The following is a 72,089-nucleotide window of genomic DNA, read 5'->3' on the forward strand; positions in this document are numbered from 1 at the left end:
GACTTGAATTTGCCAAACTACGTGTTGACAAGCCGCAAAGCTTCTGGGAGAATGTCCTATGGACAGATGAGATAAAAATTGAACTTTTTGGCAAGGCACATCAGCTCTATGTTTACAGATGGAAAAATGGAGCATGTCAAGAAAAAACACTGTCCCTACTGTGAAAAATGGAGGAGGCTGTTATGCTCTGGGGCTGCTTTGCTGCATCTGGCACAGGGTGTCTAGAATCTGTGCAGAGTACAATAAAATCTCAAGACTATCAAGGGATTCTAGAGAGAAATGTGCTGCCAAGTGTCAGAAAGCTTGGCCTCAGTCGCAGGTCATGGGTCTTGCAACAGGATAATGACCCAAAACCCACAGCTAAAAACACCCAAGAATTGCTAAGAGGAAAATATTGGACTATTCTGAAGTGGCCTTCTATGAGCCCTGACCTAAATCCTATTGAGCATCTTTGGAAAGAGCTGAAACATGGCGTCTGGACAAGGCAACCTTCAAACACGAGACAAATGGAGCAGTTTGCTCTTGAGGAGTGGGCCAAAATACCTGACGAGAGGTGCAGAAGTCTCATTGACAGTTACAGGAATCGTTTGATTGCAATAAAGTACACTGCTCAAAAAAATAAAGGGAACACTTAAACAGCAGAATATAACTCCAAGTAAATCAAACTTCTGTGAAATCAAACTATCCACTTAGGAAGCAACACTGATTGACAATCAATTTCACATGCTGTTGTGCAAATGGAATAGACAACAGATGGAAATTATTGGCTCGGGTAGTGCAGCTCATCCAGGATGGCACATCAATGCGAGCTGTGACAAGGTTTGCTGTGCGGCCCTCCAAAGAAATGCCACCCCACACCATTACTGACCCACTGCCAAAAACCGGTCATGCTGAAGGATGTTGCAGGCAGCAGATCACTCTCCACGGCATTTCCAGACTCTGTCACATGTCCTCAGTGTGAACCTGCTTTCATATGTGAAGAGCACAGGGCGCCAGTGGCGAATTTGCCAATCCTGGTGTTCTGTGGTAAATGCCAAGCGTCCTGCACGGTGTTGGGCTGTGAGCACAACCCTCATCTGTAGACGTCGGTCCCTCTGACCATCCTCATGCAGTCGGTTTCTAACCATTTGTGCAGACACATGCACATTTGTGGCCTGCTGGAGGTCATTTTGCAGGGCTCTGGCAGTGCTCCTCCTTTCACAAAGGTGGAGGTAGCGGTCCTGCTGCTGGGTTGTTGCCTCCTACTGCCCCCTCCACGTCTCCTGGTGTACTGACCTGTCTCCTGGTAGCGCCTCCAGCCTCTTGACACTACACTGACAGACACAGCAAACCTTCTTGCCACAGCTCGCATTGATGTGCCATCCTGGATGAGCTGCACTACCTGAGCCACTCGTGTGGGCTGTAGAGTCTGTCTCATGCTACCACAAGTGTGAAAGCACAGTCAACATTCAAAAATGACCAAAACATCAGCCAGAAAGCATTGGTACTGAGATGTGGTCTGTGGTCCCACCTGCAGAACCACTCCTTTATTGAGGGTGTCTTGGTAATTGCCAATAATTTCCATTTGTTGTCTATTCCATTTGCACAACAGCATGTGAAATTGATTGTCAATCAGTGTTGCTCCTAAGTGGACAGTTTGATTTCACAGAAGTTTGATTTACTTGGAGTTAGATTCTGTTGTTTAAGCGTTTATTTTTTGAGCAGTATGTTAAGTTAAGGGTACCATCTTCTGTCCAGGCCTATTTCATGAGTTTTATTTTTTAAACAATTCTGTGGAAGCTTGGATAAAAAGAAAAATCTGACTTTCATTTGTTCATTTTCATAGATTTTTTATTTATTATTACTTTTGTAAGATTCATGTTATTTCTGTCACCATTGTGGGTTTTTCTGTCTTTAAACGAGGGGTACCAACAATTTTGACCACTTGTCTTTATTTATGGGTACAATATACAGGCGCTTCTCACATAATTAGAATATCATCAAAAAGTGAATTTATTTCAGTTCTTCAATACAGAAAGTGACTCTCCTATATTCTATAGCGTCATTACACACAGAGTGATCTATTTCACGTGTTTATTTCTGGTAATGTTGATGATTATGGATTACAGCCAATGACAACCCAAAAGTCATTATCTCAGTAAATTAGAATACTTTATAACACCAGATTGAAAAATGATTTTAACTCCTTAATGACCAGTTATTTTTGGTTTTGCTTTTCATTTTTTCTCCCCTTGTTCCCAAAGCCATAACTTTTTTATTTTTTGGTCAATATGGTTATGTGAGGGCTTGTTTTTTTTTTTTGCAGGACGAGTTGTATTTTTGATCAACACTATTAATTTAAAAATATCGTGAACTGGAAAACGGTAAAAAAAAAATCCAAGTGCGGAAAAATGGCAATTAAGTGCAATGCCACAGTTGTTTTTTGTTTTGCTTTTTTACTATGTTCACTAAATGCTGAAATAGCACAAAAAGAGGACTTAAAAATCCTCCAATAATACAAGAAAACAGCAAAAAAGCAGAGAGGTTTACCCGTCCAGGCCTCCAGACAAATGCACTATCAGGATGCAGTGGACCCATATAATTAAGATGGCAAAACAGGTGCAAGAATACCGATGAGACAACCGCCCACAGCCTACCAATACATGGAGGGGGCGGTTGCTTGGTATATAAATGCACAATAAAAACTTGTATGCGGCGCTGTTCACACTATGGCAATGCACGGAATTCAGGTTAACAGCCTAGTAGTGACACCCTTCTATTAGATCAGGCGGGCTGCTTCATGTGTTTTTTTTGCACTTTTTATTCAGGGTGCAGTTGGGTCCATTTGGTCTTGTAAACTGCGGTGTCTGTTCACATGGCATGCATTTTGATAGGCGGGCTGCCCAGCGCTGAGCTAATAGAAGGGTGTCACTACTAGGCTGTTAACCTGGATGCCGTGCATTGCCATAGTGTGCACAGCGCCACATACAAGTTTTTATTGTGCATCAATATACCAAGCAACCTCCCCCTCCATGTATTGGTGGGCTGTGGGCGGTGGTTTCATCGGTATTCTTGCACCTGTGTTGCCGTCTTAATTATTTGGGTCCACTGCATTTGTCTGGAGGCCTGGATGGGTAAACCTCTCTGATTTTTTGCTGTTTTCTTCTCTTATGTTCACTAAATGCTAAACCTGACCTGCCATTATGATTCTCCAGGTCATAATGAGTATATAGACAACAAACATGTTTAGGTTCTTTGTTATCTAAGTGGTGAAAAAAAATTCCAAACTTTGTTAACCCCTTACTGACCGCTGACAGGATAGTACATCAGCGGTCAGTATTCCTCGCTTTGAAGTGGGCCCGCCTCAAAGCAGCGACATGTCAGCTGTTTTAAACAGCTGACATATGCCCGGAAAAGGCACTAGCGGAATCGCGACCCGCCCGTGCCTATTAACTAGTTAAATCCTGCTGTCAAATGCTGACATTGGGCATTTAACTAGAACTTCTGGCGCACGGCCGGAAATGAGTGCATCGCCGACCCCGTCACGTGATCGGGGGTCAGCGACGCATTGCCATAACTACCTGAGGTCTCCTCGAGACCTCTATGGTTGTTGATGACAGATTGCTATGAGCGCCACCCTGTGGTTGACACTCATAGCAATGCTGTTATTATACTACATAGAGGCAATCTGATCATTGCCTCTATGTAGCAGAGCCTATGGAGGCTATTGAAGCATGCCAAAAGTAAAAAAAAAAAGGATTTAAAAATAAAAAAAACCATAAAAGTTTAAATCACCCCCCTTTCGCCCCAATCAAAATAAAACAATAAAAAAATCAAACCTACACATATTTGGTATCGCCACATTCAGAATCGCCCGATCTATCAATAAAAAAAAGGATTAATCCGATTGCTAAATGGCGTAGCGATAAAAAAAATCAAAACGCCAGAATTACGTTTTATTGGTCACCGCAACATTGAATTAAAATGCAATAATGGGCGATCAAAAGACCATATCTGCACAAACGTGGTATCATTAAGAACGTCATCTCGGCACGCAAAAGATAAGCCCTCACCCAACCCCAGATCACAAAAAATGGAGACACTACGGGTCTCGGAAAATGGTGCAATTATTTTTTTTTGCAAACTTCGGAATTTTTTTTCACCACTTAGATAAAAGAGAACCTAGACATGTCTGGTGTCTATGAACTCGTAATGACCTGGAGAATCATAATGGCAGGTTAGATTTAGCATTTAGTGGACCTAGCAAAAAATCTAAACAAAAAACAAATGTGGGATTGCACTTTTTTTTTGATATTTCACCACACTTGGAATTTTTTTCCCATTTTCAAGTACAAGACATGGTAAAACCAATGGTGTTGTTCAAAAGCAAAACTCGTCCCACAAAAAATAAGCCCTCACACGGCCATATTGATGGAAAAATAAAAAAGTTATGGCTCTGGAAAGAAGGGGAGCGAAAATCAAAAAAAGCTCCGGTCATTAAGGGGTTAAAAAAAGTTTGCACCATAATCCGATCCCCGTAGTGTCTCCATTTTTCACGATCTCGGGTTTGGTGAGGACTTTTTTTTGCGCACTGAGTTGACGTTTTTAATGATACCATTTTGATGCAGATATGTTCTTTTGATTGTCCGTTATTGCATTTTATAATAATACAGCCCAGCACGGTATAATACAACCCAGCATGTTATATAGCCCCCCAGAATGGTATAATACAGCCCAGCATGTTATAATACAGCCCAGCATGGTATCATACAGCCCAGCATGTTATATAGCCCCCCCAGAATGGTATAATACAGCCCAGCATGGTATAATACAGCCCAGCACGGTATAATACAGCCCAGCATGTTATATAGCCCCCCAGAATGGTATAATACAGCCCAGCATGGTATATAGCCCCCTCAGAATGGTATAATACAGCCCAGCATAGTATAATACAGCCCAGCATGGTATAATACAGCCCAGCACGGTATAATACAGCCCAGCATGTTATATAGCCCCCCCAGAATGGTATAATACAGCCCAGCATGGTATATAGCCCCCTCAGAATGGTATAATACAGCCCAGCATAGTATAATACAGCCCAGCATGGTATAATACAACCCAGCATGGTATATAGCCCACCCAGAATGGTATAATACAGCCCAGCATGTTATATAGCCCCCCCAGAATGGTATAATACAGCCCAGCATGGTATAATACAACCCAGCATAGTATATAGCCCCCTCAGAATGGTATAATACAGCCCAGCATGTTATATAGCCCCCCCAGAATGGTGTAATACAGCCCAGCATGTTATATAGCCCCCCCAGAATGGTATAATACAGCCCAGCATGTTATATAGCCCCCCCAGAATGGTGTAATACAGCCCAGCATGTTATATAGCCCCCCCCAGAATGGTATAATACAGCCCAGCATGTTATATAGCCCCCCCAGAATGGTGTAATACAGCCCAGCATGTTATATAGCCCCCCCAGAATGGTATAATACAGCCCAGCATGGTATATAGCCCCCTCAGAATGGTATAATACAGCCCAGCATGTTATATAGCCCCCTCAGAATGGTATAATACAGCCCAGCATGGTATAATACAGCCCAGAATGGTATAATACAGCCCAGTATGTTATATAGCCCCCCCAGAATGGTGTAATACAGCCCAGCATGTTATATAGCCCCCCCAGAATGGTGTAATACAGCCCAGCATGGTATATAGCCCCCTCAGAATGGTATAATACAGCCCAGCATGTTATATAGCCCCCCCAGAATGGTGTAATACAGCCCAGCATGTTATATAGCCCCCCCAGAATGGTATAATACAGCCCAGCATGGTATATAGCCCCCTCAGAATGGTATAATACAGCCCAGCATGTTATATAGCCCCCTCAGAATGGTATAATACAGCCCAGCATGGTATAATACAGCCCAGCATGGTATCATACAGCCAACTATGTTATATAGCCCCCCAGAATGGTATAATACAGCCCAGCATGTTATATAGCCCCCCCAGAATGGTATAATACAGCCCAGCATGGTATCATACAGCCCAGCATGTTATATAGCCCCCCCAGAATGGTATAATACAGCCAAGCATAGTATATAGCCCCCCCAGAATGGTATAATACAGCCCAGCATGGTATAATACAGCCCAGCATGGTATATAGCCCCCCCAGAATGGTATAATACAGCCCAGCATGTTATATAGCCCCCCAGAATGGTATAATATAGCCCAGCATGGTATAATACAGCCCAGCACGGTATAATACAGCCCAGCATGTTATATAGCCCCCCCCCAGAATGGTATAATACAGCCCAGCATGGTATATAGCCCCCCAGAATGGTATAATACAGCCCAGCATGTTATATAGCCCCCCCAGAATGGTATAATACAGCCCAGCATGGTATAATACAGCCCAGCATGGTATAATACAGCCCAGCATGTTATATAGCCCCCCCCCAGAATGGTATAATACAGCCCAGCATGGTATATAGCCCCCCAGAATGGTATAATACAGCCCAGCATGTTATATAGCCCCCCCAGAATGGCATAATACAGCCCAGCATGTTATATAGCCCCCCCCAGAATGGTATAATACAGCCCAGCATGTTATATAGCCCCCCCCAGAATGGAATAATACAGCCCAGCATGGTATATAGCCCCCCAGAATGGTATAATACAGCCCAGCATGGTATAATACAGCCCAGCATGTTATATAGCCCCCCCCAGAATGGCATAATACAGCCCAGCATGGTATATAGCCCCCCCAGAATGGTATAATACAGCCCAGCATGTTATATAGCCCCCCCAGAATGGAATAATACAGCCCAGCATGGTATATAGCCCCCCCAGAATGGTATAATACAGCCCAGCATGTTATATAGCCCCCACAGAATGGAATAATACAGCTCAGCATGTTATATAGCCCCCCCAGAATGGAATAATACAGCCCAGCATGGTATATAGCCCCCCAGAATGGTGTAATACAGTCCAGCACGGTATAATACGGCCCAGCATGGTATATAGCCCCCCAGCATGGTATGATACAGCCGAGCATGGTATATAGCCCCCCAACATGGTATAATACAGGCCAGCATGGTATATAGAACCCCCAGAGTGCCCCCACAGTCCAGTACTCACACTGATTTAAAAAAAAACTCCTCACCCTCTCCTCGTACCCGCGCTGCTGGCTGCTCCTGTCTCCTCCTGCTCTGTCTGGCACACAGTGAGAGCGCGATGACGTCATCGCGCCCCCGCTGTGTCAGAGGCAGAGCTGGGAATGATGGGAGAGGGAGCGTCAGCTCACACTCTCTCCTCCATCATTGCCTCCTTCAATGCGGCGGCGGCGGTGGGAGTCGGCGCCGGGGGCAGGCGGGCTGTGTGATGTGCCGCTGGCTGGGGGCCCCTGGGGGAGCGGGGCCCTAGGCAGCTGCCTGGTCTGCCTGCCCCTAACGCCGGCCCTGGCTGGGAGAAGTCCATAGCATGTTTCATTTACAGTGTCTTATAAAAGTATTCAAACCTGTGAACTGTTCCACATTATTTCACATTACAACCACAAGCTTAGATGTATTTTACTTGGATTTTATGTGATACTAACACAAAGTAACAAGTACTGGTGATGTATAACGAAATGATAGACAGTTTTCTAATTCTAGTTAAAAAAAAATGTAAATCTGAAAATTGTGACGTGCCTTTGTATTCAGCCCCCCAGTAGTCTGATACCCCTAAATATAATCCTGGGTGAACAACTGCCTCCGGAAGTCACATACAGCTCTGGCAAAAATTAAGAGACCACTGCAAAATTTTTAGTTTGTCTGATTTTTCTATTTATAGGTATATTTTTGAGTAAAATGTAAATTGCTCTTTTATTCTATAAATTACTGACAACATGTCTCCGAAATTTAAAGCTAAAAATTTTGTATTTATTTGCAGCAAATGAGAAATAATAAAAAAGAAACAGTGCTTTCATACCTCAAATAATGCTTAGAAAACAAGTTCATAATCATTTAGAAACAACAATATTAATGTTTTAACTCAGGAAGAGTTCAGAAATCAATATTTTGTGGAATAACCATGATTGTTAATCACAGCTTTCATGCGTCTTGGCTGCTTTCCACCAGTCTTTCACACTGCTTTTGGGTGACCTTATGTCACTCCTGGTACAAAAATGTAAGTAGTTCTTCTTTGTTTGATGGCTTGTGACAATCCATCTTCCTCTTGATTACATTCCAGAGGTTTTCAATGGGGTTCAGGTCTGGAGATTGGGCTGGCCATGACAGGGATTTGATGTGGTGGTCCTTCATCCACACATTGATTGACCTAGCTGTGTGGCATGGCGCATTGTCCTGCTGGAAAAAACAGTCCTCAGAGTTCAGGAACATTGCCTGAACAGAAGGAATCAACTGTTTTTCCAGGATAACCTTGTATGCGGCTTGATTCATACGTCCTTGGCAAAGATTAACCTGCCCAATTCCAGCCTTGCTGAAGCATCCCCAGATCATCACCGATCCTCCACCAAATTTCACAGTAGGTGCAAGACACTGTGGCTTGTACACCTCTCCAGGTCTCCGTCTAACCATTAGACAACCAGGTGTTGGGCAAAGCTGAAAATTAGTCTCATCAGAGAAGATTACCTTACTCCGGTCCTCTATGGTCCAATTCTTATGGTCTTTGGCAAACTTCAGCCTTGCTCTCCTGTGCTTCCCATTGATGAAAGGCTTTTTTCTAGCTTTACATGACTTGAAATTAGTAAATTGAGTCCACCCATGTGTAATTTACTCTCAGTATAACTACAGCTGTTCTATGAAAGCCTCAGAGGTTTGTGTGAGAACATTAGGGACCAAACTGCATCATGAAAGCCAAGGGAGGCCAGGGATAAAGTTGTAAAGAGTAAAGCAGGGTTGGGTTATAAAAAAAATTGCCCAAGCTCTGAATATTTCACAAAGAACTGTTTAATCTATCATCCAAAAATGGCAGAACTGCAAACCTACCAAGAAATGGCTGTCCACCTAAATTAACATCCCAAGCAAGCAGAGAACTAATTAAGCAGGTAAGAGGTTCATGGTCACTCCAGAGATGTTGCAGAGATCAACAGTTCACGTGAGAGAATCTGTCCATAGGAAACTATTAGTCATACATTCCACGAATCTGGCCTTTATGGAGGAGTGGCAAGAAGAAAGACATTTTTTAAACCAAACCATGAGAAGTCCCATTTACAGTTTACAAAAAGTTATGTAGGGGACACAGCGAGCATGTGGAAGAAGTTGCTCTGGTCAGATGAGACCAAAATAGAACTTTTTAGACTAAATGCAAAACACTGTGTATGGCGGAAATCTAATACTACACATCACCCTAAACACACCATCCCCACCATAATACATAGTGGGGGATACATCATACTGTGGGGAGGCTTTTCTCCAGCAGGGACAGGAAAGCTGGTCAGAGGTGATGGCAAGATAGATGGAGTTAAATACAGGCCAATACCGAAGAAAAACCTATTAGAGGCTGCAAAAGACTTGAGACTGGGGCTTAGGTTCACCTTCCAGCAGAACAACAACCCCAAACATCCTGCCAGAGCTAGAAGAAGGGGAAAAATGTCACGTCTAGATGTGCAAAGCTGGTAGAGACAGACCCAAAAGACTTGCAGCAGTAATTGCAGCAAAAGTATGAACTCGGTGGGCTGAATATAATGCACCTCACAATTTTCAGACTTATATTTTTAAAATATTTAGAAAACCCTATATCATTTCCTTTCCAATTTACAAATACTTGCTAGTTTGTGTTGATAGATCACATAAAATCCCAATAAAAACATTTTAAGTTTGTGGGTATAAAAAATGTGGAAACGTTCATGGGGTATAAATACTTTTTCATACTTTTTGTATCATGACTTTAACCACCTTAACCTAAGGACTGTGTATTTCTTCCTCTCCGCCTTGGCCCACAGGAAACAATATAGCTCACCATACCAGTACTGGTGGCAGATGTGATGCACCTGCAGATGATTCAATATTTTCACTACTTTACCGTCCATCCTCATACGATGGAAAATGTTTTATAAAAAATCATACTAAAATAATGTAAAATATATTACGTGCAGGGAAACTCCCATTGGAACCATTTTTCTTCCTCTCGCAAAATCTCCTGCCATGTTTTCCACTGTTTAAGGTCTCCAGTTCCTCATAAAAATCTGAATTGTGTTTTCCCCAATAAATCACGCGCCGAGGTTCTCAAGTTTATTTTGATAGAGTAAAATTTCTTGACTCCATAAATATCTTGAAAAATAAAGCAATTTTATAAACTGCCGGTGGAAATCTGGTGGGTGAGTTGGAGGAGAGATTCTTATGATTGGCAGGGAGTAAAACGCTACTAAAGAAAAAAAAATGCCTGGAATAGCTGGAGCCAGGCGCCATGGCATACTGCTACCATTAGTAATAATGGAATCAGATCACTAAGTATCAGCGCGGTTTTATTATTTATTTTAACACTTTTGGAAGTAGGAAAAAAAATGTTCGCCAAGAAATCAAAGCTATTTCCTGGAAAGGGTTAGAACAGGATAAGCAGAAGGCAAGGAAAAAAAACTTTTTTCGTGCAAACCCAAACTTTACTCAGTGCCTCGTTGGCACTGAAACTATAAGAATTGTTAGGGATGCCGTTACCAATAGACGTGTCGAGAGAATGACGGAAATGGGAATAAGATCTAGCGCCAATGTGGAAAATACAGTTGTATATGTCTTCATTAAAAAAACCATGCCAGCTTACGCGTTTCAAACCAAGGACTCCATCATATTCACATTCAACAGGGACAGGGTTCAGCTTCGGCACGCTTACTTGATTTTGATGACACAGAAAGCCGCATTGCTCTTCATGGAGCAATTCTATAGCGACTTCCCACAAGTGTCTAACGGCATTGAAAGCCCATGAAGCTTTTCCATCCTTGGACCACTTCTTGTAGCTCCTAGCTACTGTGTACACTCAAAAAGACCCTCCGTTTTGGAGATACTCTGACCTACAATTTGATCCCTATCAAAGTTGCTCAGATCCTTACGTGTGCCCATTTTTTCCTGCTTCTAACACATCAACAAACAACAAACTGTTCACCTCCTGCCTCTTCTATCCCATCTCTTGACTAGTGTCATGGTCAGAAGATAATCGATGTTATTCACTTCTCCTATCAGTGGATTTAAAGTTATGTGCTGGCTGTGGTGGTGGCACAATATCTGAGTATTTAGGTAGCTGGGGGCCTCGCTTTTAGGGCATCATTCTGCTCTGTGAGGCACCAGATCTGCTCTGCTCTGCTACATTGCTGGACTCTGCTATAAAATTTCTGTAAGTCACGGGACTTACTCTGTTAATTTGTTCGGCTCTTCTACATCACCTCCATGAGTCTCCTGGTCAACTCAAATCTTTTACTCATTACTATAAGACAGCTAACCTACTCTACTCTGCTACATTGCTGGGTTCGGCTACTTAATTACCATACACCTGCCCTACTGAACCCTGCCATACAGCTACCATATGTCTCCTGACCTACTCAATTCTGTCACAGAGCTACTAGAAGTCTCTGTCCTGATCTACTCAATTCTGCTACATCACTGGGCTCTGCTACATCTCTACAGTGAGTCTACTGAGGCACCCGGCTCTACAACATCACGAGTCTATGCTAAATCGCTGTATAATTGCTATTCAGTGCTATGTGATGTACTCCGCTCTGCCAAACCTACAAGTCTTCTCTACCCCGCTTCATCGGTTTCCCCTCACTGAGTTTTCAGCTCTTCCTTGTGATCTCTTATTTGTCACTTTCAGCTGTCGTCCAGCCATTACTGTCTCCATTGCTCATTCCAGTGGATCTCGTTGCACTAATGTCATATCTCTGTGCTGTACTCATCCGGTCCATGGGCCTTGAGAAGCCACATAAGTCCCAGTGCACTGAGTTCCCCCTAATGGTGTCCGGACTCTGGCAGAACTGTGTAACTAGAGCTATAAGAAAGGGAGCTGGGATTTGCAGCTGTGTCAGATAAACATCACTCTGATCACTATTATAGTTACATTATAGGTCCATTTCTTTGACATTAACATCCTCCCACAACACTTTACCTTTACAAACCACCAGGATCACTTGGTGTTACCCCATGTTACCATATATCCCCAAATTTCAAGACAGGTCATATATTGGGCTTAAGGAGCATTTTGCTATCTCCACCTTGGACACCAATGTATTTGGTCCTTATGAGAAAAGTAGGTTACTATTTGCCTACATCATACTGTCCAATTGTCCCAAAATATCTGTGAGACTCCTGTAAAAAGGGAAAAGTTCTTAAACTTATGGAGGATTTGGCAAATTTTCTTGCACCAAACAAAGTCTTGGAGCGCATGGAACAGGCGTGGATGGACCCGGTTGACAAAAAAGCGCCTGGTTTTAATATGGGAATAACGTATTTATTATTCTTGCTTATATAGTGCCATTAATTTCACAGCGCTTTACAGACATCATCATTGTCCCCATTGGGGGTCATAAATCAGTATATCTTTGAAGTCTGGGAGGAAACCGAGAAAGAGAATTTTTTTCTTTTCATAGCAGTTTGGGAGTCCATTATTTTCAATGGGGTTCGGGCTTTGGTGGAAGTTCGGGTAGTGTTCTGGTACCCGAATTAAACTTTTTAAAAAGTTCGGGTCAGGTATCAGAACCCAAACTTCCTCCGGTCCATCCATCCCTACTAAGAATCCTTCGGCGAGTTCGTTGATTGGCTGCAGCAGGCAGGTGACAAGAACAGCACGTCATCCGAGAAACATCTAGCCACCTGACCTCTGCAGCCAATCACAGGCTTTATTGGACCTGTAACTTCAGGCATCACTTCCAAAGCCAGGACAGAACACAGTGCAGCCTGTGCCTGGTCCACAGAGCTGCTGATAAGTGATTATGCCTTAGTTTTTTTACTTTAAGAGAACGAAAGTAAAAAAAATCTTTGCGTTGGACAAACCCTTTAATCTCATTCAGAGTCCAACAATGCACAGGGAAACAAAAAAAGTCTGTAAAAACCAAGTGGCGCTAAATCTGTAATGAAACCTAAATTCAAAAGTTATTTTTCATCCAAAATGAATACATTTCCGTGAAAAAAATAAATAAATAAATTATATATATATATATATATATATATATATAAATATATATATATACATACACTGTATATATACATGCGTGTCCAAGAATATATCCATAAGGTTATTCAAAAGGTGAGCAAAAACATTAGATATTAATAGACTTGATAAAAGCAACACATCGCCGCGTCGGTATAGTAGTAGAACTCTATGGACATCAGGAGCATTTCCTCTTATATGTAACTTATCTATGCCGAATATAGGGCCAAGTGTGACACATATATATATATATATATATATATATATGTATATATATATATATAAAAAGCCATCACCACCATCTAGTGGAGAAATGTTATAAATTGACATATTGTGGGGAAGGTTAATTTGAACCTAAACTTTCAGAAAACCTGATTTCATTTGATGAAAAAAAAATTATTTAAAGATTGTAATTTTTGTTGTATTACTTCCTAAAAATTACAAGCAACCAGGGCCAAGATAAGGTGTTTTGGTGCCCACTGGCAGATGAAAACAATGGTGTCCTCACCCTCCGATGAACCTTCAGCTTCCAAGTAAAGGAATAGAACAGAGACTGAGGTCAAGGTTACATATAGCATAATTAATTGTTTGGGAACCATTTACACAATTCACGAGCCAAATTCATCCCTGACACCCCATAATTTATATGTCAGACACAATGATGGTCAGGGAAACTAATTTAACTTATCTGTAATAGGGACAAATTAAGGTGTCCAATATTTGGCGGGTACCGTAATGGAAACTAAACAGACCCCATTATAGATAAATGGACAGGTACTGTATTATGGTTTTTACATCCGTCATGCGACAAATTCCAGTTGGCCACAAAACTGATGGTGGTTCTGGTGCCGTATTTCTGTACTGATGATGGTTATTGTGTTTTATTTCTGTATTGATCATGGTTCTGATGCTGTATTCATGTAGTGATGGTTGGTCTGGTGCTATATTTATGTACTACTGATGGCTCTGGTGATTGTATTCACGTAGTGATGATAATTCTGGTGCCGTGTTCATTCACGGAACCATCATCAGTACATTAACAAGAAACCAAAATCATCATCAGTATATAAATAGAACAACAGAGCCATCAACAGTACATTAATACAGAACTAGAACCAGCAAATAAATAGGTCACTAGTACCACCATCAGCACATGAATACATCACCAGAACCTCCATCAATACATTAATGAGTCGCAAGAACCTCAATCAGTAAATGAATACATCATGAGAATCACTGTAAATATATAAATACAACACCAGAACCATCATCAGTACAAGTATACATCACCAGAACAGCCACCAGTACATGAATATTGTACATCACCACGCTTCATACAGCAATCAATTGTAATAATAAGTCAGGCCCATATACATTTGTATCTCATGAACCTGCAACTCCCAGAATGTCTTTACCAATGATAAGGTGATGCTGGGAGTTGTTGTTATCAGTGTTTATCAGACTGCAGACCATACAGGAACCACAGCACTGATGAGACATAGTCAGTATCAACAAACATTTGCATCCAGGTACCTTACAGGTTATATCTTCTCTGAGTCTTTCCTTTCTTTTCATCTCTATCTTTTGTGGCACCCCTGAGGCTCAGTTGCCACAGAGGTACTGCACCTCCTCCTAAGGTGTGGTGCCCCACCATCCAGGTAAGCTGGGGGCTCCTGACCACGCTCCAACACTCGCACCCCACACAATAGAGTAGTTCAGCAAAACCACATTGCGGCTCCTTGCTTAGAGAGAAGCAGAGCACCTTTGGTGGTTCTCTACTTGGAACACTAGACATGCTGGGAGGTGGCTGGAGTTGAGAATACATAAAACAGTGGGATGGTTTAGGATTACAGGTCAGTCAGTGAGTGAGTCAGAAGGAGTAGGAGAGAGGAAGCCACTTGGAGAGGAGTGGGGATCCCTGGAAGAGGGATGGAGGAAGGAGTGCTGCAGCTGCCTCAGTGACCTGAGCCAGCTGGCATGGGAAAGGAAAGAAGGAGAAAGACATTGAACTGAAGCGTGAGCTACCATAGGAGAGAAAGACAAGTACTGAACGTAAGAGTAAAAGGGAACACAGAGGACGTGGGTTAGAGGAAGAACCCTGCCTAGAAGTTCTAAGCGCAAGGCCGGGGCCCGGTCCCCGAGGTTGTATGGACACGAATGGTTCTGCAGCAGAAACCGGCGGAGTAGTGGGCTGTAAATGCACTACTCCCATCTAAGACTTGAGGGCACAACAGCAACACGGATAGAGAGCCGGGACTTAGGAGTAGAGAGTCCCCGAAGCAGGCTACAGCTGTCTGCTGTACAAGTAGAGTTCTTGGGAACATCTGTCAGGAGGAACTCCAGTGTAACACAGTACTAGGAGATATTCACACTTAAAGGCGCTATAGAGGAGATGTTCAGAAAAAGGCACCTAAGTTGGCGGAGCATGGAAGGGAGCCTGTCATCTTGCCTGGGGGTTGACTGAGTCCCTGACCCGGAGGATTCGGCACAGAAGCGGGCACTACAGACTGTGAGTAAAGCTTTGGAACTACATGCCCTGGTGTCCTCCATTCCTTCCTGTGTCCATCCGCCTGGCACTGCTACATCCCCTGCGCCAAACACTACACCATCTAAGTGTCTCCACATCTACACTGCCCTGGGACAACAGCCCTGCCTGTGGAGGACTATAACATCATTGCTGCACCACACCATCTGTCCCGGAGGATCTGTCTGCAGCGTCGGCTTAACATCTCCCTTGCCGAACACCACAGGTGGCGTCACAAACTATTCAACTACATTCTACCATTCACAACATCTTCCTATTACTTGGGCGCCCAGGGCCACGGTCCGGGTCACGGCTTCTGTGACACATCCCACTGATACTGGCCCGGTACCGAGTACCCCACGGCCCTGGGAGGGCGACCCACTTTTCCAGATGCCACAATGCCTTTTCATGTACACAGCTCTTCTCTCCAGATTCCCTATTCTCCAGTCTTCTGCAGCACAATGCCCTTAAAAATAATATTGTTATTAAAATGCCCTTAGCATAAAAACATTTGTCTATATTATGATCTAAATAAGCCTTCTATGGTAAATGGCCCCCACTTTCCATGTAATGATCTATAACCACCTCAATTACTGCCATTATCAGCTATAACCACCACACCGTCCACCCTTACGAACCACAGCCTGTTCCATGGTTGTCCCCTCCCCACAATCTATATCTCCACATTGTCCCCCCGCCATGCTAACTTATCTTCTTAATGAGTTCCCTTTTCACACTATGCCCCCATACTGCACACCACGTTGTCTTCTCCAAACTGTACTTCCCCTACATGGTATGGTCACTACAGCCGCCCATACAGTATGATATCCACAATTGACCTTCAATATACAAAATTATCCAACATAGCCGTCCATGCCGTATGATGTCCATCAAAGCCCCCAAATATACAGCATGAATTCCACCACAGCCCCTTGTACAGTATAATGTCCTCAACATCCCCAATACAGTATGGTCACCACAGGCCCCTTTACAGTATGATGTTTACACAGCCACGTATATAGTATGATCCCCCATGTAAGTCCCCACAGCCAGTTGCATGTATGTCCTCACAGTCAGCCCTATGTATGTCACTATATCCAGATCTATCTATGTGCCCACAGTCAGTCCCATGTATTTCCTAACAGTCAGCCCGACATATGGCCCCACAGCCAGCCCCACGTATGTCCCCACAGCCAGCCCCTCTTATGTCCCCACAGCCAGCCACTCGATTGTCCCAACAGCGAGCCCCTCATATGTACAGCAGTGGCCGTTGGATGCCATGATGGCGTCACTGCATCGCATCATCTCACGTCCTCTGCGTGCACCATCTCCACAGGCCGGAAGTGACCTGTGTTCTGCTGGAGTTCCTGGAGGAGCAGGGGTCTGATTACAGCTCCACTTCTCCTATGCTGGTGGCGCCCACATCGCTTCAATTGTATCAACGTCTTATAGACGTGAATACAATGTGATGAAATCAACTGAGGGAGCAATAATAAGAAAATGTAAGACATACAAGACCACTGATAATCTCCCTCGATCTGGGGCTCCACGCAAGATCTCACCCCATGGGGTCAAAATGATCTCAAGAACGGTAAGCAAAAATCCCAGAACCACACATGGGGACCTAGTGAATGACCTGTATAGAGCTGGGACCACCGTAACAAAGGCTACCACCAGCAACACACTACGCCGCCAGTGACTCAGATATTGCAGTGCCAGACATGTCCCCATGCTTAAGCCAGTACATGTCCGGGCCCATCTGAAGTTTGATAGAGAGTTTTGGATTATCCAGAAGACTGTTGGGAGAATATCAGATGGTCTGATGAAACCAAAGTAGAAATGTTTGATAGAAACAAAACTTGTTGTGTTTGTAGGAGACAGAATGCTGAGTTGCATTCAAAGAACACCATACCTACTGTGAAGCATGGTGGTGGCAACATCATGCTTTGGGGCTGTTTCTCTGCAAAGGGACCAGGATGACTGATCCGTGTACATGAAAGAATGAATGGGGCCACGTATTGTTAGATTTTGAGTGCAAACTTCCTTCCATCAGCAAGGGCATTGAAGATGAAACATGGATAGGTCATTCAGCATGATAATGATCCCAAGCACACCGCCAGGGCAATGAAGGAGTGGCTTCGTAAGAAACTTATGAACGTCCTGGAGTGGCCTAGCCAGTCTCCAGATCTCAACCCCATAGAAAACCTTTAGAGGGATTTGAAAGTCTGTGTTGCCCAGCGACAGGCCCAAAACATCACTGCTCTAGAGGAGATCTTCATGGAGGAATGGGCCAACATACCACCAACAGTGTGTGCCAACCTTGTGAAGACTTACAGAAAATGTTTGAGCTCTGTCATTGAAAACAAAGGATATATAACGAAATATTTAGAGGAACTTTTGTTAATAACCAAATACTTATTTTCCACCATAATTTGCTAAATAAATCTTACCAAATCAAACAAGGTGATTTTCTGGATTTGTTTTCTCATTTTGACTCTCATAGTTGTGGTCTACCTATAATGTCAATTACAGGCCTCTCTCATCTTTTTATGTGGGAAAAGTGGGAAAACTTGCACAATTGGTGGCTAAATACTATTTTCCCCCACTGTATTTATCACTTATCCTGTACACTTGGTGCTACTTTAAAACCACAGATTTTCTGCAGACAAAAACAGCAGTAAAAACTGCAGCGTAAACACGAAACATCAATGAAAAGGAATGGCACATATATGTGTTGCAATGCTCTTATGGTGTACACAAAATGAATGGGGCTGTAAGGGTACAATAGATTTCAGAAAGGCTGTAAGGGTACAATAGATTTCAGAAAGGCAGATTTTAAGGGATTCAGAAAGAGAATTGGAGGGATCCAATGGCTGGATATCCTTAAAGACAAAAATGTCCAGGAAGGATGGGAAATCTTGAAAAATGAAATTCTCAAAGCACAATTGTTAACAATTCCGAAAAGAGGGAAGAATAGGAAGCATTTAAGGAAGCCAGGATGGATGAACACAGAACTTAAGCACATGCTAAAAAGGAAGAAAAAAATGTTTATAAAATGGAAAGAGGGAGGCATATCTAAAGAAGAATATAATGCTGTCTGCAGAACCTGCAGGGCACAAATCAGATTATCTAAAGCTGACAATGAATTGAGGCTTGCAATAGATGTCAAAAGCAATAATAAAGGATTTTGGGGATATGTCAAAAGTAAAAGAAAAGTCAAAGATGCTATAGGATTTTTACAGGATGAAAATGATGAAATGGTAAGACAGGATGTTGAGAAGGCCGAACTTTTAAATTCCTATTTTGCATCTGTTTTCTCTCAGAAAGGAAATGTGACATCAACTGTTCTTCACTGTCCTATTAAGGGAATAGAAGAATCCAGGATATCTATAAACAGAAAGATAGTGAGGAAACACTTAGCTAACCTAAATGAATTCAAGTCTCCAGGTCCAGATGAATTACACCCCAGAGTACTGAAGGAGATAGCAGAAGAAATTTTTGAACCCCTCTCCATAATCTTTGAAAATTCTTGGAGAACAGGAGAAGTCCCAGAAGACTGGAGAAGAGCAAATGTTGTTCCTATCTTCAAAAAGGGGAAGAAGGTGGACCCAGGCAACTATAGGCCGGTGAGTCTGACTTCTATACCAGGAAAGATCTTTGAACAAATTATTAAAGAACATGTATGTCAGTACCTGGATAAGAATGAAGTGATTAAACAGAGTCAGCATAGGTTTGTAACTAGTAAGTCATGTCAGACTAACTTAATTTCCTTCTATGACGGAATCACTGATTGGGTGGATCAAGGAAATGCTGTAGATATAGTATATCTTGACTTCAGCAAAGCATTTGACAAAGTATCTCATACAATCCTTATTGAAAAAATGACTAAGTATGGAATGGACAAGGCAACTGTTAGGTGGATTCATAACTGGCTTAGTGATCGGACCCAAAGAGTGGTCGTAAATGGCTGCACATCCAGTTGGAAGAATGTCTCAAGTGGGGTACCACAGGGCTCTGTCCTGGGCCCTGTATTGTTCAACATCTTTATCAACGATTTAGATGAAGGAATTGAGGGTAAGCTGATTAAATTTGCTGATGACACAAAGCTAGGAGGGATAGCTAATACTAGAGAAGAGAGAGAGAGGATTCAAAAAGATATAAATAAACTGGAGAAGTGGGCAGCAACTAACAGAATGGTTTTTAACAGGGAAAAATGCAAAGTACTACATCTGGGCAATAAAAATGAAGAAAGCATATACAGAATGGGAGGAATAGGCCTAAGCAACAGCACATGTGAAAAAGACTTGGGTATACTAATAGATCACAGACTGAATATGAGTCAACAGTGTGATGCAGCAGCAAAAAAAGCAAATGCAATTCTAGGATGTATTAATAGAAGCATACAGTCTAGATCACGTGAAGTCATTATTTCCCTCTACTCCTCTTTGGTCAGACCTCATCTGGAATATTGTGTCCAGTTTTGGGCACCACATTTTAAAAAAGACGTCAACAAACTGGAGCAAGTTCAGAAAAGAGCGACCAGAATGGTGACTGGTCTGCAAACCCTGTCTTATGAGGAAAGGATGCAGGATTTGGGATTGTTTAGTTTGCAAAAGAGAAGACTGAGAGGAGACTTAATAGCTGTCTACAAATATCTAAAGGGCTGTCACATTGTAGAAGGATCAACTTTATTCTCATTTGCACAAGGAAAGATTAGAAGCAATGGGATGAAATTGAATGGGAGGAGACACAGATTAGACATTAGAAAAAACTTTTTGACAGTTAGAGTGATCAATGAGTGGAACAAGCTGCCACGAGAAGTGGTGAGTCAGCATGGGTTTGTAACTAGTAAGTCATATCAGACTAACTTAATTTCCTTCTATGATGGAATCACTGATTGGGTGGATCAAGGAAATGCTGTAGATATAGTATATCTTGACTTCAGCAAAGCATTTGACAAAGTATCTCATACAATCCTTATTGAAAAAATGACTAAGTATGGAATGGACAAGGCAACTGTTAGGTGGATTCATAACTGGCTTAGTGATCGGACCCAAAGAGTGGTCGTAAATGGCTGCACATCCAGTTGGAAGAATGTCTCAAGTGGGGTACCACAGGGCTCTGTCCTGGGCCCTGTATTGTTCAACATCTTTATCAACGATTTAGATGAAGGAATTGAGGGTAAGCTGATTAAATTTGCTGATGACACAAAGCTAGGAGGGATAGCTAATACTAGAGAAGAGAGAGAGAGGATTCAAAAAGATATAAATAAACTGGAGAAGTGGGCAGCAACTAACAGAATGGTTTTTAACAGGGAAAAATGCAAAGTACTACATCTGGGCAATAAAAATGAAGAAAGCATATACAGAATAGGAGGAATAGGCCTAAGCAACAGCACATGTGAAAAAGACTTGGGTATACTAATAGATCACAGGCTGAATATGAGTCAACAGTGTGATGCAGCAGCAAAAAAAGCAAATGCAATTCTAGGATGTATTAACAGAAGCATACAGTCTAGATCACGTGAAGTCATTATTTCCCTCTACTCCTCTTTGGTCAGACCTCATCTGGAATATTGTGTCCAGTTTTGGGCACCACATTTTAAAAAAGACATCAACAAACTGGAGCAAGTTCAGAAAAGAGCGACCAGAATGGTGACCGGTCTGCAAACCCTGTCTTATGAGGAAAGGTTGCAGGATTTGGGATTGTTTAGTTTGCAAAAGAGAAGACTGAGAGGAGACTTAATAGCTGTCTACAAATATCTAAAGGGCTGTCACATTGTAGAAGGATCAACTTTATTCTCATTTGCACAAGGAAAGACTAGAAGCAATGGGATGAATCTGAATGGGAGGAGACACAGATTAGACATTAGAAAAAACTTTTTGACAGTTAGAGTGATCAATGAGTGGAACAAGCTGCCACGAGAAGTGGTGAGTTCTCCTTCAATGGATGTCTTCAAACAGAGGCTGGACAGACATCTGACTGGGATGATTTAGCGAATCCTGCTTTGAGCAGGGGGTTGGACCAGATGGCCCAGGAGGTCCCTTCCAACTCTACGATTCTATGATTCTAGGCACATGCCCCAGAGGGAAATACAGTGCACCACATATATTTTGCCATATAGAGTGGATACGAGTCTGCCTTCCCCTAAGGAACATAGCGCAGGAATAGAATAGAAATTTTGCTTTTGGCTAATTAAAAATTGTCCCATTGTGGGTTGACACCCCCCCTCAATGACACAAAATCTACCAATATGAAGTTACATCCGGTTCCTGATATTTCAGCTCTCCATCATGGAGAGCGGACGGAGACATGATCTGGACAAAGCAAGCAAAGTAATCAGTGCACAAGACCCCAATTTACTTTTGTTAACTTGTCTATGTAGTAAGCTTGGTTCTGTTCCCTTATCTGTGTAGTAAATTGTTTCTGTATCTATGTAGTTAGTGTTGAATCTTTGAAGATATTCCTATATATAGCCTATATTCCTATATATAGAGGGAGAGAGTGCAACATCTCCAAAAGTTATTTTTGTTTTTTTAATTCAGTTTGAGATCATAAAAAATACATAAATAAAACATCTCATTACAGGATCCATTCATTTGAATGGGAACAGAAGAGTCCTAGGATTTCTTCCATTTGCCTCCTTTCCAGCTGCATTCTCTGTTTCAAACGAAGTCTGTACTTTTTTTTTCCAGCCCAAAAAATGGTTAGCAAACCAAAGTTTAAAAAAAAAATAAAATCTATGGGAAACGGATAGTTATCCATTAACCGATCCATTCTTTTAGCACACCTCATGACCCTGACTTATGGATATGGGACGGACCCCCACTCCATCTTAAAACCACCATAACTACAGTAAACCTAGGCACTAGAATAAATACACAACACATTATTTTGGTTGTCAAAATGGCCACAGCTTTATTTAAATCACAGGATTAAAACAATCACAGTAGGAGTCAGGTGAAGTGCTAGTACATTGGGATTCACAAGTACTGTGATATCCCCAGCTGTCTGACATACAGAACCAGGACAGACAGCCATAAAGGGGCGGCACGCACTGGCTTGCCATTCAAGCAGAGCCAGTAAACTTTCAGGGCACCAATGACCCTATTATCCTCACTCCTGTGCTTAACCACTGTGCCCGCCCCTGATTGACGTTACCATTACAACGTCCTTGAGGCTGGCCACCAAAGCCGAGCCTGTTCACCACCATGAGGTTTTACATCCTCTATTAGTTAAAATGAGTCCACCTTAACTTGCCTGCAACTTCCACCTGACTCCTAAACCGCCACCAGAGAGGCCATTTGACACCTTAAATGGACTCGACCCCCATCAACCATGCCTAACAAAGCCATCAACCATTTCTACATGCTATGGAAAGTCTGTGCACACAAGTAATAAAATTAAAATTCTAGAGCTCCGACGGATTAATTTTATCAATGCCATGCTACCAAGTTATGATCGATAATACGGTAACTACAGCAAAATAGCAGTTGCTAAACATCCTGCAATGAGGATCCCATAATGGGGAATGTGGAAAGTAAACCATAATTAAGGTCGTAGCCACAATCTGAATACCAGTATAATGACATCTGTCATGCCTCAAAAAACTATTATACCGCACGTATTGTAGCCAGCTCTAATAATTCACCAATTCACAGATTTTAGTTCTGGAAACCACCATTATTTACAGTAGCTATGCAGTAAAATTTCTCAAACCCACTTACTAGCACTACTAAAGTGATGAACATGTCAATAGAAAGATATTATTATAAATAGGGAGTAATTAAAAACAACCGACCATAAAATAACGTTCAGAATATCTGGAAGTAGTAATTAAATAAACCTAAAGCAGAAAAAGTCTACAAAGGCATTATTAATAAAACTGCCACGCCATTGTTAATTGTTTTTCATGCGCTTGATAACATTTACTGTTGACCTCTCCAACTGGGTCAAAGGCATTGGGAATAGGCATATTGCCCTTTGTGTTAATGCACTTGATTATTTTACCCTTAGTCACTCCCACTGGCTCAAGGGCACCGGGAGTAGGCATACTGCCCTTTGTGTTAATGCACTTGATTATACCCTTAGCCGCTCCCACCAGCTCAAGGGCATCGGGAATAGGCATATTGCTCTTCATGTTAATGCACTTGATTACTTTACCCTTAGTCACTCCCACTGACTCAAGGGCACACAGATTAGGTACATTGCTCTTCAGTTTCATGCACTAGATAACTGCATTGTCCAGATGACAACCTTGTTCTCTTCTCCCCTCAGCCGCTGTTCCTGGCTCAGAGGAGCCAATTTCTTCTGTAGGCATGCAAAATATGATTGCCATGACCCCAGGGACTTTACCCTAACAGGGTCCTATAAAATATATATGCTTCAGGAGACCAGGGGGCCATACCGTGATGGTCACCCCTCCATACCAGGGGGCCATACCCGAGATGGTTACCCCCTCCACACCATGGGGCCATACACGAGATGGTTACCCTCCACACCAGGGGGCCATACCTGAGGTGATTACCCCTCAAAACCAGGGTGCCATACCTGAAATGGTTACCCTTCCAAACCTAGGGGGGTCAGCGGCCAGTTTATTAACAAATAACATAAACATTTACAATAAGTATTAAATACACAATCTTATATGACATGAGGGGAGGGTTCTTGGAGCCCCAAAAATTCTGGCAAAATACTTTGCAAAAACACAAGAACTTAAAAATCCACGTTACCCTCAGCCGTAAACCACCAGCTCGAGGGCACCAAACATCCTGTTCCGGGAAGTCCAACCACCAAAAGCTCCCGGGTAACACCCTGTCCAGAGTCGTAACCAAAAGCCAGATCCAGATTTTAACTTCCAATTCCTTTTTGCTGATTCAGCGTCAACTCCAATAACCCCAGCCCAGAGGTCCATACTTAATATGGTTACCCCTACTGACCAATTTATAAATAACTTCCAAGGACCAACTAAAAGAAAAACAGATAACTGTTTTGTTTTGTTTTTTTTTATTTTAAATTCATGTTCTTATTAAAATAAACATAAAATAAACATCAAAGCATAAATAATATTAACACGCTTGGGGGAGTCCTTGAAGCTCCCAAATCTGGTGATTACCAAACATAAAATGTACCAGCAATTACTCCCAGACGTTACCCCACTAGATCGGGAGCACCATAGCCACAAGGGTTGCAATGTTCACTTGAATTTCCTGGGGATCCGACAAACTCTTGCCGAAACTCCCCTCCACCTTTCACCAGGTCCAGAACCATATTGAATTCCAAAAGGAGGAAACCATATCCCAATGGATCCCCCAGACCATATTTAACCAACTTCAAGGACCCCTCCAACCGCACAAAATGTGGGATAAATGAGGGTGAAAACCATGCCGGTTTACAACCAGGGTATGCAACAGGTTAATAATGGAAAATATCCCATCGTAAGGTCCAGAAATAGACAGAGATGGGCAATGCTGTGTTATATGCTGTAACAATAAATGAGAAGCCGCCTGCTCTTCTACAGCAGTTACAGACTCTAATCACCAGCTGCACATAAATGGTAAGAAACATGTAGGTCTAATATAAGCTGCCTGCAGCCATAGGTGTGTGAGCAGAAAACTGCAAGTTCTGTATCCGTCACTCTACTACATACAATTACAATAGACGAGAGACAGGGCTGAAAACTGGGCCCATGATGTGTCCTCCAGAGCAATGTGCAGCCTCACACTAGGAGTGCCCACTCACTGCCCGCCATGTGCTGAGTTATTACTGCCCACTCACTGCCCGCCATGTGCTGAGTTATTAGTGCCCACTCACTGCCCGCCATGTGCCGAGTTATTACTGCCCACTCACTGCCCGCCATGTGCTGAGTTATTACTGCCCACTCACTGCCCGCCATGTGCTGAGTTATTACTGCCCACTCAAATGTGCCGAGTTACTCCACGATTATTTATTTTACACATGATAAAACATAATCCATTCAGTCCTCTTCTATCCGCCATCTTAGGTAATATAAAATAAGCTCTAGGTGGGTATACTCTGATCATGCAATATACGAGGGGAGGACTAAAAGCAGCAATAGCTACAGAAATCAAGCACTAAGCTGGAAGTCATGTCCAGATTAGAGTTGAGCGAAACGGGTCGAAAAATTTCAAAAGTCGCCGACTTTTGGCAAAGTCGGGTTTCATGAAACGAAACCCGACCCTAGGATGAGGTCGGCCACGAGGTCGGCGACTTACGCGCCAAAGTCGCGTTTCAAAAGTTTGTTTTGCGCTCTTTTTCAGCCAATCAGGATCCACGGACACTGTGGGCAACGTGATGACATAGGCAGGGGTCACCACCATCTTTCAGAAGGGCATGCAAGTGATTGGCTTGCTTTGGTGGGCGTCACAGGGGGTATAAAAGGGCGTGCACGCCGACCGCCATCTTACTTCTGCCGATCTCAGTATAGGGAGAGGTTGCTGCTGATTCTGTAGGGAGAGCGTTAGGCAGGGAAGAAGACAAAAAAACTGCTTCTGCTGCTAGCGATTTGGCCTGCACAACACACCAGTCACTGTGTGTGCAGTGCAAGGGGAGGCTATATAGTGGTGTATCAGTGGTGTTGGTTGTTGGGCTGCCTTCTAAGGCTTCCTGACATTCCTGCATTGCTGTTTACCCACTGCTCCGCAAACTGCTTTTTTAAAAGCAATCCCAATTTTTTTTTTTGTCCTGCTGAGAAGAAAAAAAAACTGCTTCTGCTGCTAGCAATTTGGCCTGCACAACACACCAGTCACTGTGTGTGCAGTGCAAGGGGAGGCTATATTGTGGTGTATCAGTGGTGTTGGTTGTTGGGCTGCCTTTTAAGGCTTCCTGACAGGATGGCATTGCTGTTTACCCACTGCTCTGCAAACTGCTTTTTTAAAAGCAATCCAATCTCCCTTATCCTCTAGTCACTTTTGTCACAGCTGTGCCATCGAGCCTGTGACATAGCGCTCAGATATCAGTGGGCCTCACACAATCCAAAAGTGTCCAGTGTCCAAAAGTGTGTGCAGAGATTCAAAATCTCCCTTATCCTCTAGTCACTTTGGTCACAGCTGTGCCATCGAGCCTGTCACATAGCGCTCAGATATTCATTGGGCCTCACACAATCCAAAAGTGTCCAGTGTCCCAAAGTGTGTGCAGAGATTCAAAATCTCCCTTATCCTCTAGTCACTTTGGTCACAGCTGTGCCATCGAGCCTGTCACATAGCGCTCAGATATTCATTGGGCCTCACACAATCCAAAAGTGTCCAGTGTCCAAAAGTGTGTGCAGAGATTCAAAATCTCCCTTATCCTCTAGTCACTTTGGTCACAGCTGTGCCATCGAGCCTGTCACATAGCGCTCAGATATTCATTGGGCCTCACACAATCCAAAAGTGTCCAGTATCCAAAAGTGTGTGCAGAGATTCAAAATCTCCCTTATCCTCTAGTCACTTTGGTCACAGCTGTGCCATCGAGCCTGTCACATAGCGCTCAGATATCAGTGGGCCTCACACAATCCAAAAGTGTCCAGTGTCCACAAGTGTCTGCCGAAATTCAAAATCTCCCCTGTCCTATAGACACCTTGTACCTTGTTTTACATTACTATATAGTTTGTTGGATTTTGTCTACATTTCTACCAAAAATGAGGAAGGCTGGTGGAAGAGGCCGTGGAATTGGGCGGGGGTTGGCAGCAGGTAATGATGGTGTTGGTGGTGGATCTGATGGTAGTGGCAAGAGCAAAATAGGACCGAATGCAGGAGGTGTTGAGCCTGCGTCATCGTCTAGCTACATAAGGCCTCGAACGCTTAGTTTTCTAGGAGTTGGCAAACCGCTTTTAAAGCCAGAGCATCAGGAAAAAGTTTTGTCTTACAATGCTGACTCAGTCTCCAGCTCTATCGCCTCCTCTTCTTCTGTTGTAAAAAGTAAAAGCACTGAGTCGTCATTGGAGGCTCATGTTCATGAACCACACCTTTCCTTGTGTCCTTCACCCCAACCAAGATTGAAGGATGACGCAGGCCATACTACTGATTACTCCATGGAGCTGTTTTCACATACCATGCCTGGATTATCAAGTGAAATGGTGAATTACCCAGGCCAAGATGAATCTGACATGGAGTGCACTGATGCACAGCCGCTGATGGATGATTCTGCTGGTACATTCACTCAGAGCACTACATTGTCCTCGCAGTGTACAGAGCCAGATTCTGACCCTGATGAGACTCAGGTGCCCCTTCCCGCACACTATACCACCATACACGGTGACACAGAGGAAGGTGCACATGACATAGAAGAGGAGGTGATGGATGACCCAGTTGTTGACCCAGATTGGCATCCATTGGGGGAAGAGGGTGCTGCTTCCAATAGCTCAGATGAGGAGCATTCACAGCAGACATCGACATCGCAACAGCTGTTATCTGGCAGGCCCAGAGCACTCCAAAGACAGGTTCCAAACATCAAAAGAGTTGCTGGACAGCTTGTCCAGAGGGTCAAAAGATCACAGCGTGCTAGGCCGCAAAATGTCTGCCAAAGTAGGAAGAGTGCAGTGTGGCACTTTTTTGACCAAAATCCTCATGATCAGGCCAAGGTTATCTGTAAGAAGTGCGCAAAGACCTTTAGCCGAGGGAAAAATCTGAAAAATTTGAATACCAGTTGCATGCTTAGACATTTAACCAGCATGCACTTGCAAGCGTGGACACAACACCAAACCTCAAGTGCCACATGTGCAACTGATCACAACGAAGGTAGTCAGCAACGCTACATTGTTTCCCCCACTGTAAGCCCACCGGTTAGCACAGCAGCAAATGTTGAGGTGTCGTTGCAAGGCCACAGCAGTCAGGGAATCCCACTGTTATATCAACGAAAGACTGATTCTAGGCCATCAGAAAGAACACCAACTCCATCACCATCATCAACCCTCTCTCAGTCCGCCCTGTCCACCGCTACTTCCACCATATGCAGCTCTCAAGTCCAGCTCACCCTCCCAGACACTATGAGTAGGTCAAGAAAGTACTCAGTCTCTCATCCGTGTACACTGGGTTTGAACGCCCACATTGCCAAACTAATCTCGTTTGAGATGATGCCCTTTCGGTTGGTGGAAAGCACAGCTTTCCGCGAACTCATGGCCTATGCAGTACCACGCTATGACCTACCCAGTCGCCACTTCTTCTCTCGCAAAGCCATCCCAGCCCTCCACCATCATGTGAAAGACCGCATTGTCCATGCACTCAAACAGTCAGTGAGCGGAAAGGTGCACCTCACAACTGATGCATGGTCCAGTCGGCATGGCCAGGGCGGTTACGTGTCCATCACTGCGCACTGGGTTAATGTGGTGGATGCAGGGTCCACAGGGGACAGCGGTGGTGGGACAGTGCTGCCTAGCCCACGGTATAAGAAACAGTTGGCTGTAGGCGTTCGACCCTCCTCCTCCAGAAGAGAAAGCTCGTCCACAGAGCGCAGTCGTACGAGCACTCCATCTGCAGCTGCCACTGTTGCACACGATGTGTCCCCCTATCGAGCAGCTAGTGGAAAGCGTCAGCAGGCTGTGTTGCAGATGATGTGTTTGGGCAACAGACACACCGCCGAGGTGCTGGCCGAGTACTTGAAGCGACAAACTGAGTCATGGCTGGGCAGTGTACATCTTGAGGCAGGCAAGGTAGTTAGTGATAACGGCCGTAATTTTGTGGCAGCCATAGCCCTTTCAAAACTCAGCCATATACCTTGCTTGGCTCACACCTTGAACCTGGTGGTGCAGTGCTTCCTCAAAAATTATCCAGAGTTAACAGCCCTGCTCCAGAAGGTGCGAAGACTGTGCGCGCACATCCGCCGGTCGCCTGTACACTCCGTTCGTATGCAGAAGCTGCAGCGATTGCTCCACCTTCCCAACCACTGCCTCATTATCGACATTGCAACAAGGTGGAACTCCACCCTGCACATGGTGGAGCGGCTGTGCAAGCAGAGGCAGGCCATAATGCATTTGTGGGAGGATACACGGCCAGGCACTTTGAGAGCAGACATGGAGTTGACAGGTGTGCAGTGGTCGAAGCTGAAAGACCTCTGTAGTCCTTCAGTGTTTTGAGGAATGCACACGGCTGGTAAGCGCAGACGACGCCATCCTAAGCATGAGCATCCCACTTATGCGTCTGCTCATGCAAACTTTGACGCACCTTAAGGAGCAGGCGTCTGCAGCCAATGTTGATGAGGAGGAAGAGGAGGAGGGAATCCTTGATGACATTCAGCCATTGTCTGCTCAGGGACCTCTCCTGGACGAGGTGGAGGAAGAAGAGGAGGAGGAGGAGGATGATGGGGATGATTACTTAGGGGAGGAGGATGCATCTCGTGGGGCAAGTGAAAATGTTGGCGTGGCAAGGTCTGGTACAGGGTTTGTGCGTGACTGGAGGGATGTGGATTTGCCAGAAAGTGCTCCTCCAACCAGCACTCGCAGTGCATCATTGACACCGGGAACATTGGCCCACATGTCAGATTATGCCTTGCAGATCCTAAAAAGGGACCCACGCATTGCCAAAATGATGAACGATGACGACTACTGGTTAGCCAGCATCCTGGATCCACGCTATAAAGGCAAATTACAAAACATCATGCCACAGGAGAACCTTGACCTAATATTGGCTAATAAACAAGCAACTCTGGTAAATCGGTTGCTTGAGGCATTCCCAGCACACAGCAGCGGTGATGGTTCTCACACGAGCCGTACGGGCCGGGGGCAGCTTGGCAGAGGTGTTCGTGGTGCACACAGCAGAAGTGGCGTTGGAGACAGGGGTTTCATGACAATGTTGTGGACTGATTTTTCAAGTACCGCTCACACAACTGGTAATACTGCATCGATGGAAAGTGACAGGAGACAGCAGTTGTCAACTATGGTTACAAACTACTTTTCCTCCCATATCGATGTTCTCCCACACAGGTCATTCCCCTTTGACTATTGGGCCGCTAAACTGGACACCTGGCCTGAATTGGCACAATATGCCTTACAGGAGCTCGCTTGCCCAGCTGCAAGTGTGCTATCGGAAAGAGTCTTCAGTGCAGCTGGATCAATCCTGACAGAAAAAAGGACCCGTCTGTCAACCCAAAATGTGGATGATCTAACCTTCATTAAAATGAACCACGCATGGGTTTCCAAGGATTTTGTCCCACCTTCCTCTGATGACACATAGGGTGACAGAAAAATGGCTTGCTTTGGTCCACCTCTTCCTGGGACTTGACCTATTTCACCTTTTGCATCAGCTGAATGTCCAACATCAACATATGCCACTTTCTAAAACTCCCTAACTGTGCTGCCTCCCCCCCCATCGCCGGGGTCACCACCTAGCGCACGACACCATGCGAGTGCCGTTGCCCTGGACAGGTGGGTAGGCCGACTCTTGGGCGCGGGCACTGGCACAGGGTCCCTCATAGTGCAATCAAGTGTCTCTGACGGTGGTGGTGCACACCCGCCGTCAGACACACCGCCGTACTATGAGGGGCCCAGTGCCAGTACCGACTCCCACGAGTGGGCCCCCCTTGCTTGGGCAGGGCCCCAGCATTTGCAATCTTTACCTCTCCCTGCTCCTCCGCTGTGTAGTCTGGGCCGTCAAATCCATACTGTGCCTGACACCGTCTGAGTCTGCCTCCTGATGTATAGACATATATTTTGAATGTGTACGCTATCCATACATGTTATCCGGGGAAACGGTACCCTTTCTAACCTTTGTGCAATCACGTGCAATCCATACTGGGCCTAACACCATCTGAGCCTGCCTCCTGAGACATATATTTTGAATGTGTACGCTATCCATACATGTTATCCGGGGAAACGGTACCCTTTCTAACCTTTGTGCAATCACGTGCAATCCATACTGGGCCTAACACCGTCTGAGCCTGCCTCCTGAGACATATATTTTGAATGTGTACGCTATCCATACATGTTATCCGGGGATACGGTACCCTTTCTAACCTTTGTGCAATCACGTGCAATCCATACTGGGCCTAACACCGTCTGAGCCTGCCTCCTGAGACATATATTTTGAATGTGTACGCTATCCATACATGTTATCCGGGGATACGGTACCCTTTCTAACCTTTGTGCAATCACGTGCAATCCATACTGGGCCTAACACCGTCTGAGCCTGCCTCCTGAGGCATATATTTTGAATGTGTACGCTATCCATACATGTTATCCGGGGATACGGTACCCTTTCTAACCTATGTGCAATCACGTGCAATCCATACTGGGCCTAACACCGTCTGAGCCTGCCTCCTGAGACATATATTTTGAATGTGTACGCTATCCATACATGTTATCCGGGGATACGGTACCCTTTCTAACCTTTGTGCAATCACGTGCAATCCATACTGGGCCTAACACCGTCTGAGCCTGCCTCCTGAGACATATATTTTGAATGTGTACGCTATCCATACATGTTATCCCGGGATACGGTACCCTTTCTAACCTTTGTGCAATCACGTGCAATCCATACTGGGCCTAACACCGTCTGAGCCTGCCTCCTGAGGCATATATTTTGAATGTGTACGCTATCCATACATGTTATCCGGGGATACGGTACCCTTTCTAACCTATGTGCAATCACGTGCAATCCATACTGGGCCTAACACCGTCTGAGCCTGCCTCCTGAGACATATATTTTGAATGTGTACGCTATCCATACATGTTATCCGGGGATACGGTACCCTTTCTAACCTTTGTGCAATCACGTGCAATCCATACTGGGCCTAACACCGTCTGAGCCTGCCTCCTGATGTATAGACATATATTTTGAATGTGTACGCTATCCATACATGTTATCTGGGGATACGGTACCCTTTCTCACCTTTGTGCAATCACGTGTAATCCATACTGGGCGTGAGAACGGCTGGCGAGCTGTTAAGCAAGCTACAGCACCTGTGGTTTGCACACGTAAGTTTTTCATTTTTTCAGGAATGACGGTTAGGCCTAATTCCGGAACTGCGGTTGACCTGCACTTACTGGGAAATCATTGTTCGCGGGTAATAATTGTAATCAGTGATCCCCATCACTAACGTTGTTCAGCGGGTTATCTGCACCTGTAAGCGACAAACGCTGGCCTTTTCAGTGTAGCGCACATGCAGCCACGGACATGTAAGGGCATGACACACCAGTTATTGGCCAATCTCATGTGCCAGAGCCTCACGTGTCCCTCTAGTAAGCCGGACTCGGACCGCGGGGCATGACGGAGTCTCGTTCGTTAACGGAATTAAGCTTGCAATGTGTGCATCTGTTCTGTAGCTGGCATGGTTGAGGTTTCCCAGGTGGAGTCAAATTTAACCGTAGGCTCCACTCCTGGTGGTGCCCTTCTGGACATTCCTTTAAGGTTCAGCTTTGCAACCATACTGCCCACGTAAAACAAACACTTTGCCTTCATGAACGCTGTTTGGAGGGTCATGACTAGTGAGAATAACGCCGCCCAATCAGTTAACCTGCTAGAGAGTTCCTTCGTTGCTCCCAAGCATGACATCACACTCCCTAGGAAAAAGGTAATGCCACTGTGGCGACCGTACTCCTGGGGGCGACACAAGTGCACTGATGCCCAGCCACTGCTCGATGAATCTGCTGGTACATTGACCCAGACCACTACATTCCCCTCGCACGCTACACGACCTGAATCTGACCCTGATGAAACTCAGGTTACCCTTCCCATATACAGTTCCATCTTACACGGTGACAAAGAGGAAGCTGCAGATGAAAGTGCAGGTTCTGCCCACCCGCCATCAGACACACCACCGTACTATCATGGGCCCTGTGCCAGTGCCGTCGCCAACGAGTGGGCCCCCCCTGCTTGCCCAGGATCACAGCACTTGCAAAGTTGAAATACTGTGCAGTGAGATGGAAGATGGGGACGACGAGGAATCCAGACAAGTACAGGGATTCCCTAGCGAGGAGACTTATTTGATTGTTTTCAATGTTGGGACAGCAATTTTTGGGGAGCACTATACTCTGGAGAATGATAGATGGGGCCCACCATACACTGGAACATTCCAAAGGTGGACATCAGACACTGGAGCAGCATTTACAGGGCCCATTATACACTAGAGCATTAGAAATGGGGCCCATTATGTTTGGAGCATTATTTGGGCCCATAAGACAGTGGAGCTTCATCCATGGGGACCAACATATACTGTAGCATTATGTGGAGCTCATCATATACTGTTTCAAACATTATATGGGACCAATGATTCTGTATGGAGAAATAGATGGGCCTCGTCATGAGATGTAAAAAGTGAGGTATTTTTCATTGTACTATACCGCTATTTCTCTGCCATATCGGAGCATGATGAGTTGTGGTATGTGTTAAAGGGGCGCTCTTTCGCCCAGGGCACATGAAAACCTGCAGCCAGCCCTCCCCCCCCACAACTTTAGCCAAATAACCCCCATTTTTCAGTGCGTAACTTGTATTATGAAGTTAATTAAGGTTGACAAGCTTAAGTAAGAAGAATTGATGCTTTTGGCATTCAAATGAGCACTGTTGGTGTGTTTCCTGTCCTCCTCTCACTGCCGACTTTTATTCCCCATTGACTTACATTGGGTTTCGTGTTTCGGGACGACCCCGACTTTTCCCTATAATCGGCCGATCTTGCTCGACCCGACTTTTGGAAAAGTCGGGTTTCACGAAACGAAACGCGACCCTAAAAAACCAAAAGTCGCTCAACTCTAGTCCAGATTATATGTACAGCCAGGAAAATGACCTGGAGACACAGGATGTCTATACCCAGCATGATCCGTATACAGCAGAGCGAGGAGTGATATCATGTATACAGACCTGTGGTACAGGTGAAGTATACAGCACAGGAATAGAGCCTTTACACAGATACCACATATATAGTGAGTAACCTGGTTACACGGGATCTGCACACCCAGCCTCACAGTATGTAATAGAGATGAGGTCACATACAGATCATCAGACTCCATAACTGGGAAGGGGGGATAATCCGCACCCAGCAGGGTCAGTATACAGTGCACTGACATGAAGTGCAGCCTCTCATCATCATACATATACCATCCCCCGACTGCTCCTCTCACCAGTGTCTCTAATACATGTGACTGCCCAGCTCCACCATAGTAATGGCAGACACTGCATGTGTCCCTGCCCTGTCCTATCATACATAAACCCAGAACTCATGAAGACTCTGTATAATACAGCAGTAATGTGGGATATCAGAAATGTCTGCAGGGCGGTCACACAAAAGCTGCCTCTGCAATAAGTGAGGGAACATGGCGGCTACAGGAATTTCTGAGGTAATCTTGACCCCAGATATGATGTAGGAGCTGATACTACCTTAGTACACACTACACCATGTCTGAGGTGAATGCAGAGTAGTATATGAAACATGTCTGCAGGGAGGTCACACGGAAGATCACAGTCTGTGAGGAAAATGTAGCATGCACATGAGGGACATGGCAGCTACATGAATCGCTGAGGTAATATTGGTCCCATACATAAAGAAACCACTGGAGCCATAGGCGGAGGAGGACATGACTTGGGGATGGTTGGACCTTTACTCCTGCAGCTTTTTTGGTATAGTGGTGTAGATTTTTAAGCACGAGGGATGTTGCTTTAAGAAGAGAAAAGCCCAGTATGTCTGTGCCTGGGGGGTCACTGTGAGGAGGGTGGGATTATATAGAGCAGGAAATCTGTGTCTCTCCCTCACTTCAGACATCATGTACTAGTGTAGTATCAGCTCCTACATTATGTATGGGACCAATATTACCTCAGCGATTCATGTAGCTGCCATGTCCCTCATGTGCATGCTACATTTTCCTCACAGACTGTGATCTTCCGTGTGACCTCCCTGCAGACATGTTTCATATACTACTCTGCCTTCACCTCAGACATTGTGTAGTGTGTACTAGTGTAGTATCAGCTCCTACATCATATCTGGGGTCAAGATTACCTCAGACATTCATGTAGCCGCCATGTTCCCTCACTTATTGCAGAGGCAGCTTTTGTGTGACCGCCCTGCAGACATTTCTGATCTACCACATTACTGCTGTATTATACAGAGTCTTCATGAGTTCTGGGTTTATGTATGATAGGACAGGGCAGGGACACATGCAGTGTCTGCCATTACTATGGTGGAGCTGGGCAGTCACAGGTATTAGAGACACTGGTGAGAGGAGCAGTCGGGGGATGGTATATGTATGATGATGAGAGGCTGCACTTCATGTCAGTGCACTGTATACTGACCCTGCTGGGTGCGGATTATCCCCCCTTCCCAGTTATGGAGTCTGATGATCTGTATGTGACCTCATCTCTGTTACACACTGTGAGGCTGGGTGTGCAGATCCCGTGTAACCAGGTTACTCACTATATATGTGGTATCTGTGTAAAGGCTCTATTCCTGTGCTGTATACTTCACCTCTACCACAGGTCTGTATACATGATATCACTCCTCACTCTGCTGTATACGGATCATGCTGTGTATAGACATCCTGTGTCTCCAGGTCATTTTCCTGGCTGTACATATAACCTGGACATGACTTCCAGCTTAGTGCTTGATTTCTGTAGCTATTGCTGCCTTTAGTCCTCCCCTTGTATATTGCATGATCAGAGTATACCCACCAAGAGCTTATATAATATTACCTAAGATGGTGGATAGCACAGGCCTGAATGGATTATTTTTTATCATGTGTAAAATAAATAATCGTGGAGTAACTCAGCACATTTGAGTGGGCAGTAATAACTCAGCACATTTGAGTGGGCAGTAATAACTCAGCACATGGCGGGCAGTGAGTGGGCACTAATAACTCAGCACATGGCGGGCAGTGAGTGGGCAGTAATAACTCAGCACATGGCGGGCAGTGAGTGGGCAGTAATAACTCAGCACATGGCGGGCAGTGAGTGGGCAGTAATAACTCAGCACATTTGAGTGGGCACTAATAACTCAGCACATTTGAGTGGGCAGTAATAACTCAGCACATGGCGGGCAGTGAGTGGGCACTAATAACTCAGCACATGGCGGGCAGTGAGTGGGCAGTAATAACTCAGCACATTTGAGTGGGCACTAATAACTCAGCACATGGCGGGCAGTGAGTGGGCAGTAATAACTCAGCACATGGCGGGCAGTGAGTGGGCAGTAATAACTCAGCACATGGCGGGCAGTGAGTGGGCAGTAATAACTCAGCACATGGCGGGCAGTGAGTGGGCAGTAATAACTCAGCACATTTGAGTGGGCACTAATAACTCAGCACATGGCGGGCAGTGAGTGGGCAGTAATAACTCAGCACATGGCGGGCAGTGAGTGGGCAGTAATAACTCAGCACATGGCGGGCAGTGAGTGGGCAGTAATAACTCAGCACATGGCGGGCAGTGAGTGGGCAGTAATAACTCATCACATGGCGGGCAGTGGGTGGGCACTAATAACTCAGCACATGGCGGGCAGTGAGTGGGCACTCTTAGTGTGAGGCTGCACATTGCTCTGGAGGACACAGCATGGGCCCAGTTTTCAGCCCTGTCTCTCGTCTATTGTAATTGTATGTAGTAGAGTGACTGGGATACAGAACTTGCAGTTTTCTGCTCACACACCTATGGCTGCAGGCAGCTTATATTAGACCTACATATTTCTTACCATTTATGTGCAGCTGGTGATTAGAGTCTGTAACTGCTGTAAAGGAGCAGGCGGATTCTCATTTATTGTTACAGCATATAACACAGCATTGCCCATCTCTGCCTATTTCTGGACCTTATGATGGGACATTTTCCATTATTAACCTGTTGTATACCTTGGTTGTAAACCTGCATGGTTTTCACCCTCACTTATCCCACATCTTGTGTGCTTGGAGGGGTCCTTGAAGTTGGTTAAATATGGTCTGGGGGATCCATTGGGATATGGTTTCCTCCTTTTGGAATTTAATATGGTTCTGGATCTGGTGAAAGGTGGAGGGGAGTTTCGGCAAGGGTTTGTCGGATCCCCAGGAAATTCAAGTGAACATTGGAACCCTTGTGGTTATGGTGCTCCCGAGCTGGTGGGGTAACAGCTGGGAGTAATTGTTGGTACATTTCATGTTCACTTTATGTTTGGCAATCACCAGATTTTTGGGAGCTTCAAGGACTCCTACCAGCGTGTTAATATTATTTATGCTTTGATGTTTTATTGTATGTTTGTTTTAATAAAGGTGTGAATAATAATTATTTAAAAAAAAAAAAAGGGATCGGTGTATACCCACCAAGTGCTTATTTTATGTTACTTAAGATGGCGGATAGCACAGGCCTGAGTGGATTACCTGGAGCCTGGTGGTTGGGGGGTCCTTGAAATTGGTTAGAAATTGGTCTGGGGGATCCATTGGGATATGGATTCCTCTTTTTGGAAGTTAATATGGTTCTGGACCTGGTGAAAGGTGGAGGGGAGTTTCGGCAAGAGTTTGTCGGATCCCCAGGAAATTCAAGTGAACATCGGAACCCTTGTGGTTATGGTGCTCCCGAGCTAGTGGGGTAATGGCTGGGAGTAATTGTTGGTACATTTTATGTTTGGTAATCACCAGATTTGGGAGCTTCAAGGACTCCCCCCAGCGTGTTAATGTTATTTATGCTTTGATGTTTATTTTATGTTTATTTTAATAAGAACATGAATTTAAAATTTAAAAAAAAAAAAAAAAGTTATTTGTTTTCCTTTTAGTGGGTCCTTGGAAGTTATTTATAAATTGGTCAGTAGGGGTAACCATATTAAGTATGGACCTCTGGGGTGGGGTTCTTGGAGTTGACGCTGAATCAGCGAAAAGGAATTGGAAGTTAAAATTCTGGATCTGGCTTTTGGTTACGGCTCTGGACGGGTAACTCTGGACGGGGTGTTACCCGGGAGCTTTTGGTGGTTGGACTTCCCAGAACGGGATGTTTGGTGCCCTCGAGCTGGTGGTTTACGGCTGAGGGTAACGTGGATTTTTAAGTTCCTGAGTTTTTGCCAAATATTTAGCCAGAATTTTTGGGGCTCCAAGAACCCTCCCCTCATGTCGTATAAGATTGTGTATTTAATACTTATTGAAAATGTTTATGCTATTTGTTAATAAACTGGCCGCTGACCCCCCCTGGGTTTGGAAGGGTAACCATTTCAGGTATGGCACCCTGGTTTTGAGGGGTAATCATCTCAGGTATGGCCCCCTGGTGTGGAGGGGGTAACCATCTCGTGTATGGCCCTCTGGTGTGGAGGGGGTAACCATCACGGTATGGCCCCCTGGTCTCCAGAAGCATTTATATTTTATAGGACCCTGTTAGGGTAAAGTCCCTGGGGTCATGGCAATCATATTTTGCATGCCTACAGAAGAAATTGGCTCCTCTGAGCCAGGAACAGCGGCTGGAGGGGAGAAGAGAACAAGGTTGTCGTCTGGACAATGCAGATATCTAGTGCATGAAACTGAAGAGCAATGTACCTCATCTGTGTGCCCTTGAGTCAGTGGGAGTGACTAAGGGTAAAGTAATCAAGTGCATTAACATGAAGGGCAATATGCCTATTCCCGATGCCGTTGAGCTGGTGGGAGCGGCTAAGGGTATAATCAAGTGCATTAACACAAAGGACAGTATGCCTACTCCCGGTGCCCTTGAGCCAATGGGAGCGGCTAAGGGTAAAGTAATCATGTGCATTAACACAAAGGGCAATATGCCTATTCCCAATGCCTTTGACCCAGTTGGAGAGGTCAACAGTAAATGTTATCAAGCGCATGAAAAACAATTAACAATGGCGTGGCAGTTTTATTAATAATGCCTTTGTAGACTTTTTCTGCTTTAGGTTTATTTAAATTACTACTTCCAGATATTCTGAACGTTATTTTATGGTCGGTTATAATGTTGTTATATTGTGTATAGTTTTTAATTACTCCCTATTTATAATATCTTTCTATTGATATGTTCATCACTTTTCGGGTAGTGATAGTAAGTGGGTTTAAGAAATTTTGCTGCACAGCTACTGTAAATAATGGTGGTTTCTAGAACTAAAATCTGTGATTTGGTGAATTATTAGATCTGGCTACAATACGTGCGGTATAATAGTTTTTGAGGCATGACAGATGTCATTATACAGGTATTCAGATTGTGGCTACGACCTTAATTATGGTTTACTTTCCACATTCCCCATTATGGGATCCTCATTGCAGGATGTTTAGCAACTGCTATTTTGCTGTAGTTACCGTATTATCGATCATACCTTGGTAGCATGGCATTGATAAAATTAATCTGTCGGAGCTCTGGAATTTTAATTTTATTACTTGTGTGCACAGACTTTCCATAGCATGTAGAAATGGTTGATGGCTTTGTTAGGCATGGTTGATGGGGGTCGAGTCCATTTAAGGTGTCAAATGGCCTCTCTGGTGGCGGTTTAGGAGTCAGGTGGAAGTTGCAGGCAAGTTAAGGTGGACTCATTTTAACTAATAGAGGATGTAAAACCTCATGGTGGTGAACAGGCTCGGCTTTGGTGGCCAGCCTCAAGGACGTTGTAATGGTAACGTCAATCAGGGGCGGGCACAGTGGTTAAGCACAGGAGTGAGGATAATAGGGTCATTGGTGCCCTGAAAGTTTACTGGCTCTGCTTGAATGGCAAGCCAGTGCGTGCCGCCCCTTTATGGCTGTCTGTCCTGGTTCTGTATGTCAGACAGCTGGGGATATCACAGTACTTGTGAATCCCAAGGTACTAGCACTTCACCTGACTCCTACTGTGATTGTTTTAATCCTGTGATTTAAATAAAGCTGTGGCCATTTTGACAACCAAAATAATGTGTTGTGTATTTATTCTAGTGCCTAGGTTTACTGTAGTTATGGTGGTTTTAAGATGGAGTTGGGGTCCGTCCCATATCCATAAGTCATGTAGGAGCTGATACTACACTAGTACATGATGTCTGAGGTGAATGTGCTCCTATCATCTGTCGTGTGAGGTGATAACCCCAGTATTATACTCCCTGACACTGCAGACATGCTTCCTCCTGTTCATCCTGTGTAAGAAAGAGGGAGAGACACAGATTTCCTGCTCTATATAATCCCACCCTCCTCACAGTGACCCCCAGGCACAGACATACTGGGCTTCTTACTCTGAAAGCAACATCCCTCCTGCTTCACAATCTACACCACTATACCAAAAAAGCTGCAGGAGTAAAGGTCCAACCATCCCCAAGTCATGTCCTCCTCCGCCTATGGCTCCATTGGTTTCTAGAACACTAGTAAAAATTGATCAGTTGCAAAGGAAGCAAAGAAAAAAATGGAAACCAAAGTGTCTGTTTTTCTTTTTTTTTACACCTGTTTACAAAATGGAAACTGGTTTCCAATTTGCTTCTGTTTGCAACAGATCCGTCTTTATTTAATACTGGATTTATCGCAAATGGAAAACAAGTGGACAAAGCTCTAATCAGATCAGATCAGGAGCATTTTGGAGATCCAACCTGGACTGAGCAAATATGGGATGTTCCAATCTGTAATGCCTGTGCATTAGTGTTGTCTTCACGCCGGCGCTCAGCATTCCCTGCCTGGGTCTCACCGAGTTTCCTGTCTCTCTGGTATAACATATTATGCCTGCAGGTCATTTACAAAGTAGAAACTTGTGCTTGGAATTATAAAGAGAAGCCATATAATTCCCTGAGGAGACACCGGGTCCAGGACTGTCTGTATCTCTCGGAGATGGTGGAAGCTGAAGCAGCAGACAGAATGGACCCAGGGTAAAATATGAATTTTAAGTGCAGTTTCAAAAGTCCTTTCGAGGTGACAACAGAGAATTGTTGAATCAGCGAAGAAAGCTGCTCCATTACCAGGAACGTCAGTGTAAAGATTATTCTACTCCGGGGCGGCCAAAATCTATAGATGCGTATGGACCTGATGTGGTTAAAGAGGATTTGTTTGCTCTCCCAAAAGGTCTGTTTCTGTTGCAATAAATACTTTTCTCAAGAAATAATGAGACTTCAGCATCTTTCCTTAGAACTCTGCATTGTGCCGCGCTTCTGGTCTTCCTCCTGGAAATGCATGAATTCACACTTTGCAGTATGATGATAGGGAATGGCGATGCTCAGTTGGCAAGCTATTCATTTATTCATTTATTCCCAGGCGGAATAAGGTGATTTTGGCAGATCCCGCGGCCCCAAAAATTACTTTACGCCACTGCTACAACACAACATAATGCCGGCGAACAGGTTGCACCAGTACTGCAATCTCAAAAGGCAAGTCAGTAAAATTCGGAACCGATTGGATTTCTTTGTGACTTATCGGGGTCTTTTACGGTTTGTAATGTTACCACTACCATATTTTAGACTGGAGAGCAAACACATTGCAGTGGCCCACGAGTTGTGTCGGTCCATCTTATACCTGCTTACGTCAGGCTGATGGATAAAACAACAAAGGTTATCAACCCTACCATCTTCAATACATTGTCAAAATTGGGCAACTCCCTTTAATAATAAACCTACAAGGAGAATTGGAGTCTTAACGCCCCAGAATAAATCTAAACAAAGCTGTCTTTTAAATGTAAAATCTCACTTTATTGAAAAATACATATACCATAGTACAAACACATTAAAAAATGAGTGTATTATCCCAGGGTGGTACGACACAAAAAGGGATGCATCAGAAAAATTGTATAGCGCACATAACTTGCATTATAATACAGGGGTAGGTTTTAGTAGATTTCATCAGGCAAAAAGAATCAAAATAATGGGCAAGCCATCCAAATCACCCAAGTAAAGGCTGCTGAAATATCACTTAAGTAACCCTATAAGTATAGGCAGCAAAAAAGTCAACACAAGTCCCTCAACAATGTGAGAAACAGATTAAAAAAGGGATATAAAGAGTGGCGTCCCCTAAATGATATCTAATGTATGTATTAAGCCAGCATAAACACTACCCACAATGTCACAGACACTAAGTGATAAAGTGCCAGGGTGCAAAAAAATCCTTACCCATGTGGGATCCTGATGCGTCTCCCTAACGCCCGACTCGTTTCGCCCAAAGGGGCTCCCTCGGGGGGCAGTGTGGTAGCTGTTTCCAGCACCTGCATCCTTTAAATAGGGACAAAGCAATGGGGAGGAAAAATGACGAGCGCCATCTTAAAATCTGCACATGCGCAGAAGAACCCGGAAGTCCCGCCGCGTCACTTCCGGCTCTCCCGGACCTCTGTGTACATCAGCGTGACGGCCATTGCCATGGTCACGCGGATACACAGCGGGGCCGTGTGGAGGCCTTTAGAAACGCGGCAGGCATGGTAACTCTGCGAATGTATTGGAAGTGTAATGATCCCACTTTGGTGTGCATCAGCGCGACGGCCGTTGCCATAGTCACGCAGATACATAGTGGGGCCATGTAAAGGCCTTTAGAGACACGGCAGGCAGAATGACCCTGCGCATGCAATAGAGATATAATAGTCCTGCAAGCAATTATTGTAGTCACGTGCTCAAGCCCAAAAAGTCAAAAGAAACTGAGATGATAACAGCAATTAATAAATCCTCCAAGCCCTATCCATGACTCCAAGGAATGTTAGTCACCCATATAAAAAGAGTATACAATGTATATAATATGATGAATTATACGCCTTATAAGGAGAACTATATCAAGTCATATATAATTAGAGGCAATATATATATATACAAATCGAATTTTAACCTTATAAGTAAAAACTGAGAACATGCACAAGCTACCAACATTAATTATGAGCACCATAACATAACAAAGTGTAGTACATATGGAAACACACTCAAGCTTACTATATACAGTATATTTATATATATACAAAATTAATTTATTTCAATTCTTCAATACAAAAAGTGACTCTCCTATATTCTATAGAGTCATTACACACAGAGTGATCTATTTCACGTGTTTATTTCTGTTCTTGTTGATGATTATGGCTTACAGCCAATGAAAACCCAAAAGTCATTATCTCAGTAAATTAGAATACTTTATAACACCAGCTGGAAAAAGGATTTTTAATCCGAAATGTTGTCCTACTGAAATGTATGTTCAGTAAATGCACTGAATACTTGGTCGGGGCTCCTTTGGCATCAATTACTGCATCAATGCGGCGTGGCATGGAGGCGATCAGCCTGTGGTACAGCTGAGGGGTTATGGAAGCCCAGGTTGCTTTGATAGTAGCCTTCAGCTTGTCTGTATTTTTGGGTCTGGTGTGAGTGGACGGGGGACTGTGGAAGGTTCAAGGGGTGGAGGCACAGCTGGGGTGGAGCCTCAAGGGGGCCCAAAAATTTTGCCAGTATGGGGTCCAGAAATTCTTCTGGTGGCAGTTCTGACCCCGGAACCAGCTCTTGTCTGGACACAACGGTGCATCCATTTGCAACAAAAAGAGTCAAAAATAATAATTGTCTGTTTTTTACCTGTCAGTATTTTGAGATCCCAAAATACTATTATGCAAAGGGGACAGTTAAAAAAAACATCAGCATATAGACAGGGCTGTCTGATTTTCAGGGGTATAGTGCATGTGGTTTTTTTTTACCAATGTAGAGGAAGAATGTTACACAGCGTGAGGGCTCATGCAGACGTCCGTACAACACAGTCCGAATACGAACTGCAATGCATGGACTGGCCGCAGGTCTCCTGACCTAAGCGTGCCAGCCACATAGAATTATATCAGGGTGTCATGCTCAAGTCAGGAGTCCTGCGGCCAGTCCATACTCAGACCGTGTTGCACAGATATCAGCATGAGCTCTTAGGCCGGATTCAGACATTGCAACGTAACTGTAAAATTAAAAACGGATGCTATACCGTGGCTCCATGTCGGATACATTTTTTTCTGCATACACATACAGTTGTGGCCAAAAATATTGACACCCCTGCAATTCTGTCAGATAATACTCAGTTTCTTCCTGAAAATGATTGCAAACACAAATTCTTTGGTATTATTATCTTCATTTAATTTGTCTTAAATTAAAAAACACAAAAAGAATTGTCCTAAAGCCAAATTGGATATAATTCCACATCAAACATAAAAAAAGAGGGTGGACAAAAGTATTGGCACTGTTCGAAAAATCACGTGATGCTTCTCTAATTTGTGTAATTAACAACACCTGTAACTTACCTGTGGCACCTAACAGGTGTTGGCAATAACTAAATCACACTTGCAGCCAGTTGACATGGATTAAAGTTGACTCAACCTCTGTCCTGTGTCCTTGTGTGTACCACATTGAGCATGGAGAAAAGAAAGAAGACCAAAGAACTGTCTGAGGACTTGAGAAACCAAATTGTGAGGAAGCATGAGCAATCTCAAGGCTACAAGTCCATCTCCAAAGACCTGAATGTTCCTGTGTCTACCGTGCTCAGTGTCATCAAGAAGTGTAAAGCCCATGGCACTGTGGCTAACCTCCCTAGATGTGGACAGAAAAGAAAAATTGACAAGAGATTTCAACGCAAGATTGTGCAGATGTTGGATAAAGAACCTCGACTAACATCCAAACAAGTTCAAGCTGCCCTGCAGTCCGAGGGTACAACAGTGTTAACCTGTACTATCCGTCGGCATCTGAATGAAAAGGGACTGTATGGTAGGAGACCCAGGAAGACCCCACTTCTTACCCCGAGACATTAAAAATCCAGGCTGGAGTTTACCAAAACTTACCTGAAAAAGCCTAAAACATTTTGGAAGAATGTTCTCTGGTCAGATGAGACAAAAGTAGAGCTTTTTGGACAAAGGCATCAACATAGAGTGTACAGGAGAAAAAAAGAGGCATTCAAAGAAAAAAACACGGTCCCTACAGTCAAACATGGAGGAGGTTCCCTGATGTTTTGGGGTTGCTTTGCTGCCTCTGGCACTGGACTACTTGACCGTGTGCATGGCATTATGAAGTCTGAAGACTACCAACAAATTTTGCAGCATAATGTAGGGCCCAGTGTGAGAAAGCTGGTTCTCCCTCAGAGGTCATGGGTCTTCCAGCAGGACAATGACCCAAAACACACTTCAAAAAGCACTAGAAAATGGTTTGAGAGAAAGCACTGGAGACTTCTAAGGTGGCCAGCAATGAGTCCAGACCTGAATCCCATAGAACACCTGTGGAGAGATCTAAAAATGGCAGTTTGGAGAAGGCACCCTTCAAATATCAGGGACCTGGAGCAGTTTGCCAAAGAAGAATGGTCTAAAATTCCAGCAGAGCATTGTAAGAAACTCATTGATGGTTACCGGAAGCGGTTGGTCGCAGTTATTTTGGCTAAAGGTTGTGCAACCAAGTATTAGGCTGAGGGTGCTGTGAGAATCATGTGGGAATAGTGGATGAGGGCAGGTATATCTCGCCCAGATTCCTTTCCTATGTGGCCTAGTCTGGTCAGTATCGCACCTGCTTGCTAATGAATAATGGGAGGTGGATATAAAAGGATGCCAGGTGGTTGTGTGAGTGTCTCAGCCTGGGAACACAGAGAGCCTGTCTGTGTGAGAGACACATGTGAGTGAAAGCAGTGCCCACTGCAACTGTGGTTTGGCTGGACGGGAGAAGCCTGCCAGTTGGTAGTTAGGTTGTCCATTGTTTAGTTAGTGCCGGACAGGCAAGGATTTGTTTTATGTTTTATTTCCTTTTGCATTGCTTTCACCGTTAATAAACCTGACCCAGGGTCAGTTATACACGAATCCCAGCTCTGCGCCTGAGTTTCATGCTGAATGCACGTGACCTTTGACCCCAGCAAAGGCGATCCCGGAGTGTTTTATCACATTGTGGTGGAGAACCCGGGCATCACGTTGCAAGCATGAGCATGGAGGATGTGGTGAAAGCGCTGGTACAGTCCACCGCCGACCAGCAAGAAGCTAATCGGGTGATGATGGCCCAGCTGAAGAAGTTGGTGGACATGTCAGCTACCGATCGTTCGCTTCTCAAGCAGGTGGCGCAGCGCCTGGCAAGCTTACCTGAGGTTAACCTGGAAGCAGAGTCGAGAGTGATTCACATGAGTCGGTACTGGCAGAAGATGATGACCGAAGATGACGTCGAGGCATACCTGACCACGTTTGAACGGACGGCGGTGCGAGAAAAATGGCCGAAGGCACGATGGGCCGGCCTGATTGCCCTGATTCTTTCCGGTGAGGCCCAAAAGGCGTATTATGACTTGGAACCTGAAGCTGCGCAGGACTTTGACAAATTGAAAGCTGAGATCTTGGCCCGGCTGGGAGTGACGACCGCTGTCCGTGCACAGAGAGTGCATCAATGGACTTATCAGCCGGATAAACCACCGCGGTCACAGATGTTCGACCTGATCCACGTGACGAAGAAGTGGCTACAACCCGAGGTGTTGACAGCGCCAGAGATAATCCAGAGAGTCGTCATGGACAAGTACCTGAGAGCTCTACTGCTAGCCCTGAGGAAGTGGGTAAGCCATGGAAATCCTACGACGGCAGATCAACTGGTGGATCTGGTTGAACATTACTCCGTGGCGGAAGGACTCCGAGACGACGCTACCCCACCTCGTTCTTCATCATCTCCACGTGGAACCGGTAAGACTGTTCCAGGGAGTAGGGGAGATGGAAAAATCCCTAAGACAGTGGGGGAGGAAAACGGGACTGCCCGCACTGCGAGGCCGAGAGTAACGAACTATGGTCTAAGCAAGGGGCCTGTTGGGTGTTTCCGCTGCCAAGAGATGGGACATATTGCTGCGAACTGTCTGGTCACTACTGAACCCATGCAGTGCGACGTCACAGACTCTAAAAACCGTATGTCTATGGTTGCACGGGTAGTGAGTGTGAATGCCGGTCAAAAGGATGTGGAAAAACACTTGTGTGATTTAACTGTTGATGGCAAAAATGTGGTGGCATTGTTAGACTCGGGAAGTGTGGTGACTCTGGTGAAGGCCAGTCTGGTGTCAGCCCCGACTGGACCATCAGACAAATTTTCTGTAACGTGTGTGCATGGAGACACCTGTTCGTACCTCACCACTGTCATATGCATTACTACTTCCTATGGGTCTGTGCAACATAAAGTGGGACTCGTCCCGGCGTTATTGCATGATGTTATCCTGGGCCGGGATTTTCCCCACTTCTGGCAATTGTGGGAGAGTCAGTTGATGCCCTCGGGTAATAGTGTACATGATTCTTCTCCCAGGGCGCGTGTGGGTCCCGAACCCCTGGAAGAGGTCTCCCCGGAAGACTCGGGGGAAGAGTCTGCGGGAAATGACCTGCAGTTCCCGTTTTCAGTCATGGCGGGTGATACGGAGGAGACCGGGGAAGAGGAGGAGGCCGACAGCTGTCCACCTCCCAGTTTGCCGGATTAAGAAGTTCAGAAAGATGACTTCCAAAGCGAGCAAATAAAGGATCCTACCCTTTCTCAGGCTAGGACAAATGTAAAAGTGATAAATGGGGTACCTGTAGAACCTGGCTCTAGGCTGGCATATCCTTACATGGTTCTGGAGAATGATTTACTCTATCAGATAGAGAAAAAGGGGGAAGATACGGTGCAACTATTAGTCGTGCCAAAACCCTACCGGAGGCAGGTGCTGGACCTGGCCCACGGACATGTGATGGGAGGTCACCTGGGTGTCCAGAAAACCACCGAAAGGATATTACACTGTTTTGTTTGGCCAGGCATGCATCACGATGTTCGTGTATATTGTGAGTCTTGTCCTGACTGCCAAGCCTCTGCACCTAAGCCCCGGTTCTGTAGCCCTTTGGTACCCCTACCTATTATTGAAGTCCCGTTTGAGAGGATTGGGATGGATTTAGTTGGGCCCCTTCCACGGTCTGCACGTGGACACCAACATATCCTGGTCATCTTGGATTATGCCACTCGTTACCCGGAGGCCATACCTTTGCGTAACACGGCCACCAAGACGATTGCCAAGGAACTGGTGCATGTGTTTAGTCGGGTCGGTATACCAAAACAGATACTCACCGACCAGGGGACCCCCTTTATGTCCAGGGTAATGAAGGAGCTCTGCCGATTGTTACAAATCGAACCGTTACGCACATCCGTGTATCACCCTCAAACGGGTTGGTCGAACGGTTCAATAAAACTCTGAAGCAGATGCTGAGAAAGGCGATAGACAAGGATGGGAAGAACTGGGACTATTTACTTCCGTATTTGCTTTTTGCCATCAGGGAAGTGCCCCAGTCTTCCACGGGGTTCTCGCCTTTCGAGTTATTGTACGCCCGACGTCCTCGCGGACTGTTAGACGTTGCAAAAGAAACCTGGGAGGGTCAGGTCACTCCGTTTAAAACGGTGATAGATCACGTCACACAAATGCAGGACCGTATTGCGGCTGTTATGCCTATCGTCAAAGAACACATGATGCAGGCTCAAGGAGCCCAAAAAAGAATCTATGATAGGGGCGCCAAGATCCGTACGTTTGCACCCGGAGTTAGGGTGTTGATCCTGGTTCCCACGGTGGACAGTAAGTTCCTGGCAAAGTTGCAGGGCCCCTTTGAGATTAAGGAAAGAGTTGGTGAAGTAAACTACAAAGTATACCAGGCAGGTAAACGGAAACCTGAACAGATTTATCATGTAAATCTGATAAAACCCTGGAAAGATCGGTCTGCCTTGTCAGCGGAGCTGGCCCGTCCCGTCTGCTCGCATACCGTACCGGAGGTACGGGTTGCAGAGACTCTCTCGGAGCGGCAAAAGACTGAGGTCAGGCAGTTTCTACTTCACAACCAAAAGTTTTTCTTAGAAAAACCCGGGCAGACTACGCTAATGAAACATGACATCGTAACGGAACCTGGTGTCACAGTTCACGTAAAGCCCTACCGAATCCCGGAAGCGCGCCGTGAAGCCGTTTCCCGAGAAGTGAAGGCAATGTTAGAGTTAGGTGTCATTGAGGAATTGCACAGTGCTTGGTCCAGCCCGATTGTGCTAATTCCTAAACCGGACAGCACCATCCGGTTCTGCAATGACTTCAGGAAACTGAATGCGGTCTCAAAATTTGATGCCTACCCTATGCCCAGGATCGACGAGTTAATAGATCGGTTAGGAAAAGCCCGGTATATTACGACCCTAGACCTAACAAAGGGGTACTGGCAGATCCCTCTGGCGGAGGCTGCCAGAGAAAAGACGGCATTTGCTACCCCAGAAGGTCTAATTCAGTATGTGTATATGCCGTTTGGACTGCACGGAGCACCGGCGACCTTCCAGAGACTGATGGATCGAGTCCTGAGGCCACATAAGCAGTACGCTTCGGCCTATTTGGACGACATTGTCATTTACAGCTTGGACTGGGAGACTCATCTCCAGAAAGTGCAAACTGTGATTGACGACCTGTGGGAGGCAGGTCTAACCGCGAACCCCAAGAAATGTCACATCGGGCTAGAAGAAGCCCGGTATTTGGGGTATGTAATTGGGAGGGGTGTTGTTAAACCCCAGGTTGATAAGATTCAGGCGGTTCAGGACTGGCCACAACCTGTCAACAAGAAGCAGGTGCAAGCCTTCCTGGGGATCGCCGGCTATTATCGCCGGTTCATACCCAATTTTGCAGCCATCGCTACCCCCCTGACGGATCTTACAAAAGGGAAAGACTCCGTCATTAAATGGAGTTTAGCGGCTGAAGAAGCCTTCCATAGCCTAAAACAGGCACTTTGCTCTCAGCCCGTACTGGTGACTCCGGACTTCCGCAGCGAGTTTGTGGTACAAACGGATGCTTCTGATACCGGTATCGGGGCCGTACTCTCACAAGTGAGGGACGGAGTGGAACACCCAGTCCTCTATCTCAGCAGGAAGCTGAATAAACAAGAGCAAAGGTATGCAGTCGTAGAAAAAGAGTGCCTCGCCATTAAGTGGGCTCTAGAGACCCTCAAATATTACCTGGTGGGCCGAAAGTTCAGGCTGATCACTGACCATGCCACTCTCAAGTGGATGCACTTGAACAAGGAACAGAATAGCCGGGTGACCCGGTGGTTCCTTGCCCTGCAGGCCTACACTTTTACGGTGGAGCACCGCCCAGGGGTACAGATGGGAAATGCAGATGCCCTGTTTGGCGGGTGTCATTGCTCGACCGGAGTGGTCTGAGCAGAGGGTGGATATATGTGAGAATCATGTGGGAATAGTGGATGAGGGCAGGTATATCTCGCCCAGATTCCTTTCCTATGTGGCCTAGTCTGGTCAGTATCGCACCTGCTTACTAATGGATAATGGGAGGTGGATATAAAAGGATGCCAGGTGGTTGTGTGAGTGTCTCAGCCTGGGAACACAGAGAGCCTGTCTGTGTGAGAGACACACGTGAGTGAAAGCAATGCCCACTGCAACTGTGGTTTGGCTGGACGGGAGAAGCCTGCCAGTTGGTAGTTAGGTTGTCCATTGTTTAGTTAGTGCCGGACAGGCAAGGATTTGTTTTATGTTTTATTTCCTTTTGCATTGCTTTCACCGTTAATAAACCTGACCCAGGGTCAGTTATACACGAATCCCAGCTCTGCGCCTGAGTTTCATGCTGAACGCACGTGACCTTTGACCCCAGCAAAGGCGATCCCGGAGTGTTTTATCACAGTGCCAATACTTTTGTCTGGCCCATTTTTGGAGTTTTGTGTGAGACGATCAATGTTTTGCTTTCTGCTTCATTCTCTTTTGTGTTTTTTAATTTAAGATAAATTAAATGAAGATAATAATACCAAAGAATTTGTGTTTGCAATCATTTTCAGGAAGAAACTGCGTATTATCTGACAGAATAGCAGGGGTGTTAATACTTTTGGCCACAACTGTAGACTTGAATGGGTCTAAAATACAGTGTACTCATGTGAACATGCCCTTGGCCAAACATTTTTTATGCATTCAGTTGAAACAAAGTGCAATGATAGCATTATATCTGCATGCAACGATCGCCCCCTAGGGGTGGATGCAGACATTACATTTTATTATCAAATGTAGAACTTGAGATCAGAAAAACAGAACTCTGAGGATAAATATGTGCACTAACTTGGAATTAAGATGAGAGTAAATGTCATTTTATTTATCTATTTTTTTTTTGATAAATCATTAGTACATATGAGAGTAAACTTGGCAAACTGTCGTATTACAGAAATCTGCTTCTTTCTCCTCCTGGACTGATCTTTCTTCTTAATTCACAGGTAAAATCTGTCTTCAATAATGGGAAAATCTGTATTCTCTGAGATAGGATATGACAGTTAGTGCTTATAAAGTTCTATGGAGATCTGCAACCGAAGTCTGAGCAGAAAGTCTGTCTCCGCCTCCAACTCCTCCATAAACCTTTAAAGCACCAACTGTCATCTCCTATCTCAGTAATGTAAATCTGTCTGTCTCAGCACGGCCCCACTTACTTTGCACAGGTCCCCTGTATAGTGGATTGCTCTGTACAGAAATGCTATGAAGCTATTTCAGTGCAGACCTCAGCCCCTTGTCCCCAGGACTGGTTTGGCACCCGCTGATTCTAAAGTGATGGCAATAACCATCCAGTTGCTCTAGGAAGAGGCTCTATAGTGGCAACATATTCTGTACGGAGTTCACTAATTCCTGACTCCTCTGGGGTTCACAACCAGCGTTCCCCATCTCAATCACAGGCTTATGGGTCAGTTCTTCAGAACCACAGAAGATTGACAGTTTGGGCCTGTGACACTGATGAGCCTCTGGGCTACACTAAGCACTTCCCCATGCTGTAAGCAGAGGCAGCATTACCTCTGTAGCATCAGAATAGCACAGAGACTCTGAAGCAGGTTGGCTCCAGAGGTCCGGGAAGCTACAGAACAGCACTTGCCAGATCTATAGTAAAGAGCTCGTAAGTGCTGCGCTACTTGCCTGGGTAACCAGCCACTAATGACACAGCAGTGATCAGAGCTCGCTGAGATCGATGCTGTTTAACCACTTACAGAGACATTTAAATGGCTTGTTTGCTTGGGTGCTTGTGCAATGGCTCCCAGTGGCGATCAACCAATTCAACTGGGGTCCTGCTGAAGCCCCCACCCCCACCATGGCTGGCATCTTAGTTCTCATGTGAAGCTCAGCCTTGGGCTTTACTTTATAAGAGAACATCAGTTTTACCATAAACTTCCAAACTTCTAATACTGCAGTATCCTTTAAGGCCACGTTCACACGTTCATTATTTGGTCAGTACTTTACATCAGTATTGTGAAGGGTTAATCCTAAAATCAGAGCTGAAGTTTCGTTTTGTCCATTCTCTGAAGGTTTCGTTTCTTCATTTTTGTTGCTGTAAGATAAATTTTTATAATTGGCATGGGCTGTCATGAAACCAGACTGTTCCCATCTGTACAAGATAAGGGAGGCGGGAGTGTAAAACTCTGAAGAATATGCCATTATACTACTTTCTATTTGGATACGGACATATATGTAGTTTCCGGTTTTCTTGCAATATTATTGGCTTACAAAGTGAAATGATGCTATTGGTACTTGAGAACCTTGCATAATTAAGCAAAAGATTATAAAAGATGTGACTAAAATAAAGGGTCTTAGTGATCTGCCTCGATCCTCCCGTTCAGAGACCCCAGTCTCCGTGTGGTCATTTGAGTTGCTAGCAACACTGGAATAATTTGGACATCACTGGCTCAACCATGAAGGGTTAATTTAGCCCTCCCAAAATAGCTACCTCAACAGTGGCACGCAACGTGGGGCCCCCGAACAGGGACGCCTCTGCCCCTGGAGGACAACAACACAAAGGACCCTTGGAGCGGACACAGGTGCTGGAAAATTGGGACTGATCACCCCCCACGGCAACCACGGTAAGTTGGCAGTTATACTGTTCAGACTGACCGTTGGTGTGGTTTTCCTGTGCTTGTTGCTGCAAAGAGGATCTGAAGTTTGTCCCCTGGTGGGGTGATTCATGGGTGGAATCATATAGAGGTGTAGTCCCGTTGGGGGCCCAGTGCTCGAACCGTACCTCATAAGGGACGGACACCCTGGATTGACCAGTGATTGTGGCTCTCTTTATAGTCAAAATATCCTGAAATTCCCGATCATTATTAGTAATTGGGCGTGGTGAAGTGGTCAAAGACTGGGTAGGATACGTAACTCAGGTATATATAGATAGAGATATATAACCAGAGGTGTCCGGAGGGATAGTCTGAGACGTCCTCCTCCTTTCACTGAGTACCGTGAATTTTGGGCTTCCCAGAGGGGGTTGACCCTGTGGAACAGAGACTGAAATGGCCGCTCCAGATCTGTGCACAATTTGTCAGGATATTTAGCTCTAAAGGAGAGAATTATGTTTCTGTGGAAGAAAAAGAAAAGTTTGGAATTGTGTGAAGGATCAGATACTGTTAGTCTTATGATTCAAAGACGAGGAAAGAAATTTGTCAGGAATGCAAAAAAAAAATATTTTCGATTCTGGGATTTCCTAAGGGCGGGAGGCTACAGCCTACGCAATGGGACGAAGGAGTTAAAAAAAAAAAGAAATAAAGGGAGGTTGACTGATGATGGATTACTTAAAGGCGCTGAGGAATTCCGTGGCTTGGCACATGAATTGTATAATGAAGGTTATGTGGACATTGAACAGCAAGTGAATTCTGATTGTTTCTGTTACTGCTATGTTGAAGAAGGAAAATTGTCTATTACTATGTCAGGGACGGGATGTATTGTGGTTCAAGAAAGTGACTGTGGTGTGAGAATGTGATTGATTAAAGAAGGAACTAAGATCCAGACAATGTGTCAGGCAGTCGAATAGTTAAAAGTGATGATTTGAAACAAGAAGTTTCCCTGCTAGATGATAAGGTCCCTCCCCAGGAAATCAAGCCTCTCCTCCCGACTGTAAGCTCTGTGCCCCTTAACCCTAGGGCACCGATGTATCCTGGACTAACGAAACTCAGTATGCCCCCACTCTATGATCCTGCCGGGTGGATCTGTGCTGTATGTGGAGTTACTAATCCTCAGTGGAGAGAGGTCTGTTATAATTTGTTATAATTGTGGCACAAGAAGACTGGGTGTTGCAGCCCCCACCTTTCCGTTGTTGAATGCTGACGGTACCTATTATCATCCGCAGCCAGCCTCAATCCCCGTTCACCCGATCCAGAGGAAAAAAAAAAAGTTTTCAGAAGACTTTAACCTGCTCTGTTCAGGAGAGAGAGAGAGAAAGAAAAAAAAAAAAGCAATCTAGCAGCTGCAGCTGCTTCAGTACCCCCTCCCATCTTAGCCCACACCATATCCCCCTTCGCCCCCACCGCAGCTGCAAGCACACAGTGTGCCCTTCAGCCCACACAGCAAACTCTCGCCCCCCCCTCAGACTTCAGCTAGTGGGAACCCTGCTCCTCAGCCCCTCCTTGCTAATTCTCGTTACTGCTCAGTTTGTGATCTCTCCCACATGTCCAGTAAATTTATTAGGGGCAGATTTATTATCACAGTTCTGCTCCAGAATACAATTCCAAGATGATGGTCAGATGGTTTTTTTGTTATATAATCCCTATGTAAAGACAGTGAGGAAATCTGTATTTTGCATGCCCTTCCTACAGTTATGATGGCCCTGATAGCCCAGATCCACCCCCAATATTGCCTGAGGATCAATGACTCACCCCATACCTCTCAGAGATACCATCTAAACTCTGGTCAAAAGGTCCAAATGATATAGGGAAAATGCCTGTAGAACCAGTAAAAGTGTTTCTCAAACCTGGTGCCTAATCCTCATACTCTTTTGTCCCAAATACCCCAGGATGCTGCTTGGTTTACAGTTATTGATCTTACCAATGCCTTCTTTAGCATTCCGTTACACCCAGGCTGCCAGTTTCTATTTGCATTCACTTAGTAGGAACGACAGTTAATATGGACAGTTATGCCACAAGGGGCCCAAAACAGTCCCAACCAGGTTGCAAAATAAATATGAGCAGGTGTCTTTTGCCATTTCTGCCACTGTTAGCCTCCTTAAGTATCTGGCAGCACTTAACTGTCGGGTTTCGGCCTCAAGACTTCAGTTCTGCCTTGGTCAAGTGATTCTTGGGTCACTGTCTCCTTCAGGGTACCAGACACTTCGCAGAACAAAGAAAAATAGCTGTCAGCTCCCTTCCTTTCCCAAAAGATGAAACTTAACTCCAGCGTTTTCTTGGACTATGCACTTATTTTTGTCAGTGGATACCAGATGCATCCCGCATAATGCAACCCCTTTACAACACTTTGAAAGACGGTATAATGAACTATAAGGAAAGATGGCAGTGATGAGGATTTTCTCCAACATGATTGTTCCCAACTTCTGACAGAAGAAACAGCTACTCCACCAAATGCCAGTGAGAATCCACTCCCAAATCCTGATCTGGTGTTATACACGGATGGTTCAAGATATGCTGATGGGTTTGATAGATTCCACACCGGATATGCTGTTACCACAGAGGACACTGTAGTGCACGCAGCTGCACTCCCGCCTTCACAGTCAGCACAAGAAGCAGAACTCCAGGCTCTGACTACTGCATGTACTTTGGCCAAGAACAGACGGGCTAATATATACACGGACTCACGGTATGCATTTGGTATTGCTCGCGATTTTGGGGCTCTATGGGCCAATCGAGGGTTTATTACTACTGCCGGAACCCCAGTGAAAAATACTGAAGCTGTTAAAACCCTCATGGACTCGATCAAATTACCTACTCAGGTGGCTATTATCAAAGGCGCACGGTCCTAGGAACAGCCCACAGACTGTTGGCAACATATTTGCGGATATGCAAGCAAAAGCCGCTGCTCTCTTACCCGTTGAACCAACCATACCAACTATGGTGACCACACGCTCTCAGCGTAAACAGTTACAAGAAGCACTGACCCTACAAGAACCTGATGATCTACAACAGACTGAAGTTTTCTGTCGGACCCCGCGAGACCGCTTAATGACGATGCAGAGAATGTCTCCAAAGGAAGAGGTGAAGCAATGGAAGACTGATGGGGCATGAATGGATAATGGTCTCTGGGAAAAGGACCGACTTGTGTGTCTCCCTAAGCGGATGTATCCTGCTATTGCCACATGGGCACATGGACCTACACATCGAGGAAAGAATCAGGCCCTCGCACTGGTGCAAAAATGCTACTGGGCCCCGGTTCTCCAGTTGGCCGGAAGCATTCCCTGTTACCAACATGACTGCAAAAACTACAGCGAAGAAACTGGTGATGGAAGTTATATGCAGATATGGGGTTCTAGAAGTTGTTGAAAGCGATCAAGGTCCGGCCTTTTCTTCTCATGTGTACCAAGAAGGTCTGACAGTGCTTGGATCCACTGTAGCCCTCCATACTCCGTACCACCCACAATCCAGTGGGAAAGATGAGAGGTTGAATGGCACACTGAAGGGACAATTGACCAAAATGATGCAGGAGACTACGGCTCCATGGCCAGAGCTCCTACCCATTGTACTATACCACATTTGTACTACCCCTATTGCAAAATATGGCCTGTCCCCATATGAGATATTGTTTGGTGCTAGGCCCCCAGTTGCAAATTTCCAGCCCCAGCAGTTATCAGAAGAAACTGATCGTGCTGTTCAATATGTTATTCTGCTTAGTAAAAATCTTGCTAATACCTATGCTCTAGTTTTCTTTTCCAGATTCAGCAGAAACCGACACCTGTTATAACCTGAAGCCAGGTGATTTGGTAGTCGTGAAGAGGCATGTCAGGAAGCACGGACTAGAACCATTGTATGACGGTCCCTATGAAGTCCTCCTCATCACCCAACGAGCCAATATCAAATAAAAGGGGCATAATGTTTTGGTTTTTCGCATTTTCCATATTAGTATTGGTAGAAGTTAAAGTTAAAGTTAGAAGATATTCAAAGACTCAGAGATCAATACGATAAAGACAATGATTGTAATAATGACAGTTGGTGGTCAGACACCTTCTCCTTTCTCAATCCAGCCAATTGGTTTAAGGGAATAGGGGGCTGGGTAGCTGGGATCGTACAAAGCTTGTTACACATTGCTGCCTGTATCCTTGTTGTATATGTGATACTAAAACTTGTTCTTTGGTGTATTTCTGTATGTATTAGGAAATTCTACACTAAGCCAGCTAATGATGATACCAAAGGCGTCGTTGCCCCTGCTCTTCTCTGCACTGATCTCAAAAGGCTACTTGATGAAGATGTTGAAGCCAAGCACATGCCTACCTACAAAAGATCCCCACCACCGTCATCAAAAATTGCTATTCGTGAACTGCAGTATACAGGGGGACGGGTGCGCCACGACAGCCATGACTGATAACACGGCATCAGCCATGTGAAGACCAGTACCCCTCAAGCTGTTAGCTTGGGATAGCACCTCTGATGCTGCATATGTGTTAAAACAATTTATCTAGGGGGAATGTGAAGGGTTAATACTAAAATCAGAGCTGAAGTTTCATTTTGTCCATTCTCTGAAGGTTTCGTTTCTTCATTTTTGTTGCTGTAAGATAAATTTTTTTAATTGGCATGGGCTGTCATGAAACCAGACTGTTCCCATCTGTACAAGATAAGGGAGGCGGGAGTGTAAAACTCTGAAGAATATGCCATTATACTACTTTCTATTTGGATACGGACATATATGTAGTTTCCAGTTTTCTTGCAATATTATTGGCTTACAAAGTGAAATGATGCTATTGGTACTTGAGAACCTTGCATAATTAAGCAAAAGATTATAAAAGATGTGACTAAAATAAAGGGGCTTAGTGATCTGCCTCGATCCTCCCGTACAGAGACCCCAGTCTCCGTGTGGTCATTTGAGTTGCTAGCAACACTGGAATAATTTGGACATCACTGACTCAACCGTGAAGGGTTAATTTAGCCCTCCCTAAATAGCTACCTCGACAGTATTTGTAAGACGAAATCAGGTGTAGGACAATCAGAAAAAGGAAAATAAAAACACGCCACCTCCTCTGTACTTTTAACCCACTCCGGATTTTGGCTTACAAATACTGATGTGAAATACTGACCGAATACTGAGCGTGCGAATGTATTCACACCCAAGCCTGTTTTCAGTTTTATGACCAGGTCAAAGTTTACAATTCTGACCAATGTCACTTTATGTGGTAATACAGGTGCTTCTCACAAAATTAGAATATCATCAAAAAGTGAATTTATTTCAGTTCTTCAATACAAAAAGTGACTCTCCTATATTCTATAGAGTCATTACACACAGAGTGATCTATTTCACGGGTTTATTTCTGGTAATGTTGATGATTATGGCTTACAGCCAATGACAACCCAAAAGTCATTATCTCAGTAAATTAGAATAATTAAGAAAAAACATCTGATTATTATGAGAATACTGGAAAAATCTCCTGCCCACAATAATTCCTCTGTGCAAGGGCCTCATTAAAGATGGTGTGTAAAATAAGGTCATTGACTTTAGAGAGAAAACATTTTTCTCGATTAATAATCCATCTATTCCTTTATTATCATTTACCTAAAGTCCATAAAGATAAGATGGGTTCCAAAATCACACCGGCTTATGCAAATCTGCTTATAGGTGTGTATAAAGATTTATTTATCATCAACAGTCTTTGGAATTAACACATTATCATGTACAAGAGATACATTGATGATATGTTTTTTTTTATATGGGATAACACAGAAAATAATATTCTACTATTCACTAACTATAGAAATACAAATGACTGGGGATTGGTATTTTCTCCCCTTCATGATCCTCACTGTATCAATTTTCTGGACATCACCGTTTTTTGTGAGGGTAATAATATTTTACTTTTTTTAAAGAGGTTGACACCAATAGTTATATTCACTACAGGAGTGGACACGACAGTAAATAGCTCACTAATATTCCAAACAACCAATTAGGAAAAACTGCAGTCGAATAGAGGATTTTAAAATGCAAGCCTCCGTTCTGCATGAGAGATTCAAGGCCCAAAAATATCCAAAAGACCTAGTTAATAGGACATATACAAATTTATAGAAAACAAACCAGGAAATTTTACTTACTGTACATACAAGAAAAAAACAAAACAGACACAAAATATATGTCTAATTTTATCACCCAATTTAATCAAAACCGCAAAGAAATACAGGATATTTTTTAAATGAATTTGCATATCTTGCTGAATGTCTAGCGGTGGACGCCGCATCGGTGTAGGCAACACTCTTCCTCCACTGCATTCCACAGGCATACTACAAATAGTAAATATATACTCACTTCTTCTCTTCCTCTTTAAGCAGTGGGACTGACGAAGGTCCGTGTGAGACCGAAACGTCTCATATTGATTTGACTGCACTGAAATTACTTCTGGATTCCACTAATAAGTTGAGTGCCAAGTTTTATTGTCTTTATAAACGGGCAGCATGATGGCTCAGTGATTAGATCTGTACGGTGGTTCAGTGGTTAGCATTGTAGCTTTGCATCACTGGAGTCCTGGGTCCAAATCCCACCAAGGAGTTTGTATGTTCTCACCGTGTTTGTGTGGGTTTCCTCTCACGTTCCAAAGATGTACCGATAGGGAATTCAGATTGTGAGCCACATCATGGACAGCAATGATAATGTGTGCAAAACTGTAAAGCGCTGCGGAATATACTGGCGCTATATAAAAATAAAGATTATTAACTAAAAACCACTAATTGTGTAACCTCTAATGCTACCAGAGAAAAATTCCCTATCAAACAATACTTGAATTGTAATACGGATTTTGTCATTTATGTCATAGATTGTAATTGTGGGAAATGATATGTTGGTAGGACCACCCAACCTTTACACTGCAGATTACACTCTCATAGGCATAATATATATAAAGGTTTCCTTCGGCACGGGCTATCTAGATATTGCACTCTTTTTCACGATAAAAAATCTGAGGATCAGCCTTTTAGAACAAACAAATCCCAGCAAACACACCAGATCGTATTCAAAAACTAAATAGGAAAGAAATATACTGGATTTACAGGTTAAATACTCTGAAACTGCATGGATTAAATGAAATATCAGAGGGGTTTTTTATAACTTTTTTATAACTTTTTAATTACATATATTTTATCTCTTAATTTTTTTTCCTTTATTGATTGATTAAATATTAAATAAGCGTGATTTTTTTTCCGAATATATTATTATATAAGATCATACCGATATGTGCTGTTTCATTGGTATATTCCTATAGGCTTGTGCGTATATTTGTATGTGTGTCTATTTGTAATAATTATTGTACCTCTGATTTCACTGAAAATATACCCAAAAGTTTTTTATGTTACAATAATATCTCATGTGGAATAAGCTGCACCATATTGTGATATATCCTTATTATCATGTACCAATGGTTGTTTCCACTTCTGTACCATGTCCATTATTGTTTCCCACACTGATTTGCCTTTTCTTTATCGCTTCCGATGTGGCTGTGGCTCAGAATGTTAGTGCGTGGCTCTAGCGCAGCTGTAAGGAGATAGACCGGACCACGGGTACCTGTATACCGGGTCTGGAACTATGAAGGCTGCATCCTCTGTTCCCGGGGGGAAGCCTGAGTGGGGCGGACCTTTCCCTGCTGTTTGGGGGAAGTCTGAGTGAGGAGGACCTTCCTGAGGACGGAGAACAGTGGGAAGAGCCAGGAAAAGGCGCTCAGCGTCGGGGGCATAAAAGGAAAAAGTGCGCGAAGCGGGGCAGTCTGGCGCCGGCGGAGAGCAGCACAGAGAGCAGCACGCAGAGAGGTGAGCAACGCGCGCTGCTTACCCCACCAGAGAGTACTGGTGTGGCGACGGGCCATATAGAAGGAGTCCCCGTCGCCTGCACAGAGAGCCGTGCAGAGCAGAGCTATGCCAGTAGAGCGGAGCTGTGCAGAGCCGTGTTAGCAGAGCAGAACCGTGCAGAGCTGTGCACACAGAGTAGAGCCGAGACTGGTGTTGCAGCAGCGAAAGAGAGGAGTGCTCCGTCCGGGGAGCACCAGCCCCACACAGACCAGCAACCGCTGTCGCCCTCCTCTAACCACGGGGACCAGAGGAAGAGAGACGGGCAGTGTGTGCCCAGTGACCGACATAAAGCCAGGTGCCAGAAGCTTCAGGATCGTGAGTACCGTGCGTGTGTCACCTGAAAGAGACCGGGAGCGAGACCATAACCTACACCCTGACTGTGCTAGTAAATCTCGTACCCAGACACTTTTGACTTGACCATTGAATACTTGCAGACCCGCTTTTGCCTCGTACAGGACTCTGGCCCTCACCATTGTTTAGCCACCACAGTATATGGACTAGGGCCAGTGTAAGGTACCGGAGACCGACCACTGTCACCAGAAGACGGGATATTGTTGTGTGCTGGACCCCATTATTAAGGACACTGCGTCGGCCGTTGCCATTGAGTTCGCTGCAGGAGCTGCCGTTCAGGAACTTCCTTACTCCCGGTCTAACGAACTGCCGATATTTGAACCGTTGTTCTTCACCTCAAGTTATCCATTGTCTTTATGTACTGTTTGTCTACACTGTTTAACCCTTTACCTCCCAGCGTGGCGTATTCCCCTGAAAATAAACCTGTTAACCCTTGCTCTGCCTGCGTCCCTTCACTGCATCCCGCGTTCCTGCTAGTACCTTACATGGCCTCCTGTGTGTTTTATCTATGTGGATTCCCCTTGCATCCAATTTCTAATTCTCTATACCGTTTGTTATTTTTATAGTAAACTATTTGGTCGATACTCATAAAGAAATTGTACAAACATTATATTTCTTCTCTAACCGCAGTGCACAAGCTTTTTCTAGTCTTAGAATTAATTTTTTCCCTCACTCCATTAGATTCTGAATATTTCCTCTCCCCCTTTTTTTTCCCGTGATTTTATGTCACCATATATAAAATAATACACTTTTTTTTACTCCAGAATCTTTTTATTTAATTTTTATTTCAAATAAACTTTCATACATATATACACATTTTTTATATAGTTCTCTCCTGATTATACATTTTTTTCTTTTTTTTTTCTGTTCAACACTTTTTTCTTTTCCCCTTTTTTCTTCTTGTCTTCTTAAACAGTCGTCCTATAATGTGAACAGAGATTTATACAAGTTATATTGTAATAATCATTTTCGTTTATTCCTTTTATCTTAGCACACCACATGTATGTCATGTGCCATCCCAGGTGGTACCTAACCCAACTTTGACATTTATCACATGTTCCTTTTTTTTACATTTAGCATCACATGGTTCTTTTTTTAAAATTTATCATATGATTATTTTTTTTTTTAATTTATCACACGGTTCTTTTGGCACTCACATTTGAAAGCTGCATACTGTTTTTGCTACATTTGCTATACTTGTGGCCTTTCCTAATGAAGAAGTCTTTTGTACTTTGAAACTCGGAGAATTATTATTATTTATTTTTATAGCGCCATTTATTCCATGGCGCAGTATATAAATCTCTATCCATTTGATAATCTTGGATATACGTCTCATCATTGACCAGCAAGGGAGGAAATCATCCACTAACTGCTCCTTTCTTTCCAGGACAGCGTGTGACATCAGACAATGTGACCGGAGTCTTACGCGGAATAGAGTTCTGATCACACGACCACAATGCCCGCTGCTCTAGATACAGCTGGGGATGCAGCCTGTCCTCCTATCCCGCACATGGGCACCACCGGTAGTTCAGCACTGTATCGGCCAGAAGGGAAAACTCAGCTCAACGATAGAATGATGAAACAGGAGAAATATTATTACAGCAGCTGGCAGGACTCCTAGATGTGGAGCTCAAGAAACGAAGTTAGATCACTCCTGATACTGAATATCGCAATGTGACTGTGACGTCATCCTCCTACCTGCCCTCCTATACACCCCCTACCTGCCTTCATCAGCGTATAATTGCCTATTTTTTTCATAAGAATAAAAATCAATTTTCACCACCTGACTGTATGATAATTATTAAAAACTTATTATACGGAATAGATTTTGTAAATCTTAAAATCATTCAATAAAAAATGATTTAAAAATATTACTTACTTACCTTTTTTTTCTTTAATCTCCCATTGTGAACCCAAAGCAGCAAAAAAATGGACTGAGGACCCTAAGAGGAAGACAAAAATTTGGTAAATAGCGTTTAGAATGGAGAAGAAAGGGCGAGAGGGTTAGTGAGTTTAGAAGTCAGGAACTGAGAAGGGAAATGCTTTTCTCTCACTATGGGACGTATGGATAGACATTTATATATTGGCTTCTTCCATTAAAATATACAATATAGTATAAAGATATAAAGGGAAGACACAAAGTGTATCTACCCCTAATATCAGGAGCCTCAGTGTCACAACATGTCACATACAACAATGGGGGAAGCTTTTCCTTACTTTGGTGGACGTTGCACTTTTTTGCTGCGGACACTTCTGCTGATGGAGAAATAGAAGAAATGATCACAAATAAATACCTTATAAAATAATTATCGGGAACAAGTCCTGGTCCCATAAGGACACAGACAATAAACATAATGTCTTTCCTACACATTTCTACATGATACAGATACAGTGGGGCAAAAAAGTATTTAGTCAGTCAGCAATAGTGCAAGTTCCACCACTTAAAAAGATGAGAGGCGTCTGTAATTTACATCATAGGTAGACCTCAACTATGGGAGACAAACTGAGAAAAAAAAATCCAGAAAATCACATTGTCTGTTTTTTTTTCATTTTATTTGCATATTATGGTGGAAAATAAGTATTTGGTCAGAAACAAAATTTCATCTCAATACTTTGTGATATATCCTTTGTTGGCAATGACAGAGGTCAAACGTTTTCTGTAAGTCTTCACAAGGTTGCCACACACTGTTGTTGGTATGTTGGCCCATTCCTCCATGCAGATCTCCTCTAGAGCAGTGATGTTTTTGGCTTTTCGCTTGGCAACACGGACTTTCAACTCCCTCCAAAGGTTTTCTATAGGGTTGAGATCTGGAGACTGGCTAGGCCACTCCAGGACCTTGAAATGCTTCTTACGAAGCCACTCCTTCGTTGCCCTGGCGGTGTGCTTTGGATCATTGTCATGTTGAAAGACCCAGCCACGTTTCATATTCAATGCCCTTGCTGATGGAAGGAGGTTTGCACTCAAAATCTCACGATACATGGCCCCATTCATTCTTTCATGTACCCGGATCAGTCGTCCTGGCCCCTTTGCAGAGAAACAGCCCCAAAGCATGATGTTTCCACCACCATGCTTTACAGTAGGTATGGTGTTTGATGGATGCAACTCAGTATTCTTTTTCCTCCAAACACGACAAGTTGTGTTTCTACCAAACAGTTCCAGTTTGGTTTCATCAGACCATAGGACATTCTCCCAAAACTCCTCTGGATCATCCAAATGCTCTCTAGCAAACTTCAGACGGGCCCGGACATGTACAGGCTTAAGCAGTGGGACACGTCTGGCACTGCAGGATCTGAGTCCATGGTGGCGTAGTGTGTTACTTATGGTAGGCCTTGTTACATTGGTCCCAGCTCTCTGCAGTTCATTCACTAGGTCCCCCCGCGTGGTTCTGGGATTTTTGCTCACCGTTCTTGTGATCATTCTGACCCCACGGGGTGGGATTTTGCGTGGAGCACCAGATCGAGGGAGATTATCAGTGGTCTTGTATGTCTTCCATTTTCTAATTATTGCTCACACAGTTGATTTCTTCACTCCAAGCTGGTTGGCTATTGCAGATTCAGTCTTCCCAGCCTGGTGCAGGGCTACAATTTTGTTTCTGGTGTCCTTTGATAGCTCTTTGGTCTTCACCATAGTGGAGTTTGGAGTCAGACTGTTTGAGGGTGTGCACAGGTGTCTTTTTATACTGATAACAAGTTTAAACAGGTGCCATTACTACAGGTAATGAGTGGAGGAAAGAGGAGACTCTTAAAGAAGAAGTTACAGGTCTGTGAGAGCCAGAAATCTTGATTGCTTGTTTCTGACCAAATACTTATTTTCCACCATAATATGCAAATAAAATGAAAAAAAAACAGACAATGTGATTTTCTGGATTTTTTTTTCTCAGTTTGTCTCCCATAGTTGAGGTCTACCTATGATGTAAATTACAGACGCCTCTCATCTTTTTAAGTGGTGGAACTTGCACTATTGCTGACTGACTAAATACTTTTTTGCCCCACTGTATATGGATAGATGTCATTACTGATTATTAGCTCATTGCATAAATATCACTTTCACAAGCATTTGCATGGGACTGATCTCCTGCCAGGACGAATGATTGAATACTTTTCCATCTAGAAGACAGCAATTAGGACATAAGGACGTGTCCATTAGTGGGGAGAGGTTAAGGTACCTACATGTTTATGACCTGGGTCCTGCTGGTTCTCCTAAAAAATTTTGGCATCCACCATTTCCGTTTGTGTCTGAAAAAAATCCAAACAAATGAATTAAGAACCAGAGAGTTCACATTATCATTGTGATCAGTCTATGAGGATATATACAGTGATATTATCCTGTGTAACGTCCTGCGCTTATGTCACAATGTGACGTCATCGATCTAAAGCCCAAGGTCTCGTTAGAGTAAATGCAGCCACGATCGCTCTTATTACTTACGGGATCGGCTTTGTGTCGGCGCACGCCGTCTTTACTTCTGGCCTGTGACAAAAATAAAGTTTTCATTAGAAACAGAGATACTTGTGTTTGTGTCCTAAATAAATGCAGTGACTTAAAGAGTATCTGTCAGTAGGATCAACCCTCCTAAGCCGTCTATATGGGCATACAGGTCATGGAAAGCTGAATAAAATGATATATTGATGTCTGCGATCCGATGTCTTATTTCAGAGAAATCCATATTTTTCTTTCCTCTCCAAATTGGCCATTGGGCACTGGAAACAGTTTTCCGGATGGCCACTTTGACTACCAAGGTTGAAGATAGAAGGGCTGGTGTCTGTTTTCAGTGCCCCGTGGCCACATTGGAGCGGCATCGATAATCAGAAGAGACCAGGAGCTCAGAAAATTGTGCTTACTGTAACTCTGGTATAGGGGACCCCAAAAATCAATAGCCCCCAATATGTACATCCATGTTTTATATCCTCCTCAGTCTCTGCCCAGTGATAACAAGTCATTCATCAGTTACTAATAAATATCTAAAATCATATACAGCCCATAATATCTGTTTATGTCACTATCTCTCTACTTACAGTCTGGTGTTATCTTTGCCGCCATCTTTCTCTCCTATCTGTGGTGTTTTATGTCCCACGGACACTTCTTCCTCCTCTTCCTCACTACTGGACACATAACATAGACTCGTTTTTTATTTGCAGTGTTTTTATAAATGAATTCAGAAAATAAAGCAAAAAAAAAAGCCCCATGCGCAGTTCGCCACATTTTGAGCAGACGTCCCATCCCCGGAACACTGAATGGTGAATAGTAAATAGTTTATTGCTCCGTGTGTGACCCTCTGTTCATTATCCCCATTTACAGGGGCAGAACTACAGCCGTGTCAGCCATATGGACTGCAAAAAGGAGAGCATGTTTGGCCTGAGAGGAGGAGCAGGGAGAGAGACGATCAGGAGGAGAGCTGCACAAGTCTCTCTCTTCTGCTGGACCCTGATCATTGCAGGAGCGGAAGCTGGAGGTCACCTGACAGGTCCAAAATAGCTCTAGGCCCCTCCCTGATGTCACATTCCCGCAAGGAATCTTATAGAACGGAGGGATAGAAATGGAAAAGAACTGTATAGACGGTGCGGAAAGGCTCATAAATAAAGGATCTGACCTCATAGGTCTTTTATTTTTGGCTCCTCCATCAGTTATCATTACGTATATGCAGCCATGTTTTATACCAAGTGACTGACAGTGCCATAACTATAAGTATATAATGTTCTATATTGTATATATATATCCCCCAATATATTTTTAGTCTCACACTCTCCACTTACCTACTGAAACTCATACTCAAAACCTCACTCTCCCAAGATGTTTCCTCCTCACTCTCGTCTTCCTCACTATTGGACACATAAAATAAGTCATGTAAATTATATATCATCTACTTTGACATCCAGATGACACAAGGTTATATAAAGGCTGGGATACGATATGGTAAGTGAAGAGTCCCGATTAACCCCTTATTGAAGGCACACTATCTCTATATGGAACTGGCTCAAGAGTTGAGTCTGCTCCCTGCAGCGCCGGTGATGGCTCTGTTACATAGCTGGCACCCAACAGTAACCCAACAGTAACCAGGCAATTGGAGCTAACTGTGACCACAATAGCTTAACCATTTAAATGCTGCTGTGAAGTATGATAGCAGTATTAAAAAGGGGAAACTGTCATTTTGTATAGCCCTCACCACCCACGCAAAGCGATCGTAGGGTGCTAATTGGTTTACATTGCAGTTAGAGGTCTACTGGAGGCCTCCGTGTCTGCCATGTGTGATCTCCTATGACACCCGGCCTGAGCCTTTCTTCATTCTGTACCCATAACCAGTCATTCATCGGTTACTATGAAACATCTACAGGCGTGCACATCATATAATATCTGTATATGTCACTGTCTCTCTACTTACAGTCCGATGTTCTCCTCTCTGCTGTTATCCTCTTTTATCTCTGTCACTTTATCATTGATGTCATCGTCTCCTTCCTCTTCCTCTCTACTGAAGACATAACATAACCCTTTATAAGTGAGGGTTAAAGGGGTCCACGCATTGCAATCATGGTGCATCTTTTGCAATGGTTTTTCAAAATCAATGCAAAAAAGCAGCAATGAAAATTCTAATAACTTACTTGATGGATTCCACGCTCGCCCAGGCTGATTTTGTTTTTCTACATATAAAAATGTAAGTTTTATTAGAAACATTGTGATATTTAAGAAACATACAGAAAATAACATATATACAGTGTGTCTCGTTATTAACCCCTTAACGACCGCCGATACGCCTTTTAACGGTGGTAGTTAAGGGTACTTAAAGGGAATCTGTCACCCATATTAAGTAATATCATGTAAAGATATCACTAAATTGTGCGTCCCATAAGGATTCTATAAGGGCTTTTGACTCCCCCCGACCCCGCACCTTTGAGGCATAAATAACTTTTTTAGCTTGTTGGGGATGCATGCAAATCGCCGGGGTCCGATGAGCGTGGCTTAGTAGTCTTCTCCCCCCCACCTCCTTGGCTTGCTTCACGTAATCTTCGTCTGTGAATACCACAGACGCCGTTGGTTTCCGCGCTTGCGCAATGTAAAGGCCCCGTCGCCTGCGCAGTATGCTTTGCCCAACTGTGGGTGAAGCATATAGTTGCTACTACGCAAGCGCCGGTATTTTCCAGCGCGGTCTATGCCCCGGAAGACTTCACATGCAGGACACACTTCCGGGGCATAGACCGCGTTGGAAAATGCCGAAGCTTGCACAGTAGTGATTATATGCTTCGCCCACAGTTGGGCAAAGCTTACTGCACAGGCGCCGGGGGCCTTTACATTGCGCAAGCGCAGAAACCAACGGCGTCTCTGGTATTCACAGACGAAGATTACGTGAAGCAAGCCGAGGAGGTGGGGGGGAGAAGACTACTAAGCCACGCCCATCGGACTGGACAGCAGCGATTTGCATGCATCCCCAACAAGCTAAAAAAGGTATTTATGCCTCAAAGGTGCGGGGTCGGGGGGAGTCAAAAGCCCTAATAGAATCCTTATGGGACGCACAATTTAGTGATATCTTTACATGATATCACTAAATATGGGTGACAGATTCCCTTTAAACCACAGCACGGCGCTGTGGAAAAAGTGTATCGCGCCACCCCGAGTTGGAGGTCATCAAAAAGGAAGAAAAATGTCACAAGCCTGCAAGGAATGTTATAGAACGGAGGGATAGAAATGGAGAACCACTTTGTAGACGGCACAGAAATGCTCATGAACAAAGGATCTGACCTCACTGGTCTTTTTTTTGGCTCCTCCATCAGTTATTATTATGTATGTGCAGCCATGTTTTATATCAAGTGACTGACAGTGCCATAACTATAAATATATAATTTTCTATATTGTATGTATATAGCCCCCATAATATATTTAGTCTCACACTCTCCACTTAACCAATCACACTCCAATTCTCACTCTTCCAAGAATTTTTCCTCCTATTCCTCCTAACTCTCATCTTCCTCTCTTTTGGACACATAAAATAAGTCATATAAATCACATATCATCTACTTTGACATCCAGATAACACAGGGTTTATAAAGATTGGGGTAAGATGTGCTGAATGAAAAGTCCAGATTAACCTCTAATTGAGGGCGCACTATCTTTGTATGGAGCGGGCTCAAGAGATGAGTCTGCTCCCCGCACCGCCGGTGATGGCTCTGTTACATAGCTGGCACCCAACAGTAACTGATGCAATTGGAGCTAGCTGTGATCGCATTACATTAACCTTTAAATGCTGCTGTGAAGTATGAGACAAGTATTAAAAAGGGGCTTTCCAACAGCGACTGTCACTTTGTATGGCCACGCAATGCGATCATAGGGTGCTGATTGATTGACATTGCAGCTAGGGGTCTACCAGAGACCTCTGTGTCTGCCATGTGTGATCTCCTACGAAGTCCAGCCTGAATCTTCTTCAGTCTGTACCCATAACCAGTCATTCATCAGTTACTATGAAACCTCTACAATCATTTACATCCAATAAAATCTGTATATGTCACTAATCTCTCTACATACAGTCTGATGTTCTCCTCTCTGCTGTCTTCCTCCTTTATCTCTGTCACTTTATCATAGATGTCATCGTCTCCTTCCTCTTCCTCTCTACTGAAGACATAACATAACCCTTTATAAGTGAGGGTTAAAGGGGTCCACGCATTGCAATCATGGTGCATTTTTTGGAATGGGTTTTCAAAATCAATGCAAAAAAGAAGCAATGAAAATTCTAATAACTTACTTGATGGATTCTACGCTCGCCCAGGCTGTTTTTGTTTTTCTACATATAAAAATGTAAGTTTTATTAGAAACAGTGTGATATTTAAGAAACATACAGAAAATAACATGTATTCAGTGTGTCTTGTTATTAACCCCTTAACGACTTCCGATACGCCTTTTAACGACAGTAGTTAAGGGTACTTAAACCACAGCGTCGATAATTAACGGCGGTGTGGAAAAAGTGTATCATGCCCCCCAGAGTCGGATTTTCTCCAGGGTCTCAGCTGCCGGTGGTAGCCGAGACCCCAGAGAACATGATTCGGGTTGGTTTTTACCGACCCCGCTTTTGTGATCGCCGTTATTAACCGTTTAATTGCGACTGCAAAAAAAACAAGTTTGGTGTGCCATTTAATTTCTCTCTCCTCTGATGTGTTCACACATCAGAGGAGAGAGAAATAGGGTCCCCGATCCCCCCCGGTACCTCCCGGTGGTCCTCGGCCCGCGTGCTTCCCCTCCATGGGCGCCACCATCTTCTTCTGGGAAGAAAATGGTGGGTAATGCGCAGTGCGCCTAACGAGATCTGCCGGCCGGTACCCGGCAACAATAAGATTTTTCCTATTGGTTCATTTTGGTCACTGTGATAGGGTCTATCACAGTGAACAAAATAAAAAAAAAATAGTAAATAAACCCCTCCTTTATCACCCCCATAGGTAGGGAAAAATAATGAAATAAAGAAAATATATTTATTTTCATTTTTCCATTAGGTTTAGGGTTAGAATTACGGTTAGGGTTGGAATTAGGGTTAGGGTTGGAATTAGGATTAGGGTGAGGGTTAGGGGTGTGTTGGGGTTAGGGTTTGAGCTAGAATTGAGGAATTTCCACTATTTAGGCACATCAGGGGGTCTCCAAACGCGACATGGCACCACCATTGATTACAGCCACTTTTGTCTTCAAAAAGTCAACTGATTCTCCCTCCCTTCCGAGCCCAGACATGTGCCCAAACAGTGGTTTACCCCAACATATGGAGCATCGGCGCACTTAGGACAAATTGCACACCAACTTTGGGGGTCTAATTTCTCCTATTACCCTTGGGAAAATAAAAAAAATTGAGGGCTAAAAAATCATTTTTGTAGAAAAAAAATAATTTTTTATTTTCATGGCTTTGCGTTATAAACTTCAGTGAAGCAGTTGGGGGTTCAAAGTGCTCACCACACAAGCTTCTTGGGTGGTCTAGCTTCCAAAATGGGGTCACTTGTGGGGGGTTTCAACTGTTTAGGCACATCAGCGGCTCTGCAAACGCAACATGACGTCCACGGACAATTCCATCAAAGTCAGCATTCCAAAACGGTGCTCCTTCCCTTCCGAGCTCTCCCATGCGCCCAAACAGTGGTTTCCCCCACATATGGGGTATCAGTGTACTCAAGACAAATTGCACAACAACTTTTGTGGTCCAATTTCTCCTGTTAGCCTTGTGAAAATATAACATAGCGGGCTAAAAAATCATTTTTGAGGAAAAATAATTATTATAAACTTCTGTGAAGAACTCGGGGTTCAAAGTTCTCACCACACATCTAGATAAGTTCCTTAAAGGGTCTAGTTTTCAAAATGGTGTCACTTGTGGGGGGTTTCCACTGTTTAGGCACATCAGGGGCGCACCAAACGCTACATGGCGTCCAATCTGAATTCCAGCCAATTCTGCATTGAAAAAGTCAAACAGCGCTCCTTCCCTTCTGAGCTGTGCCGTGCGCCCAAACAGTGGTTTACCCCAACATATGGGGTATGGGCGTACTCAGCACAAATTGCACAACAACTATGGGGGTCTAATTTCTCCTGTTACCTTTGTAAAAATAAAAATTTGGGGTCGAAAAGATCATTTTTGTGGAAAAAATATTATTTATTTTCACGACTCTACGTTATAAAACTTCTGT

Source organism: Dendrobates tinctorius, unplaced genomic scaffold, assembly GCF_039654945.1.
Source record: "Dendrobates tinctorius isolate UK_male_01 unplaced genomic scaffold, ASM3965494v1 ptg000070l, whole genome shotgun sequence".
NCBI lineage: Eukaryota > Metazoa > Chordata > Amphibia > Anura > Dendrobatidae > Dendrobates > Dendrobates tinctorius.